Genomic DNA, 72,089 nt, shown 5'->3' on the forward strand with positions numbered 1-72,089 from the left:
TTTATCAGCTGACTAAAAGATAAAATAAAGAGGATTTCAGCTATCAGATTATGATAAAAAATATTGGAAAATTTATCCCAAATTTGAGAAAAAGGGGGGGTTGAAGACTCACAAATACAAAATACAAATATTTTGTAGAGAGGAGAGTTTTCTTCTACCTTCTGGACAACTTACTAGATCAAACATTTCATTGACAAAATCAGTCTTCCATTACCTCTCCTTACAGACAAGATGTAACAACTATACAGAAATATATCTCCGAACAGAAACACTAGTAACAAACTGCTTGTCAATACTGTGTAAAGAGAAAGGCACAGTGCATAAGTTGATGGCATAACTGCATGAATAGGCAAGGGAAGAACCACTGACATCACCTCTGTGGACTTAGGTAAGGTCTTTGACATGGTCTCACAAATCATCTTTCTCTGCAAATTGGAAAGATTTGATAGGTGGACTGTTTGATGGACAGGAAATTCATCTCAAGATTATATCCAAGAAGTGGCAGTCAATGGCTCAATGTCTGGATGAAGATCAGTGATGAGTGGTGTCAGGGAGTCTGTACTTGGATCAATGCCCTTTAATATTTTCATCAATTACATCAACAATGGGACTGAGTGTATCCTCAGCTAGTTTGCAGATTACACCTAGCTGTGTGGTGTGATCAATACACATTAGGGTCAAGCTATCCATCCTTGAGCAGTGGGTACAGGAGAACATCATGAGCCAGGTGCAAGGTCTTTTACCTGAGTTGTGGCAGCCCCTACTAACAGTACAAGCTGGGGGATATAAGGAAAGGGCACAGCTCTACTGAAAAGTAGTTGGGGGTACTGCTGCATTGTAAGCTGGATATGAGCAAGCAGTGTGCTCTCACAGCCCAGAAAGCCAACCATATCCTGGGGTGCATCAAAATGAATGTGTTCAGGTGGCTTAGTGAGACGATCCCATGTGTGCTGGTGAAACCTCACCTGGAATATTGCATCCAAATGTGGAGTAATCAGTACAGAAAGACATGGACCTGTTATAATGGGTCCAGAGGAGGACCACAAAATGGTCTGAAGGATGCAACATCTCCCCTACAAAGAGGCTGAGAGAGCTGGGGATGTTCAGCCTGGTGAAAAGAAGGCTCTAGGGAGATCAGAGAGCAGCCTATCATTATCTGTAAGGGGGGCTATAAGAAAGAACTGGACAGATTCTTTAGCAGGGTCTGTTATGATAGGACAAGGGAAAATGGTTTCAAACTAAAAGAGGAGGTGATTTAGACTGTGTATAAGAAAAGGCTTCTTACAATTAGGGTAGTGAAGCACTGGAATAAGTTGCCTGGAGAAGTGATCCATACTCCATTCCTGGAGACATTCAAGATCAGGCTGGATGCAGATCTTAGCAACCTGATCTAGCTGTTCAATGCAGGACAGTTGAACTTGACAATCTTTATGTGTCCCTTCCAACTCAAACATTTCTACCATTCTATGATTCACAATGGTGAGACTGATAGATATGTAGCTACCAAGCCAGAAAGATGATCCTGGTAGCTATCAGACCTATCAGTCTCACCTCAGTGCCAGGGAAGGTTATAGAACAGATAATCTCGGGAGCCATCATGGACCAACCAAGAGGTCAACCAGGGCATCAGGCCCAGTCAGCATGCATTTATGAATGGTAGATCCTGTCTAATAAACCTGATTTCATTCATATAACAAGGTGACCCAGTTAGGGGATGAAGGTAAGGCTGTCGATGTGGTCTACCTGGACTTCAGTAAAGCCTTTGACACTGTCCCCTGTAACATACTTGTGAAGAGGCTGGCTGCCTATGGTTTGGATAGATATATGCTCCACTGGATGAAACACTGGCTAGATGGCTGGGCCCAAAGAATTGTAGTCAGTGAAGTTAAATCCAGCCAGCAGCCAGTCACAGCAAGTTGGGAGGGAGTGTTGATCTGCTTGAGGGGAGAAAAGCACTACAGAGGAACTTGAAAAGACTGGATTGATGGGCCAGGGTAAACTGTATGAGTTTCAATAGGGCCAAGTGTTGGGTCCTGCATTTTGGTCACAACAACCCCAGGCAACCTGACAGGCTTGGGGAGGAGTGGCTGGAAAGCTGCCTGATGGAAAGGGACCTTGGTGTACTGATGGACAGTGGGCTGAATATAAGCCAGCAGTGTGCCCAGGTGCCAAGAAGGTCAATGGCATCCTGGCTTGGATCAGGAATAGCGTGGTGAGCAGGATTAGGGAAGTAATCCTGCCCCGTCCTCGGCACTGATGAAGACTCGCCTTGAGTATTGTGTTCAGTTCTTTCAGTGTAGAAAGGATGCTGAGCTGCTGGAGCAGGTCCAAAGAATAGTAACAAGGAGAGCTTGGAGAATATGCCCTATCAGGAGAGACTGAAGGAACTGGTACTGTTTAGTCTGGGGAAGAGGAGGCTGAGGGGAGACCTTCTTGCTCTCTTCCAATATCTGAAGGGTGCTTACAGTGAGAGCGGGGTTGGTTCTTGCTGGTGACAGGTGAAAGGACAAGTGAAATGGCCTCAAGTTGCACCAGGGAAGATTTAGTTTGGATGTCAGGAAGAACTTATTTAAAGAAAGAGTTGTTAAGCACTGGAATATGTTCTCCAGTGAGGTGATTTAAAAACCATTTGGATGTGGTGCTGAAGGAAATTATTTAGCAGAGGGTTGTTAGATTTAGGGTAGTATGGGTCGGTTGTGGTTGGACTTGATGATCTTTAAGGTCTTTTCCAACCTGAGTGATTCTATGATTTATGAATCAGTGATTCTGTTTCAGCTCCTGCTCGTTTAGTTAGGGAAAAGCAACAACAACTGCAGATTTTTTAAAGGAGTTATTCACGTGTATCATGCTAACTGTGTTAGTAAGTCCTGAAAAGCATAAGCACTGTTGCCCACTTCTAGAAAGCATTCTCACCTGTTCTTAATGCTCATGTCCATGACCCCATTAAATTAAAGTACTTCCATGAAAAAAGTACTACTTACTTACTTCCAAGAAGTAAAGTACTTCTATCTCCATGGTCTGGAGATAGAGTTCTTTACACTGAAAAATATCTAATCTTATAAATGGAAACAGAAACCTTTTAAAATACTTTTGACAACTTGCTTGGTAAGCAGGAAGATGCATCACTAACAAAGGATATTTCTTCAGGCATCTTCTTTTTGATAGCAAAGGAAATAATTGCATAAAACATAATTTACATTTCAGTTATTAAACATGTTTTACTATAAGAAAGATCTGAGCAAAACTAATTTATATTTTGAATTTTGGATATCTTAAATACTATTGTCACTGGTAATAAAAAGGACACCATTATCAATAATCTTGTGAAGAAGAGTAACCATCTATCACTGAATAATATTAAACAGACAAGCCTATGTAGAGTTTTTTAAGTGCAATAGGGACAAAATTATTTAGATGCTTTGTTTTGTGAATAGGCAAGAGCTCTGAAAAGCTCTTGTGATTTTGGTAGTTTAGTAGATATCCTAGAGGCACTAAACAGCCTGGCAGCCTGGTCTAGTATTAAATGGGGGGGGTTGGTGGTCCTGCATGTGGCAGGGGGTTGGAGATTCATGGTCCTTGAGGTCCCTTCCAACCCTGGCCATTCTGTAAACAATGTGTGAGACAGCTTCAAGTGATAAAACTCAAAGACACATTTACATGAACTCTTCAGGCTACAAAGAATATTTATTAATATCTTCCTGTGCTACTCTGAGAAAGATTCTAACCAATATAGCAATGTTAGCTGAGAGAAATGTTCCCTTAGAAGGTGAAGAAAGTTCTCATGGATTGTTCAGACTTTTCATCCCTATTTAATAGAGAGTGAATGAGGAAACTGCAGCATAGGAAAAGAAAGGTAGAAAAGGCTAGTTATATAACTACACAACAAAAATGAAACTTATTTTTTGGAACCAGAGGGATAATATGATCATGTGTTTGAACATTAATTGTGAATGTATTACTATTGAAATTTCCATGTTTATTCCCTTGTACTAGATTCTTCATTAAAATATCTTGCAAATTAATTTTATAGTGGAAGGTACTATCAAGAGTGCTTAGAAATGTTAATTTTCTGTGTTTTCAAGATGTATGTGGTAGGTGAGTGGTGTTCACATCAGAATTGTCTGTGTTTTCTAAGCAAACAACACTTAGCCTTTCTCACTGATAACTCACTTCTGAGTCCCTCCTTGCTCCAACATGGATGGAAGTTGTATGAAAGTTCTATCAGCAAACCAATTCTTCAGCTAAGTCCTGCAGTATTCACAAAATATTTCCATAATAGTTATAAATACTTACTACTGATTTTTTTTGCATGCAAAATTAAGTCTTATATTTCAAATTGAACTGAACTTCAGAAGTGGGACATTAGGAGGATGAAAACCATGTTACTTAGCAAATACCTGAAGTGAGGTGAGAAGATGAAAATCCAGTGCATTTCATGTATTCTTTGTCCTTTGTAGGTACAAAACCAATTGAATCTGTGGCCTGATCACAGAAGGGTACATCTGCAAGGTAAAATTATTAATTATAAAATCCTTTGCTAATGAGATATACTACAGCATGTACATATTAATGTCATGTATACGTGTACATTGCCATAAACCTTTTGAAACTGTAGACCTTTTCAAGATGCTATTAGCATTATTTAAGAGAATAAACACAATTTTTTTTTTTTACTAGGTAATGGAAATTGGCATGATAAATAAATGTTAGAAGTCTGTTGAGGATATGAGACTATATTATTAAATTAGAACTTCACTTAGAAAGATAAGGTCTGGTGATTACAGTTTCATTAGTTGTATATTCTGCAGTGCCACATAATAGCTTTGTTGATTGTGCATAATTTACAATGCTTTCAAAATTCAACATAATTACATGTCTCTTTAAAAGAATACTATTGTTCTGTAAAAATGGATGAGGCTTGGTGAAGCATGTTTAAGTTAGTGGGAAAAAACTGCAACTTTCATTTGGGATAATCATATGAGACATATCTCATGTGAAACCTGGTGCTTTGCTCATTAAAAGCAGCTATCCAAAGCAAAAATACTACAGAAAATACTGAAGCAGATAGTATAGGTATGTCTCTTGGGGAAAAAAAAAAAAAAAGAAAAAAAAAAAAAGTCTTTCTAAATGATAGCCAAAAATGTAAGACTTTAAGACTTCGGGGAAACAGGGGATTGTATGAGATAAAAATACAGAAGAACTAAGAATGAAGGGAAGAAAAAAAAATCACTAGACATGGCTCTATGTTTATGAAAACTAGAAGAATTTATTTTTCATATGAAAAATAAAACAAAAGTTAAAATGCATCTGCAACTATCAGTTTCTTATTTTTTGAAGCAGATGTGTTTAATGGATTACAGTTTTATTTTGTTGGAAAGAATCTGATGTGTTTTAACTGAATAAGAATTGCCTTTATCACATTAAAAAGAAAATAACAAAATCTCGAATGTGTTAGGGTGTGGAAGGAGGTTTTCTTCTCCATTAAAGTTATCTAATGAGGGATCTTTTTCACTATAACAGGAGAAAATAAGACAAGGAAGAAGTCATAAACTAGTACATAAAAAGACACAAACTTGACAGTAAGATGATAAGGGAAGAAGTGATGGGAACCAAATCTGGTCAGTCATACTTATGAGGGCAGGGGAGGGTCTAAGAATGCTTATTCCAACAGTTATCTAATTGGGTACCTTCTATGTTCAGAAACTAAAGGAAAAGAGGGAAAAACAGAAACAGAATATGCCGACACAGACTTTACACAACAAACATGGAAAAAATGGCAAGGAACAAATCTCCCAGTCCTGCTAATTGATAGGCTGTGAGGAAAACAGAAAGTTTCTTTCTTTCTCTCTCTCCTTATTTTATTATAATTTTCTTAAAATGTAAAATTAAAGTTGAGGGAAATTAAGATGAATTAGAAGAAAAACATTTAAAAATCAGCTGAAGTTATTGTTACAAATAAAGTGCTTGCACTAGCTGTAGTAAATTATTACTACATTGATTTTATCATTAGATATTGATTTACTGTGTACTATTTACTAAATATAGGTTGTAAGTGTTGCTTTGTAAATAGTGAAATACAAACAAATCTTGATTTTGTTAAATATTAATTTTTGTAGTTTATTTTATTTGATATTATTTATAAATTCCCATTATTAAATAGTGATTATTTTTTTCTTATTTTAAGTGCCTGATTAATCCTAGAATACATTATTCAAGCAGGAATACATAAGGATGTCATTATAGTAGCCTGAAGCTGTAAGCCTATTCTAAGCCTTATTTTTCCCTGATTTATCTTTTTGCTTTACTCCTCTTTACTTCTATTTGTTATAAATATCTGTACATTACTGAAGAAAATAAAAATAGGAAGAGAATATATTCAACATAAAAGTTGTGATTTGACACTTATTTTATGCCTTTATGTAACATTTGGTACAGCCAAATGACAGGATGCCACAGTCTCCTCCAGAGAAGTGGTTCCTTTTAAACTATTGCAAAATAAACAACAACAGAACACAAGGGAGCACACTGACTGGGCACACAGTACACAAGTAGCACCATGTGACCAGGGTGCTGGGATCCACAGGATCTTGCCACGATTTCTGTCAGAGCAGGGCTTGGCACCAGAGTGCAGCCCATTGCCCCAGCCAGGCTAAGTGTAGCCAGGAACACCAGGGACATCCAATCCTGAGGACTGGGCACTTCTGTATGGACAGGGACAGGTTGAGACCAGGCAATGATACTGAACTGAGGTGATAGCAGGACCAGGACCAGTGAGGGTAAACTTCTTCAGAGCACCCCGAGGTGTCCATCCAGGCGGTGCCTTGTTGACAGCAACCAGGGAACAGACAGGCACCACTCAGATCAGAGCTGCAGCATGCTGTGACCAGGACATATCATTAGCCAAAGGGAAAAGTGCTCAGGCCCTAGGTTGCATCGTAGCACATGTCCTGCTATTGCATCCAGATTGCAACCAGGCTTTAAGGGCAAGTTATCAGACTAAATAGTGGTAGAATACGTAATTTCTTTATTGATAACTAAATAGTAGTAAACTTTGTATCAATATGGGATACTAAACTGACCAATTTTGGATACCTGATTCTGAAGAAATGTAGTTGAGCAACTCAGGAACGTGAGTTTTACAGTTATATTTGCATAATCTACAGGCAGCCAACTGCCTCTAATGTAATTAGTTACAGTCAACCCTGATGTATTCTCCCATGGCTAAATTATGTAATCCTTATTATAACAGCTATTTTTTCCCCCACGGAAGGTTCTTTTACTTCAGTGTGCTCATACATCCACTCTTTGGACAATTCATTAAAGTATACGCTCTCTGCTCATTCATCTTAAAAATTTTCTTATACCTATCTAATTTTCTTTTAAGTAGCTTTAATACAGAGTATCTGGAGGATGTTTTTCCATTTGTAATTCAGGAAAATCTTAATGCATTCTTTGTCATGCATATTCTTACTACTCTTCAGAAGCCCCAGAAATTCAAGTCATAGCAATATATGCATGGTAAATGTGTGTACATATGTACATTTTATACTTTCCTAAAAACTTCTTACTAACATTTGATTCCCATTAGTTTTAATGAGTTTAAAGCACGTTTAAATTTAATGGGACTAAATCTGTAACAAATCAGTGGATTTAAGACAGGTTTTTTTTTTTTTTTTTTTTTTTTTTTTTTTGCATCTATTCTTGCCAGACAGAATCCTGAGCAGTTCACGTAACAGTAAGTTCTAAAATTCCTTATGGGGAGATGTGAGCTTTGTAGCTCCTATCAATTACTACTATGATAATTATTTGAATTTGTGGTAGCAGACTGTCTGTTCTAGCTTTTTTTGAACTGAAATGAAGCTTTTTTGGAGTGAACAAGATGAATTATCCAACAAATCCATCTTGTATTACTTTGAATGGAACTTATGATCTGAATGAAGGAATATATCTTCTTATGCCACATGGATGATCAAAATACTCTTTTTTCATAAAAGTGTAAAAATGCTGGGGATTGAAGCTGAAATTTGGTGCTTTCTGAGGCATAAAAGGTCAAACTTTTAGTTATCATTTCCTTCAGTAGCATCAAAATAGCAAGAGGTGTTAAAGTGCAACTGTGTTTCTGGTCAGGCTTCACATCTAACAGAAGTTACAGAAAACATTTTTCCACTTTTAGATGTGGGGTTTGGGGTTCTTTGTTTGTTTGTTTTTGTTTGTTTTGTTTTGTTTTCCATCTATCATGGTTTTATGATTTTTGTTATCGGTATTCTACATCATAACATCATGTAAAGCACTGGGAGTTAAAGAGTTAATGCCTCACTTCTGTGGACTGCTGATTTTCTAGGTACCTGCTTCTCAGAAAAGAAGAAAAACTACATACCCTAAAGGACTTTGCATCCAGAAGGAAAGATAAACTCCTGGCAAGTCATGAGACTGGTCTCTTTCTCACTGCCTGGCAGATTGTGTGCTTCCCAGCTATTTCACCTTCAATTCAGAGTAAGGTCTTTGGTTTTAGACACTCTCTTTTTCTTCATTATTATTATTATTATTATTATTATTATTATTATTTATTAGCCTCAATTCCAATTATATTGTATTATATTTTGTTATCTTGCATTCCAATATCGTATTTAGTAAATTAACTTTCCTCCTCAAATCGTTGCTGCTGTTAAATTTTTAGGCCCATCTCCCATCTTGTTACCCTTTCCTTTTTTTCCCCTTCCCCTTTTCTCAGGGTGTGGGTCCACAGATCCCCTAGTCACAGTACCAGGCCAAACTGGCTCGTAAATCATTGACACTCCATCCTCTCTCCACCCCACCCTTTTCAAGGCCAGTGGGCCTGTGGGCCTGCTGTCCAAATGTTACGGACACAGACAGATCTAGAGATAACTCCACGACACCTTCCATACACATTGACTATAAGTAAGGAAGAGAGGGATACTGAACATTTCTTCTTACAAAATTTGATTTGCTTGGGCCAGAAATTCAGTTTTAGACTAACCACTGCAAGAAACTAATTTATTCAAGTGTTTAAAAGATACTGAATACATATTCTCAACATGTTTATCAGTATTAAAATTTTAACTTATTGCCTGACCATGTTCATTTCAATCAAGTCTTACTGAAAATTTCAATATGGCTTCTTTCTGCTGAATATATAGTATAAGGTAATTTCTGGCCAAAAGTTACTGGGTTAGCTAAGCAATCACAGTATTGTGAAAATGCATATTCAACGTGAATTTGATCTGTGGAGCACAATTCCACAGAATAGTAGGTAGATTTAATCTTAAACAGACAAGCGATTATTGAAGAAGTGAAAAATGAACTGAAGTAAATAAATGCCATTTTAAAGTAAACAATATCTAGTCATGGAGTTTGAGGAAGGGGTGTATGTGTATTTCAAAGCAAAGGAGGTTCTGCATAGATTTCTTCCTGGGAATTCATTAGGCATCTCATTATTTTGGATTGATCACTAACCAATTAATTTTCCACTTTTCATCAGATCTCTTGGCAAAGTGTATGAAAATCTCTTGGTATTTGTCTAAAATCTAATCAGGCTTTAGTCATATATATATGACAAAAAGAATAATTTTAAAAATCGTAACATTTTCTGTTGATAAAACTTAAGAGCTGCATTTGTTGCTGTTTAAGCAATGCAGCTTACAAAATATGGTGTATAAATGGATTTCTATTAATCTTTATCTTTTTTTTTTTTTTTTTTTTTTTTTTACAGCAGGCTAGTGTCATCCAATCATTTAATCCTCTTAAAAAAAAAAAAAAAAAAAAAAAAAAAGCCCTCATCCACTGCAATACATAGAAATTTAGAAATTTGATTTCTCAAGCTCCAAGAAAAATTTTTATTTTTTTTCATTGGCATTTAGAAAGACATAGAGCTGCTTTCACACCTTTCGTCTTATAATATATTTGTTTTTATATTTTTCTCATAGTCAAGTTTTAATAGATTGATTTTTCTTTTATTAGTAAGGAATAAAATATAAAATTCATATTTTATTTATATTTGTCATCTGATTGTTTTTCTTCTTATTAGCCAAAATAGCCAAAATAATAACTTCAGTTAGAAGGGACCAGCAAGGATCATTAAATTCAGCTCCTGGCTCCATATCATCCAAAATATACACCACATTTCTGAGAGTGTTGTCCAAATGCTTTTTAACACTGTCAATCTTGATGTCACAGTCACTTCCCTAGGGAGCCTGTTCCAGTTCCTAGCATTTTTGTGGGGAAGCTATAAACTATAATGAGGTTTCCCTTCGATCTCCTCTTCTTTAGGCTGAACATATCTGCTGATTTCAACCACTCTTGCTCTCTGGACACTTCATGATCTTTGTAGCCTTTGTTTGTGCGCTCTCTCATAGTTCTGTGTCTTTCTTACATTGTGGTGCCCAAAACTTCATTCTGTACTTGAGATGAAGCTGCACCAGCACACCTTTACACTGACCTGTCAGCCAGTTGTTCACCCATTGCATTATGTTTCTAATGTGTTTCTAATGTGTCTAACTATATGCTGGATATTCTTTCCATTAGGATACTGTGACAGACAACATCAAATATTTCACTGAAATTCAAAATGATTACAGCAACTGTTCTCCTGGGGCAACTAATTGGTAACACTGTCATAAAAGGATTTTGAATTCATTAAATAAGATTTTCCCCTCTTGTACCTATGTTGGTATGACCAATAATTGCATAGTCATTTAGGTGCTTTAAAATAACTCCTAGAATAACTTTTTTTTCCATTTCTTTTCCAGGTACTGAAGTAAAATTGAAATACCTAAAGCTCTTAGATGAAAAGCAGAAATTCTTTTCAGCATTTGTTTATACCTGGGAAAGAAAGCAAAGCTATTTGCCACTCAGTATTCAATATGACTCTTACTGCCTTAAATTAAATAAATATATAAAAAGGTATTATTAAATTAATATGTAGTTAAATTTGCTTGGCTGATTTTAGTGAAGTAATCCTTGGTACCCAAAACTGTGAAGGTCTTTTGTTCCCAGTAGAACAGCTACTTTTCATGCATATGCAAAGCACAGCATAACAAAAGACCTCACAATCCCATAACAACTTATCCCATATGAATAAACATTATTAATCTGTAATCTTTACTAGATGTTGTTCTTTAATAAGCTTTTGTTTTAGACTGCTTTGGAAGATAATGAGCTCTTATTTGTTAGGATAGAATTCAGTCACCTTAATTATTATTTTTAATTTAATTTTTATTTCCTCCTCCCCTCCTCCCTTTCTTTCTATTTTCATTTACAGATTTGTTTGCTTGGAAGTTTATGCCTTCATCAGTTACATATTTTCTGCTTACAAAGATTCAAAGATACATCTGAATATGGAAAATTCAGACTTGCCATTCTTTCATTTCAGAGAGAATAGTTTAGGGGAATGACAGTACAATAAAAGGTAATGGACAGCTGAGAGATGGAAGAAGTATCACACTGAAAGTAACTTTAGTCTTTTCCCTCAGGCTTATTTTCTTCTCATAATGCATAACTGTAGGAGTTTTGTGAATATTTTTATCAGGTAACAAATACCAATTGAATTACATGATGGGACTTAAGCTGGATTTGTGGTGATTTTCTGGTGATTACTTTCTACACATACATCAGTTTTTTTAAATCTAAAGTATCTTAAAGATTTTTTTTTTTTTTTTAATATAAAAAAAGGAAACAAAGAACCTGAAAATGCTTGCAAAACACCTGGGAGAAATAAAGATTTATTCCACTGAATTTTTGCAATGTTTTATAGTTTTTGATTCCATAAGATTAGAATAGACATCCACTTCAAATTTAGAAGATATCTTTTTACAAGAAAGATAAAAACCATGCCTACAAACCCAGGCCCTGTATTCCCAGAAGCTTATCTCAGAACAGAAACACCAGTAACAAACTGCTTGTCAGTATTGTACAAAGAGCAAGTAGAAAGATATAGCTGCACCAATGGATAAGTTGATGGCATAACTGTGTCAATGTGTAAGGGGAAAACCATTGATATAATCTATTTGGACTATGGTAAGGCCTTCAGTGGTGTCCTACAAATTATCCTTCTCTCCAAATTGGAAAGATATGAACTTAATACATAGACTGTTCAATAGACGAGGAATTGGTTTGAAGATTGTACCCAGAGAATGATGGTCAATTGCTCAGTGTCCAGATGGAGATTGGTGGTGAATGGTGTCCCTCAGGAGTCATTACTGTGAGTGTTGCTCTTTCATCAATTACACTGACAGTGGGATTGAGTACATCCTCAGCAAGTTTGCATATGACACTAAGCTGTGTGATGCAATAAACACAGATCAGGACAACATGCCATCCAGAGAGACCTAGACAGGTTCAACCAGTGGGTGCAGGAGCACATCATAGGGTTCAACAAAGCCAAGTGCAGGGTCTTGTACCTGGGTCATGGCAACCACTGCTATCAATACAAGCTGGAAGATGTAAGGGTTGAGCTCAGCCCTGCCAAAAAGGACTTGGGAATAATGGATAATACGCTGGATATGAGCCAGCGATGTGCCCTCTCAGTCCAGACAGACAATCACATCCTGGGTTGCATCAAAAGGACGAGTGAGTTGAACCTGTCCTTCTACTGTGCAATAGTGAAACCTTACCTGGAGTACCGTGTCCAGATGTGAAGCCCTCAGTACAGGAGAGACATGGACCTGTTGGAGCACGTCCAGGTGGCCACAAAAATCATCCAAGGTATAGAACATCTGTCTTATAAGGATAGGTTGAGAGAGCTGAGACTATTCAACCTGGAGGAAAGAAAGCTCTGGAGTGACCTGACAGTGGCCTTCCAGTATCTATAAGGGGGCCATAAGAAAAAAGGAGACAGACTCTTTTTCAGGACCTGTTGTGATAGAACAGGTGAATGAAAGGAGAGGTGATTTAGACTGAAAACAATAAGAAAATAAATAAATAAATAAATACAATAAGGGTAGTAAAGCACTGGAACATATTGCCCACAGATGCAGTGGATTCCCTGTCCCTGGAGACATTCAAAGTCAAGCTGAACCGAGTTCTGAGCAACCTGGTGTGGATGTTCCTGTTCATTGCAGGGAAGTTGGACTAGATGATCTTTAGAACTTCCTTTCAACTCAAATGATTCTATAATTCTATATTTTAATTTAATACTGATACATTTCAAAGGATTTTATTGGCAGTCTTTGAATTGATGTAAATAGGTGTACATTTCTTATTTAACAGTCTTCTTGGTTTGGGTCACACCCGAGTGTCAAAGACAAAAGGAAAGCAACTTCATCCCTATGAAGTTAAAGTCCCAGTCCACCAATTCTACAGGACCAGTTTGAGCACTTGAATTTCTTAGCTGTGTTTGTAAGTATGCTTAAAAGTTCAGAGTGATTAGCCTACCTGCTTTGATAGTTAGAAGCCTTAAAAATGCGTTAATCTTAATTATTCTATTCTCAAGAGTTATATTCCAACTATTACTTCTTCATCAGTCTTTTTCACAGCTTTCATTTAAAGTAGACTATTTAAAAGAATCATACGCTTGGCTCCTGCACAAAAATTAATTTTATTATATATTCCATTTCCAAGTATTACCTATACTCCCTGTAATTTCATTCATAATTTCCTTCTTGATCTATAGAAATTAAGGTCAACTATTCCTCCACATTCAGTGCAATTGATGGAAAAACACCCTACCCCATTCTTTTGTAGTTTACTTTTTTTTTTTTTTTTTTTTTTTTTTTTTTTTTTTGGTACATGTCACTCATTTTAAAGAGACACCAGAGAACAATTTTGTTACTTTATTACAAGAACATTTTTGTAACAGTTGATAGAGTGCTAGAAGTTATTATGTTGCTGATGCTGATTTTTTTTTCCCAATAACGTTTTTTCAAATGCATTTCCTTCAGTAATTTCACTAAGCAGTTTTTTAAAATTCACTCCAAGCAAACATGTCACGCTTAGCTTGCTAGAAGAAGAATGAAAGTTCAGTTAATTTATTGCTGCAATTCTGTAAAAGTCTGGCTTCATCTTTGTTTTTATGCAAGGGGAGGAAATAAATCACTTTTTACTGTAATGCAACAAAATCAGTTGCCTTTTAAAGTAGTTCTTTGGCCTAGAAATCTGTCTTTAGTAAATTCTCCAGAAGGACTTCAAAGCAGCACTGGACTGTTATGCTAGGTTCCTGCAAATTTTGAGCAGATTGCTAATATCTGCAAAAGAGTACAGACTATGCAAAATGAAATAAAAGATACAGGGGGGAAAATAAACAAACAAACAAACAAACAAATAAATAAATAGGATTGTTGAAAAGAAAATTCAAGATTTCATGAGAGAAAACCATGATATGTAAAGACATAGAATCCTAAGATGACAGGGAGGATGTGCAGGAAGTAGTTTCACAGCAGTAGCTGAGTATCATTCATGATCATTCTCATTTCAAGGAGAAGGAGGTACTGAACATTTTCCACATGACCAACAGCATCAGAAAATTCATTTAATGTTTTATATTGGGATTGGTGAATGCTTAACACAGTAGAGAGGTATTCTCAGATATCTGTTTGCATCAGCCAGCACACCATTATTTTGCACTTTGAAGTTGTGTTTATCCAGCCTGTTTATCTCTTGTTATAACCACCAAACTGTCAATATTTTCATAATACAAATACATTTAATAGTATCTTTCAATACTTTTTCATGGCTGCATGACAGCTAGTTCAGTGCTCACAGCTAGTCATTAGCACAAAACCTAGCAACATTTACAAAATGCATATATATCAGATACTGGCAGCAAGTGAAAAGCTATCATTGTAACTAAAATGGTAAGACATCGATTGAGCTAACTAATTTGATTGAGCTAAAAAAAAAAAAAAAAAAAAAAAAAAAAAGGGGGGGCTACAGGTGACTCCATGCTGTTTTGTAAAAGAAATTTGAAAACAGTATATCAAGAGGTAGCAAATGCAGCTATATTTAGATGTAAAATCATAAAATGTTAGAATTTCCCAAATTGGAAATGACTCACAAGGATCATTGAGTCCCTGTCCTGACTCCGCACAGGGCTAACTAAAAATCAAATCACGTGACTCAGAGTGTTGTCTAAGTGCTTAATGAACTTCTGAAGTCATAGTGTCATGATCATTTTCCTGTGGATTCTATTCCAGTGCCCAGAACACTTTAGGTGAAAAATCTTTTCCTAACATACAATATGAATTTTCCCTAATACAGCTTCCTGTTGTTCCCTCAGGGCTTAACTCTGGTCACCAGAGAAGACATTAACATCCTCTTGTTTCCCTTGAGCGGAACATGTAAAACCACAATAAGGTCACACCTGTTGTGGTTTAACTATGCAAGCAGCTAAACATCACACAGATCTTCACTCACTCCATCTCCTACCAGATGAGATGAGAGAGACAATAAGGAAACAAACAAACAAACAAACAAACAAACAAAACAACAACAACAAAAAACTCATAGACTGAGATAAAAACTATTTACTAAGATGGAAAAGGAAGAGAAAAATAAGAGAAATAACAGTATAATTATCATTACCATTATACTGTTTTATATATACACGCATAAAACAAGTGATATACAAAGCAATTTCTCACCACTCTCTGAACAAAGCCCAGCCAGTCTCTGAGCAGTGGTCACCTGCTTGACAAATTCTCCACTCTCTTCAAGTCTTTTTTTGCATGATGCCATATGGTATTGAATATTCCTTTGCCCAGTTTAGATTCAGCTGTACTGATTCTGTCTTTTCACAACTTTTTGTACCCTCTTAGCCCCCCTCACTGATGGGACAGTGTGAGAAGCTGAGAAACTGAAACACCTTTGGCTCTGTATAGCATTGCTCAGCAACAGCTAGAAACATCTTTGGTTATCAACATTGTTTTTCTCCTAAAGCGAAAACACAGCATCACACAGGTCACTATGAAGAAAAAGAGAAAATCAACTCCCAGCTGAAACCAAGACACTCCTTAGCCTTCACTTCTCTAAGATGAACAAATCATTGACCTCTGCTACTTCTTATACATCTTGTCCTCTAGAACCTTCGCCATCTTCATAGCTCTCCTTTGGACATTCTCCAATGGTTTCATATCCTTATATTTTGGTGCCCCAAACTGCACGGTGTTCAAAGTGAGGCTGCACCAGTGTAAAACAGGATGATACCTTCCGTTGATCTGGCTGGTAATGTTGTGCTCAATGCATTCCAGGATACATTTGTTCCTTTTGGCTGCCAGGGCATATTGTGTCAAGTTCAACTTGCCATCAACAAGAACCCCTGCGTCACTTTCTGCTGGGCTGCTCTAACCTTTTATTCCCCAATCTATGCACATTTTTAGGACTAATCTTGTCCTAGTTGTAGGATCTGGCACTTGATCTTACTGCATTTAATGTTATTGGTAATTGCCCAGAATTCTGATCGCAAACAGGAAAAAAGATCAGCCTTATACAGGTCATAACACTGAATATCATATGCCATCTAACTGAGGGAAAATCTCCTTTTAAATGATTGCGTAAATTGGTATGACAAAGTTCCAGTTTTTCAACACTTATTTGCCAGTGGGGGGGGGGGGAAGGTTGATAGCCTCCTTTTCAAAAGGAAAAAAAAAGAAAACATCCCTAATTTGACTGTATTTCCCTATTCTTTCAGCTATTTCCCTCAAAATAATTGTTAAAATCCTTGTAAAACTAGAAAACTTTACCATTAATTCTAAAGCTGTCAGAACTGCTTTTCACTACAAGCTAATTTGGATTCACCTATGAAGATAACTGAATTTCAGGCTTTTCTAAAAAATTAGAATGTATATAAAAAGTAATCATATCAGATTAAGAAGTCTCTCTGTACACAATTCCTTTTTTTTTTTTTTTTTTTTTTTGTATGCATTATATTCCTGTAGTTAGAGGCACTGGCTAAGAAAAAAAAGATGCATTAATATATGCTAACAACAGGATCAGAAGTGTGAAATTCAGACATGACAATTAACTCCATAATTTCATGATAAATAATTCAAGTAGTTGTTACACAAGTGAGAACATATAGACTTTATATTTTCCATAATTGGTTTCTTGAAAACAAACAACAACAAAAAAGTCATAGAATCAAACATTCAAAGAACAGCTGAGGCTTAAAGTGATTCCTGGAGGTCATCTAGACTAAAAACCTTGCTCAAGCAGGGACGCCCAGAGCTGCTTGCCCAGAACTATACAGAGATGGCTTTTGAAGATCTCTAAGGAAGGAGACTCTACAACCTCCCTAGGAAATCTGTTCCAGTGCTAAGCCATCCTTACAGTAAAAAAAGTGTTTCTTGATGTGGAGGTGGAACATACTGTGTTTCATTTTGTTCCATCGTATCTTGCCCTGATGATGGGTCCTGTCAAAAAGAGCCTGGTTTCTACAGGCTGATCCCATATGCTATAACATGAGTCATCAGGGAAGAAAGGTTGAACAAGGAGCTTCTGCTGAAATGCCTGAAAAAGAGTTTACCATCTTTGGAAGAAGGGACAGGCAACCTGGGAAGAGTACAAGGATGTTGCTAGAATATTTTAAGAGAAAATTAGAAAAGCATAAGCCAAATTAGAACTAATCTAGTCAAAATAAAAAATGTTTTTTACAAATATCTTAAGAGCAAAGGGAGGGCCAAGGAGAATCTCCATCTTATATAGGATGAGATGAGGAACTTTATCACTGAGGACGAGGAAGAAGTTGAACTTCTCAGTGCCTTCTTTATATGTGTCTTTCATAGTCAAAGCAGTTATCTTCAGGGTACTCAATCCCCTGATTCTGAAGCACAAGTCTTATAGGGAGCAGCTGAGGGAACTGGGATTTAGTCTGAGAAGTGAAGGTCTCTCAGGGGAGATCTTACTGCTCTCTACAGCTATCAGAAAGGTGGTTAGCAAGGTGAGGGTTGGCATCTTCTCCCAGATACATAGTGTCAGGACAATATAGAGTGGTTTAAAGTTGCTTTAGGGGAGTTTAGTTTGGATATTAGGAAAAATTTCTCCTCAATAAGAGCAATGAGGCTTTGAAATAGGCTGCCCAGGGAAGTGGTAGGGTCACTGTTCCTGGAGGTTTTCAATAAAAGGGTAGATATGCACTTAGAGACATGGTTTAGTGGGGATGGTGGTGCTGGGTTAACGGTTATATTAGACGATCTTAGAAAACTTTTACAAGTTTTACAAGATCATAGAACATGATTCTATGATCCTTTGTCATATCCTTTGAGATACTTAAAGATATTGATAAGGTTCCCCACAGACACTCTCCTCACTTGTCTAAACTATCCCAGCTCTTTCTGCCTTTACTTATAGGAGAGATGCTTCTGCTTCAGTCCTTTCATTATCTTTGTGATTCTTCAACAGACCCCCTCCAGCATGTCCATGTCTCTCTTCTACTTGAGGGCCCAGAACTGAATACAGTACTCCAGATGTGGCTTCACAGTACTGAGTAGAGGGAAAGGATCATTTCTGTAGACCTGATAGCAATACTTTGCCTAATGCAGTGCAAGATATCTTTAGTCTTTTTAGCAGCAAGGGCACATTGTTGACTCATGTTCAACTTGGTGTCCAAAAGGAAACCCACAGGTCCTTTTCTGCAGAGCTATTTTCCAACAGAGTGTCCCCTAGCATGTACTGATGCCTGGGGTTGTTCTTCTGCACTTCTTGTTGAACTTCATGAAATTCTTATCCATTCCTATTCTCTAGCCTGTTGAAGTCCATCTGCATGGCAGCAAAACGCCTTGGCATATCCACTACTCCTGTTGGTTTTGTGTTATCTTCAAATCTGCTGAAGGCATACTCTGGCCTACTACCTAGATCATAAGAGAAGAATTTAAACAGCACTTGATCAAGTATGAATGGATCCCTGGAGTACACTGCTAATTACTGGCCTCCAGTTAGACTTTACAGCACTGATTATCACCCTCAGGGTACAATCATTCAGACAGTTTTCAATCCACCTCCCTGACTGCCCATCCAGACTGTACAACATCTTGTGTTTGAAGATTTTCTGGAAGACAGTGTCAAAGGCACATAAAAAGTCAAAAAGTCATACCATATATAAAGTCCAACCCACTGCTCTTCCCTCATCTACCAGTCCCCTCTTTTCAGTTGATCAAGTATGATTTTGCTTTGATGAATTCATATTAATTACTTCTGGTGACTTTCTTGACATTCTTGTTCCTGGAAAAAATTCAGTCAAGTTATAAAAGGCAAGAAATGGTGATTTATAAAATGGCCTGATAGGAAGTCCAATTGCAGTCTGTAGAATATTTCTGTTAACAGGGTTGGTGTTGGTTTTTGTTTGTTTGTTTGTTTTGTTTTGTTTTGTCTCCTGTTTTATTTGCTCTTCTAACTTTCATATGTCATGGACAGTTTTGTATCTTGATTTTGCTCTCACTTTCAGTACTGTAAAATTTAGATTTCAGTTCCATTTTATACTATGAGTAAATGTTCTATATGAACAAGGATTTTTCTTGTAACATGATTATTAATAATTAAGCATAATGATATAATCTCTTTCCTCTTGTTCCTGAGTTCAAATGCACATTTTTTGCATGGTTTTTGAAAATCGGCTCCTGAGTTGCATTAAAAAAAAAAAAGAAAAAAGGAAAAAAAAATCTCATTTCTAGTTTTTAAAAATAATTAAAGGCATTTTTTCCTCTTCCATCTTATATTTCCTTATAAATTGGTCTTTATATTTTTTTTTTAGTAGAGTATTCCTGAATTCTCAATTTCAGCCTATTGCTTTGTACCCACCTATGGAAATCTCAGTTCCTCAGAAAATTTTGTGTTTATAAGACTGTTTATTCAAAGATTCATTTGAAACACACTGTTTTCATGCTGTAATGACATTATAAAGGATAAATGTTCTGTAGATGACTTTCAGTCCAAGGTTTAAAAATAATGGAAAGGATGTAGTTACTTCATTTTGTAGACATATAAATTGTCTTAACATTGCAACTTTGAACTGCTCTCTAATTTTTGTATATTAATGTCATCAAGAAAATTTAACTACTGATGTTAAAAGACAATGGGGTTGTTACTGTAAGAATACACAGAATTCCCTGGTGCAGCATGTAATGCCATTAATGAACAAAATATCATCTCTGAATTGTGTTTTTCCAGACATTCTGGACAGAGTGAAGCAGAGGTCTATCAAGATAATAAAAAGATTGAAGAATCTTTCCTATGAGGAGAATACGTGAAAGTTGGGACTGTTCAGCTTGGAGAAAGCTCAAGAGGAACTGTTATCAACATTTATAAATAATACCTCTAGTGAGGGTACAAAGAAGATGTAGTAATGTGCTTTTCAGTGGTCTGGAGCCAGGACAAGAGGCAAAGAGCACAAACAAAATTTAAGGAAGTTCGCTCTAAACATCAGTAAACACTTCTTTACTGTGTGGGTGATGAAATTCTGAAACAGGTTCTCCAGATAGGTTGTGGAGCCTCCTCCTTGTAGATTTCAAAAAGTTGCTTGGATATGGTCCTGGGCAACATTCCACGGATATCTCAACTTGAGCAGGGGGCTGGACCAGATGATCTCGAGGTCTCTTCCAATCTCAACTATTGTGTCATTCTGTGAATATCTAAAGCACTAAAGCAAATTATGAATCCTACTAAACTCTATGAAATTACACAGATACTTATTGATAAACATGTTTGTAAGCCTCTGGACTACCTAGGACTATAAGCAGTGATTTTTTACAGAACATGGCAATGTTTCCCTGACTACTTTTTAAAGAGCTAAAGAAACACTCAGAATTGGTCATATACTAGAAGACTTTAACAGATTTCTTACACTCCTCTTCTTCCTTCTTTATTTTAAATAAATATATATTTTAAAGTCAGAAAGAAAATGACAACAATTACTGATAGAATAATAGTACAAGCAACGGAGCCTGTCTTTAGAAAACAAAATCTATGGAGGTGAAAAAAGTAGCACCTGTAGGGTGCTACATCTGGAGTTTTACTGCTTCCCAATGTTTAGATTGTATCTCAGGAAGACTAAGATATAACCACTATATATTTTTTTTTCCTGAAGTTTTTTTAGTGAAATGGACTGATTAAATGCATATGCTATTGAAAAATAAAATAAAACAGCCAATGAGTCAATTCCCCATCACAAATTTTCACCATCTTGTCAATTGCCTTAACACAGAACGTAAACGCGAATGCAATACATTCATAATTTGGCAAAAACAGGCAAAAAAAAAAAAAAAGATTTAAAATGTCATCATTGTTGATTAATTTGTTATCATCTCCATTCATACTCACTTTAGAAGAACAATAGGTAGAAGGGAACAGCAAGAAGTTTAAGTTCAAATCAAGCTATTTTGCTTGTACGATCTCAAACAACAACAGCAGCAACAACAACAATAAACAGGAAGAATTTAATATTATGACCAAAACTTAAATTTACACAATTTCAATTGAATACTCACAAACATAACATTATTAAAATATTGGAATCTATTTCAAATGGAGGCTTCAGTGAAATAAACAGAGAAGTCAATCTAAATTCTCCAAAACAAAAATGTTTTTTTTTTTTTGATGTAAGATAAGAAAGTTTTCTGTATTCCTTTGTGTTTAACTGAAACTGTTTTTTGCTGTTTTCTTGTATGTTATCATATGAATTGTATATTCTTAGTTATAACTTGAAATGAAGCTAATGTAATCAACTGGGCTGAAGTAATTCAAATTTGTTTTATCAGAATGTTAATTCTCTAATCTTAGAACAGAATAGTAAAGATGAGAGTGGGTAGCAAAGACTTCCAGAGCAATTTTAACTATTCTGATTGATATAAGAGCAAATGGCAAATCCTTTGAAAAATAGTTTTATTAAGCAAAGGATTATAGGGACCTACAGTTTCTGATTGAGGGGTAAAATATATCTAAATATTTGTGTGCAACATCATAAATTTATTATCTGCAATTCCCTTGACTGATCATTATTTGGAATATTCAAGCTGGAAGAAACCCAGCAAAAACTTAGAATTTTTTTGCCTAGTCATTTTTACTGTATCTAAAATATTATAAACATGAAATGTTTTAAAATACAGGAAATATAGATAGAATATGCATAGAATTTTAGAACAGCTAATTGGAAGGGACTTTGAAGGACATTTGAAATAGCATCCTTCTCAACGTAGGATCAAGTCAATTCAGCAATATTTTCTCTTTGAATTTTCATTAAAATAGAAATTCTGAAATGTATTTTAATGTTAGAACTAGGTGATTTTCTTGCAAAATATGACAGTACTGATATCATTGCTTCAAACACAGTGAAGTTCTATACATTTCAGTCATAATTTTGTCTATAACAAAGATGCAAATAAATATATCTGTATGGGGCTGCTGAATCATGGCTTGAACCTCTGATTAATCACCTGAGGCAAGCAATGAGTCAGCCACAGTAGCACAGGTGAAGGCAAATCACCTGTGCTACAGGAAGGGGTGGAGCCTGGCTCCACCTCTCCTAGACTCATTTAAGAGCTGACTACCAGTGGGGAAGGATCTCTCTGGAGATCTGCTCCACTAGAGTTCATCTCGTGAGCCCAGGATAGAGTGAGTGACTTTCTCTCATTACTGCAATATAAATTATATTAGACAAGCTCCTGGATATGCATACACCATCTGTATATCCATTGATTATACAATATCTCACTGAAAATAAGAATACAAGAAAAGAAGAAATTATGATTCCATCTTTCTGGAATGTCTGCACAAAAACAGACAAACAAAACATTTTTTCCTGTAGTGAAATGCAATAAAAACAAGTGAAAATAAATGATATATCCAGTGAGCTGAAGTACATAGCAAATGTAAATTACAGAAAGGGAAAGGGAGAAGGAAAAAATGAAAGAAAGCAGAATGGAAAGATGAGAAGAAGCAAAGACAGAAAGGAGAAAAAAAGAAAGACAGACGGAAGGGAAGGAAAAATATAAAAAGGAGAAAAAAAAAAAAGAAAAAAAGGAAGCCATCACAGTGGTCCCTTAATTTGAGAAAACTTGCCTAAAAATAGTATTGTCATTAAAATTGTTCAAGTTTTAGCATTTGGGAATTTAATAGCTCAGAAAATTCTTAGGATACAGGGGCAGCTACAGGGCAGACTGATTGTCTGAATTCAACTGCCCTAGGGATTGTCATTGTACATACGTTACACATTTTATTAACGGTGAACCTCACACAGATAAGAGAGCAAAATAGGCTACTGGTTCTTCCTCTATTCATGGAAGTGCTCTGAGTGACTTGATCTGTTTAGATCCAATCTGACCTTCAATGTCTTCAAGAATGGGGCATCCACCACATTTCTGAGCAACACGTTCCAATGTCTCATCACCCTTATTGTAAGAAATGTTTCCTTTATATTCAGTCTAAATCTCCCTTCTTTTAGTTTGAAATAATTTACCCCATCTTATCAAAACAGCCCCTGCTAAAGATAGAATCTCACTTCTTTCTTATAGCCCCCTTTTAGATACTGAAAGAATGCTGCCAGGTTTCTCTAGAGCCTTCTCTTCTCCTATCTGAACAGTTCCAGCTCTTTCAGCTTGTCCTTGTAGGAGAGGTATTTCATTTCTTGCATCATTTCTGTTGCTCTCCTCTAGAAATATCTATTTGTCTCCTGTACTGAGGACTCCACATCTGAACACAGTACTCCAGGTGAGGTCTCACCAGCTCAGCATGGAGGAGCAGGATCACCTACCCTGTCCTGCTGGCCACACCAGTTTTGGAGCAGCCCAGAATAGAGTTGGCTTTCTGGGCTGTGAGTGCTCATTGCTGGCTCATGTCCAGTTTCCCATCCACCTCCAAGTCCTGTACTGCAGAGCTGCACTCTATTCTTTCATCCTCTTATTTTGATTGTGGGGATTGCCATGTGTAAGATTATCCTTTAACATCATTGTCTCAAAGCTTGCAGGGGACACACAGTCCAAACAAGTCCTGGGCAAAGGTTGAGAAATCCTTTGTCTGATGGACGACAGATGGACAAGGCCAAGGGCAACAAGAGAGAGATAAGCCACAGATTAATGGCCAGGAAGCAGTCTTTTGTGTGGGTTTATCTTGAGGAAGATGGCTATCTCAGAAGATACTGCACATGACTCTTACCCAAGTGTCCAGGAATGCCACAATGGCAGAAGAAGGATAAAAAGGGGACCTACAACCATGAGGTTTAGGTTTTCTGGCAACAGATTCCTCATGAAGAAGAAGAGGTTTCTGCCATGAGAAGCATTATGACCTCCCTCTCTCCCTCCTGGACTTGCTCTGCACTTTACCTGCATGCTGAAGAAGAGCAAAGGTGTCTGCTTTCAGATTCCTCACTACGGAATGCCTGCATGCTGATGGACTCTCCTGGGCCTGCTACCTTCCTCCTGGACTGGCTCTGTGACTTCTTCCTGCTACCTGCTTGCTGCCCAAGGCTGGCCATGCTGCTGCTGCTCTCCCTCTGCGCTGTTGCCTCGGACCTTCGAAACGTCATGCAATGGGACCACTGATGGATCCTGGTGGTGACTATCCCCACTTCACACAATTTTTGCTTATTTCCTATCTTTTTTGTTGCCCTCATTCCCTTCTCCATCCCCCTGATCAGGATTTGTAATAAACTGGTTGGACCAACATTTGAACCATTGTTTCTTAATCTCATGCCAGGTATACAGATACTAAAAGAACCTCCTCTCACTCCTATAAATTGGAGTGAGACACGATGACACTGGTAAAAGACCTTTGACTTTCCTTTGTTGAACTTCATGATGTTCTCCTGGGCCCATTGGTTGAGCCTGTCTGGGTTTCTCTGGACAACATCCCATCCCTCGGTCTTGTCAACCTCACTGCACAGGTTGGTGCCATTTGCAAACTTGCTGAGAGTGCACTCAGTGCCACTGTTAATTTTACTGATGAAGGTCACAGAATCATAGAATCATAGAATGGTTTGAGTTGGAAGGGACATTTAAGATAATCTAGTTCCAACTCCCTTGCTATAGGCAGGGACACCTCCCACTAGAACAAGTTGCTCCAAGCCCCATCCAGCCTGATCTTGAACTTCAGAGAGGGGGCATCAATAACCCCTCTGGGCAACCTGTTTCAGTGTCTCACCACTTTCACAGTAAAGAATTTCATCCTGACATCTAGTTTAAATCTACCCTCTTCCAGTTTAAAATCATTTTCTCTCATCCTGTTGCTACCTAGCCTTATGAGAAGTCCCTCCCTAGCTTTCCTGTAGGCCCCCTTCACGTACTGGAAGGCTGCTAAAAGGTCCCCAGGAGCCTAGTCTTTTTTAGGCTGAAGAGCCCCAACTCTCTCAGCCTGTCTTCATAGGGGAGAAGCTCCAGCTCTTTGATCATCTTCATGGCCTTCCTCTTGACCCACTCCGATTTGATGTCCTTCTTGTGTTGGGTGTTCCAGAACTGGGCACAGTATTCCAGGTTGGATCTCAAGAGAACACGGTGGAGGGGCAGAATCACCTCCCTCTATGTGCAGGCATGCTTCTAAGATGTTAAAGAGCGCTAGTTCTAATACTAACACCTGAGGGACACCACTTGTCATTGATCTCCATCTGGATACTGAGCAATTGACCACCATTCTCTGAGTACGATCTTGCAATTTTGCAACCACTTCCTTGTTCATTGAACAATCCATATATCAAGTCCCTGCCTTCCAGTTCGGAGAGAAAGATGCTATGGTGGACCATGTCAAAGGTCTTACTGAAGTCCAGACAGAAGGTATCACAGATTTTTCCTTTGCCCACTAATTCAGTTATAGCATCGTAAAATATACATGTATGTATACAGAATCACAGAATCACAGAACCGCAGAATGACCAAAGTTGGAAGGGACCTCAAGGATCATGAAGCTCCAACCCCCCTGCCACACACAAGGCCACCAACCTCCCCATTTAATACTAGACCAAGCTGCCAATAGCCCCATACAGTCTGGCCTTGAACACCTCCAGGAACGGGACATCCACAACCTCTCTGGGCAGCCTGTTCCAGCACCTCACCACTCTCTGTAAAGAATTTCCCCCTGACATCCAAAATAAATCTTCCCTCCCTCAACTTCAAACCATTTCCCCTTGCCCTGCCGTTATCAACCCTTTCAAAGAGTTGATTCCCCTCTTGTTTGTAGGCTCCCTTTAGGTACTGAAAGGCTGCAATGAGGTCACCCCACAGCCTTCTTTTCTCCAGGCTGAACAAGCCCAGCTCCCTCAGCCTGTCTTTGCAGGGGAGGTGCTCCAGTCCCCTGATAATTTTTGTGGCTCTCCTCTGGACCCTCTCCAACAACTCCCTGTCTTTCTTGTACTGGGTGCTCCACACCTGGACTCAGTACTCTAGATGGGGCCTTACAAGAGCAGAGTAGAGAGGGACAATCACCTCCCTGTACCTCATAGCCACCCCTCTTTTGATGGAGCCCAGGTTACCATTTGCCTTCCGAGCTGCAAGGACACTCTGCTGACTCATGTTAAGCTTTTCATCTATCAGGACCCCCAGGTCCTTTTCCGCAGGGCTGCTCTCAAGGACTGCTCCTTCCAGTCTGTATGGATGCCTGCGATTTCTCTGGCCCAAGTGCAAAACTTTGTACTTTTCTGTGTGGAACCTCATCAGGTTCACCCGGGCCCACCTCTCAAGCCTGTTGAGGTCCCTCTGAATGGCATCCCTTCCTTCCATCGTGTCAACCGCACCACTCAGCTTGGTGTCGTCTGCAAACTTGCTGAGGGTGCACTCGATTCCATCATCGATGTCGTTGATGAAGATGTTAAAGAGCACTGGTCCTAAGACAGACTCCTGGGGGATACTGCTCGTTACCGGCCTCCACCTGGATGTGGAACCATTGATGACCACCCTCTGTCTGTGGCTTTTCAACCAGTTTTTTATCCATCGAGTGATCCACCCATCAAATCCAAATCCTCATTCCTCCAATTTGGAGATAAGGATGTGGTGGGGACCATGTCAAAGGCCTTGCTCAAGGTAAATGACATTGGTCACCTTTCCCTTGTCCACTGATGCCGTCACTCCATCATAGAAAGCCACCAGATTGGTCAAGCATGAATTTCCCCTGGTGAAACTGTGTTGGCTGTCTCAGATCACGCATTCATTCCTCATGTTGTCAAGCATGTTATCCATGATGATCTGTTCCACGATCTTCCCAGGCACAGAGATGAGACTCACCAGCCTGTAGTTCCCAGGGTCCTCCTTGCTCCCTTTCTTGTAAATGGGAGTGATGTGACCCTTCCTCCAGTCTTCCGGGACCTCACCAGACAGCCACGACTTTTAAAATATGACAGAGAGTGGCTCAGCAACCACCTCAGCCAGCTCCTTCTGAACCCTGGGATGCACGCATATACATGCATATGTATGTATGTATAAACGTACACATATCTGTGGTCTCTGTGTTCATATGTGTGTGTTTGTGCATCTGCTGAGAATACACCTTCAGTCTTGCTGTTGGTAGGATCTTGAGACCCAGGACTGAGGTAGCCTCATCCCCCTCACACTGCTGGATAGACTCAGCTGGAATTTCACCACCTCACAGCAATGACTTTGGCAGTCTTATGTAGTCTGGAGCACGTGCTCAAGTCTTACTGAGACTCTCATCATGTTTCAGCTGCTGTGATAACTGTCTTGTTCCTGTTTATATTATGTGCAGTCACTCTCTAAATATCCACTAAGTATATAGACAGACGCAACCACCTCCCATCCCAGGTGCCTGTGCTGAGAGAGCAGCTTTTTCCACCATGTTCAATTTGATAGTCATATTCCAATCATATTATGAAGACTGCATGTACCTTCTGTCTATGAAGTGAGTGCTTGCCATCCTTGATGCTGTGATATATAATTGTTGAAGCTGCAATAGAAGGTGTGAATAGTGGAATTTATTATTATTATTACTATTATTATTATTATTACTTCTAGAATGAACAACTCCCATTAACTTCTCAAGGAATTTAAATATGCCCAAATATCTCTTAGCACTTATAACTTGTCAAGGAGAAAAGAAAAAAGAAAAAAAAAGAAAAAGCTAATGATGCCAGAGATTATTTTTCTTTGCAGAGCTCACCAAGGCTTAGTCTGAAATGAAAATATACATAACCTGTTTCTAGAATATTTACATATTACACATATATATTTATATATATTTCACAGTACTGTGAATTAAAGCTTTTATTGGATTAAAGATTGCCTCCTCATTTTATTTTCTCCTACAAAAGTACTCATGCTTTTGCATATGCATTTTCATATATTCATATGCATAATTAAACAGTTAGAGATAGTTCATGTGGAAACTGAGAATTATTTTAAATTAATAGAAAGAAAAATAAATTATTTCATGCTAAAAAGAATGAAAATCAATCTGTAATGAGTGCAAATTTTGATATAGACTTGGCTTTATCGCCCTGAAGATACTTCTGTTATATTTACTCAATCATATTTTCATGCTGAACATACACAGTGACAGTAAAGGGCATTAAAAACACACTTGTACTCCATAGAATAATGTCTTATGATTTCCTTTCCTTTCCTTTCCTTTCCTTTCCTTTCCTTTCCTTTCCTTTCCTTTCCTTTCCTTTCCTTTCCTTTCCTTTCCTTTCCTTTCCTTTCCTTTTTCCTTTCCTTTCCTTTCCTTTCCTTTCCTTTCCTTTCCTTTCCTTTCCTTTCCTTTCCTTTCCTTTCCTTTCCTTTCCTTTCCTTTAAACTGGGAAATATATTATGCTGAAGAACCAAGGTTCTGTTTTGTTTTGTTTTATGTTAGTTGAAATACTGATGGATCAAAGTCATTTCTACTTGTCCTTCAAACATCTTAAAAGATTCTTACTTTTAAGTAGCTAAACTCCTTTGATATTTCTTTTGTCAATTTACTTTGACTTTACTTAACCTTTGTCAGAGTTTTGGCTGTGGTAAAGTTATTTGTAGAATCTTATATAGTGTTATGACTTTTGATGACAATAATGGTGCTAACACACAGGTGTTTTCAGTTGTTGCAGATTAGTGCTTAGAGAGTCAAGGATATTTCTGCTTCTTCACAGGTTCACAGGTTTCTGGAAGGAGACACAGCTGACTCAGGCCAAAATGTTCTCCCATAACATATTATGACATGTTCAGTAATATAAACTTTGGTAAAGAAGGGAAAGAGGGGACAGAGTATGTGGGGAGAAGAATGTTATCCCAAGAAACCATCACACATGATGATCCCTGCTTTCCTAGTAGTGGTTGAATATCTGGGAAGTAACGAATTATTTGCTTCTTGCACATATGAATTTTGTTTTACCTAGCAAGTGGTCATTATCTTAATCCATCTGTTATCTCACTTCTTTCTGATTCTCTCCCCCATCACACTTGGGGGTCTGAATGAGCAGCTGTGTGGTAATTATCTGCTTGCTGGGATAAATCGCAACAATCTTCAATAGGGAAAGGAGCTAAATGGCTTCTCAAAAAGTCGAAGTTCAGCCATCGGCCTGAACTATCAAGTCCTGTCACTAAATAGAATCATTGAATGAAGTTCATCAAGTTGTAAAGACGTGAGCTTTCGGAACTCAAAGGCAATGCTGTTGCAGAAAAATGTTACTGGTGCAGTTTAGTGTGTAACATGATTAAAATATAACAAAAGTAATAATATTAACATTGGTAACAATTCCAATCTTAATAGCCATGCTGTACACTAAAAATAGCAGAAAGAGACAAAAATAATTAGATTTCTGAAACATCCTTAATGTCTGATTAGGAATTTTCCTGGGAGAGAACAAGTAACTGATTTAAATTTTATTTGAAATTCAATTAAAATAAAATATCAATTAAAAAGCTTTTTATTATTTATTTATTTATTTTTAAATAAACTCAACATAAGCTACACTCAAATGCAAAAGCTCAGTGCCAAAATGCCCAAAGATGTTGTATGTTTATTCTACAAGAACATAATAATTCTCATGATAGGAGTAGGAAGTGAAAACAAAGAGAAATTCAGGAGAGCTGAATAAAATTAAAATAAAAAATAAAAAATAAAACCATTGGGAAACGAACACAAACTAACTAAAAATCCTTAAGCAATTAACTAATTCCATGTTCTGCTGCAGAGGGATTTGCACCGTGAAGGATAAAGTATCACTAAGGCAAAAGCTGTCACTAGAGAAAAAAAAGCGGAATAAAATGGAGATGGGATGCTCAAAAGAGCTGATAAACAATATAAGAATGATCAGAAGGGAAAGGGAAGGAAAGGGACATGAAAAGGAAAAAGCTTAAAAATAAAATGTCCACCAAAACACTGAAAAGCCTTTATACATACATCCTTGGCTGGATCACCGAAGAAGTCGCTCAAAATCAGGTAAGACTTCTAACTAAAGCATAGTTTGCTTGTCTACTCAAGGAAAATAATTACTTCTATGACTTCTGTGACTCCCACATACCCTCATTATTCCATATTTTCTTTACTTTCTTTTATGTTTCAAACAGAGCTTCTAAACTTTTAAATCTTACACGCCACCTGCCAGCTCAATCTTACTTTTGTATTTTTGTGCCGTTCTCAAAATTCATACTCTCTATTTCTTCCTCATATTAATTTCTGACACTAATTGATACATTTTACAATTATTATGTGCACAGAAAATGTATTTTTAAAGTGTATTTTCACGTGAGAATGAAGATCATTTCGTAGTTATGACTTCTGCATTTTTTCATGTAAAAAAATAAGTAAAAAATGTGCACTATTAGAAAAATGTCCCCATTTTCTAATATCTGTGCTTTGTTGATATGTTTATGCTTCAGCAGACTAATTTTATTTTCTTCTATTTGCTTTCAAAGTAAAAATGAAAAAACATTCCAAATTTTTCAGCTTCTTTGGACACTTACTTCGAAAAAAATGTTGTTTGGTAGTAAAAAGGTAAAAGGGAGTTTTTAACAAGTACTATCACTTTATTCCAATCATGAAGCTCAAGAAGAAAAAGATCTGTTTAGTCCTCATTCATATCCTCTGTTTCTCTTTCCAAAGAACAGTCCAGGTCAGACCAGGAAAAACAAGAAAAGAAATTATCAGTACATGTGCACTGGTTAAGAAGTAGTATAGAGATTTTCCATATTGCATTTCCACAATGCAATGACCATCGACCCATATAGTTCAGGAAGGACACAATAAATCAATGTTTGTTAATATATGCATAAGTAGGAAAAGGCAATTTCACGGGTCAGCCAACATAGTCATGAGATCTCTGTGGTGCATTGACTCCTGAGAAGGACAAAATCAGAATGAAAAAATACTTCGACTTTAGAATACATTCTGATTTATTCACTTATTTATTTTTGTTACAATTTTTATTAATCTATTAATTTTCTGTCAATAGCAATTGTTAGCAACATACTTGTAAAAATCCAGATCGGTTTTCAAAATATTTAAGGTAGTTTTTTTGTTTATTTTTTTTTTATTGGTTTTCCAATAAAAAAATATTGGTGAAAAAATAAAAGAAAACCAACATCATTAAAAGATGTAACGTGAACTTAAGATGTTGATGGCAGGGCAGGATTAACAAAAAGTATAGAAACAAACCCTGAGAGGTAAAACATTTGAAAAGAAAATAGATGTGGCAGATGAGATCTACTATAATCACCAGAAGTGCACGAATGAGAAATGCTTAGCTGTCATAAGGGTCATAGCAGAAAAAGGTTCAACTTCTCCTCTGGGGAAAAAAAAAAAGAAAAAAAAAAGAAAAAAAAAAGAAAAATGGTCTTTAGCACAAAAAAGCTTCTGTGTTGGAAACTAATTTTTGTCATTGGCACTTATTCATTCCAATCCAATTCTACTCCCGATCTGTTTATCCTAGTGATGAAAACTTTTCCTATACCAGAGCAAAGACCATATCTATTTTATAGAATACTGTGACACATTACTGTAATTAACATTCTTTTTCTTCTGATAAAGACCAGATAAACAAAATAGTTTTTAATGTCTATTTATCTAATTGTTGTATAAACTATTTTATTAAACAGTAAAAATGTTCATGGCTTGAACATTCAGTAATCAAATGTCATCAACATTGTCATTTGTAAAAAAAAAAAATAATCATTTTTTGATCAAGAAAATTATATATCTACATTTTCACTCATTCATAAAATACTATATATTATATCAAACATAATACAATGCATTTTTTAATTATTATTATTTTATAATACATTCCAGTTCTGCCTGTGAATCTTCACTGGTTTCAGGTGTAGTTTAGTATCAAAGTCAGTGGAGGTGTGGATAGATGTAGGGCACCATTTTACCAAAGCTCAGTATATGAAATTTGAGATCAAATCTGTTAGAATACATAACAAAGATTGGAATGCTGTGTGTGTGTGTATACATATTAGTTTCATTAGACACTTTAAAAAGAAGTCCTAACGGACAAAAGCAACCTAAAAATCTGAACCCTCCTGTGAACCAGGAGTTACACAAAAAAACATCTTTAAACAATCTTTTTCTTGCTATCACAGCTTTATGTAGGTCTGTATTTTCATTGAAAATTTTGCAGGATTATATTCCTAGTAAGGCTTAGCTGATTATTAAATCTATAATATAAATTTATTCAGCTAAAACTATTAAACATTTTATTCACTTATGTTAGCCTCCACATTACCAGGAAAGGAGAATATGATAGTGGGGGGAAAAATAATAATAATAATAATTTTGTTAGTCATTGGAGCTATTAAGTTAAATTATTTCTAATAATTGTCCATTTAAAATTAAATAGACAGATAAACAGACATAGATTGATAAATAGATAGATAAATGGATAGATGGATAAACTGTCCTTCATGTAAAACAAAGTAGCTGGTATATTCTTATTGAGTGTTGGGATGTGTTTCACCTCAGAGGATTCAAAGTATCTAATATATTTACAATGATAATACTTAATGCTTGACTTCTTCAGTCCTTATGTAGTTAAACTGGAAATCTAAATTAGGAAGTGTTCTGAAGTAAAAATGCAAAAATATGACCACATTGTACTCTTGACTTAAAATACAAAGTACTAGCACAATTGAACTCATTTCACAGTAGATTTGTACTTGCTTTTAAAGCACATTTATATACATTTTTTTTTAACTAGATTTTAATAATCATTTATATAACAGTTCATGGAAAAGTACATTACTATTATGTTATTCTGATATTCAATGAGTAAAAACTTCTTTAGGAGGAAAATGAGTAAAAATTTCAACGAGTAAGTATTTCTTTTACATGAACTTGAATGTTAGATAACTACTAATGGCTGTAATAACGTTGTATCCAAATGGTTGGAATTATATCCTATAATTACAGCATATGGGTGAAAAATAAAGAAATAAAGATATATACTACTACTTCTTTTTTTGGCATTTCCTTTTTCTTCATGCTTAAAAATATAACAAACAAAGAAAAAAAAAAAAAAAGCCTGTCTCTTTGCTCTCTGTAGATTTCAAACTCTAGATTATTCATGAAATTCAAATTTTATAACTTGTATTTATCGGACTGGACAATACTATTTGAAGTCTAATTTATAATAAATTAGCCAACAGCAATAAATGAATAAACAAACAAACAAATTGAAAAGACTATCAGAAATATATGTTCCATATTTAATCACCACAGATTTATTATAGGAACAAAGCAGTGTATTCACTTTAGGAATGTTAATACAGCTTTCCCGTTATACATTTCTAATTGTATATCTTTAATATTTTTTCCCAATTGCTCTAGAATAAAATGGCTCTTTTTCAGTATATACTATAAATTAAAATTAGAATGAAGTATATAGATAATACTTTTTATATTTTTATTTTTTATTATATTTTATTTTTAAAAATCTCACTGCATGTCAATCAACTTCAGGAATAAATACTGCTGAAATTAGCTTATTAGATAAATGCAATTTCTGAAATATTAAGTAACGTTTTGATTTAAAAGGAACAGTTCTACATGACCATGTCTTATTATAATATATCATGTGTGTAAATTTGCACAAATATTTCTCCCAGTGTATTCTAAATCCATGCAACAGGTGCAGTAAGCAATAAAAAAATATTCATTTTGAAAATATCATTATTTTATTATTAAGATATTTATGATTATTTTTGACTTGACAAGAAAATAATTGAAATTATATATATGTACTTATAGATATATATGTGTATGTGTGCGTATGCGTAAGATGGAAAACATACTGAACGTAGCATCTAATGAGGTCTTATGTGTGTGTGTATATATATATATATGTACATATATATGAAGGACTCAATTCGCATTATTTAGTTCTATCAATACAAACAAGGTGGTTAAATTAAGAGTTCAGAAGACTCAAAACTGGGGAATGATACCATCTTGTCCTGTGAAAAACAGGATGCTGGTGAGCATCCCTGCTCCCTCTTATCTGCTGGCAAGGCCCAGAAGATGGGAACAAAAGAGTTTCTGCTGAGACCCCAGAGACAGGAACTGCCACTCGAAGGAGAGCTGACTCAACCACTTTGGATTTGAGCTGTCACTCCAAAGAGAGCTGACTTAACAACTTTGGACTTATAAATAAGTTGGTATTATAATTTAAATGTTACTGACATCAATGGAACAACAATGCCCAATGACCAACCACTACTGAAGATCAGTGACTGAACTACGAACCTCGCTGCATCCATGGTGGTGGCTATCTTCCTCTTGCTTCCTACAAAGACTCCTTCTATTTCCTATCTTTACTATTGCCCTTCTCCCCTTCCCCATCTCCCCGATTAAGATTTGTAATAAACTGGTCAGACCAACATTTGAACCGTTGTTTCTTAATCTCACACTGGGTATACAGATATCAAAGAACCTCCTCTCCCTCCTATAAATTGGAGCGAGACAAAGGGGAAAAAAAAATGAGAGAGAGGTGCCATTCTACAAGGGTCAATTTATATTTTCTTCTGTATCCTTCATATTCACTTATTCTGAGGACATTAGTGCTTTGATTTTGCTTTTTGGACTGGTTTTTGTTTTATTCTAATAAGAAAAAGCATTAAGGATTAGAAAGCTTTTTACTGTTTCTGATGTCCCTATCTAAAGCAGAACAGTCAGATCCAAATTAAAGATCGCAGATGATTTGCAGACCCATTACAAAACTGTGGTTAACAGCTGAGGGATGGTGGATATCATCATCATTGAAGCATGTGTGATGTGCTCCAGACAGAGAAAACACAGTTTCAAGCATCATTCAGAAGATCTGAATAGTTATGGAAACATAAAATATTTAACCACATAAAATAGGAATTGTATTTCGGTAGGTCCAAAGATATTTTTTAAGGAAGATTTTGTTACATTGAAGTTTCTAATTTTTTGCAAGTTATCAACTGATGCTATAAGCTAAATCAGAGACTAAAGAAAATAACTTCAGGTGTTTTGCTAATTACAAAGAACTCATGGCCAGCTGGAAGTCAAAGCAATGTGTGCTTAACTACGCTGAATAGTCTATGTTTTACATTAAGTAGTCTGTGTATTTGTTCTGATTGCTAAAGGGGAAATAATTACTGTTTACGAAAGATTGTCCATTATTACCTGATTAAAAAGAAAATAAATTGTATACCAGGGAATATCTTGCTGCTATTCTTTATAATTAGAGAAATACTTCTGTACTGATACTGTGTTCCAAAAATACCTGTTCTATGTTTAAGGTGCTATTCTACATAAGTAACGGTTCAAAATCTGAATTTCAAAAAGTATTGTGAATCACACTGAATTTAGAGAAAAAAGAATAAATGAATATGGTACAGAACTGTAAGAAATTCATGTCCAGATGAGGTTTTCTTTCTTCCCCCATAATCTGGGACTGGAAAGAACAAGAAAGCCAATAAAATAAAATAAAATAAAAAAATAAAATAATCAGCACAGTATTCAACCAAAGTGAGTGAAGAAGGAGCAGGAGGAGCACCAGCCACATAGGAAAAGTTCCCTGCTGCCCAGGACAGGCCAAACTGAGGCCCCTTGCACCCCATGAGGTCCCACACAGAGCAGATCTCCATGTATAGCCCGTGCAGAAGCCCACAGTGAAGCAGGTGGACATGGCCTGATGGAGCAGTCTCAGTGGAAACAAGCCTACGGTGGAGCAGAAGATCTGAGGGAGCTATCATCTGTGGGAACCTTGAGTAGTCTGCTCCTGAAGGATTTCACACTGTAGTACAGACCCATGCTGGAACAGTTCTTGAAGAGCTGTAGTCTGTGGGAAGCCCACTCAGGATCAGTTTGCGAAGGATCATGGAAGGACTCCACATCAGAGCAGAGGAATAGAGTGAGGAATAAAGAATGGCAGAGAGCAAAGCCTCATAGGCTGATCACAGATTCCATTTCCCATTTCTGCAACACTTGAGCAGAGGAAGTAGAAGAGGATGGATGGGAGGGAAGGTGTTTTTAATTTGATTTTCTCATTGCTCTATATTGTTTTCAATTGAAAGCTAATTACATAAATCTCTCTTAAGCTTAGTCTGTTTTGCGTGTGGCAGTAATTGGTGAGCCATTTCCTTTTCCTTACCTCATCTGCTTGTTTTCAGTTTCATTATATTTTCCCTCACTGTCCTTCTGGGGATGGGGAGTGAGAAAGTGGCAAAATTGTTCTTAGCTGTTTTACCAGTGTAAAAGCCCCACAGCATGTTGGATCATACTCTAGGCATTCCAGCCACCTTGCTTGGAAACTTCAATGTTCACAGACAAGGGAGTTAAAGTATAGTTTGAAAGTATTTCTAACTAAAATAAATAAATAAGCAAACAAGTAAATAAATTAACAATTTTAAGATTAAAGTATTAGTAAAGTATTACTTAAGAGTAAAGTATTAGTATTAGTAAATAAAGTATTATTAAATTATTAGTATTAGTAAAGTATTAGTAAAGTATCTCCTGTCAATTAAACTGCTGTGGAAACAATAAAATATCTGCAAGCACATAGAATTTAGTAATTTTTCATAAACTTTTCTCTTTAGGAAAAGGAACTAAATGCAAATTTTTTAAAGTGGGGGTCTGTAAACAGGTTAGAAGGAAGGAAGGAAGGAAGGAAGGAAGGAAGGAAGGAAGGAAGGAAGGAAGGAAGGAAACCAAAACCCTAAAAAAAATAAAAAACTTCGCCATGAAGTCATAAGTACAGGTCATAGTCATAGTGTGTATTGTAATTCCATACATCTTCACAAAGGAAGATATAAAAGTTAGTCATGATTTTTCAAGCCTATGAAACTGTAGATCTGTCTATCTATATTATATATCTTTTTTACATAACAGATTTGTAACCTAGATAGCTAAGGAAGGAAGGCAATAATGTATTTCAATTTATTACTGTAAAATACTTATTCTGCTTTCCTGAAAGAATAAAAAATATATTATCCTTGCTGTTCCTTTGGGCTATTTCACTGTTCAGAAGTAGTCATTCAGGGTATATTTCTGTCTTGAGTTCTGTGATCATTGTAGAGCTTACCAGGTTGCATTTCTATAATCAGACATGCAAGTTGCAAGGCTTTTTAATGTATCTGTAAATCAGTCTGCATACTATCCACAAAGATACATAGGAATAAATGTGACATAGCTATATAAATGGTCTCTTCTCCATTGGAAGAGTTAAGTATTCCTAGAGTATGAGATAATTTTTAGCATAATTAGCATAATTTTTCACCCTAATATATCTGTACATTCACACTGTGTTCTTACTGTGTTATGAACACAGTAAAATTTTTTTTTCAAATTGATATTCAGCTTTAGGCACATTAATGATCCAATTCATGCTAATAGACCTACCCATATTTTTCCAAATGTTTGTACACATGTAAAAGTTTATGGAATAAAAATAAATTCTTCAAATTAAATGTTCTGTATTTATTCATGTCAGTTAGTGAGACTACTTAAAGCTGAAGTGACCTTAAGTTTCTTTGTGGTTTTAAACAAGAATTTGTGATAGCTGAGAGAAAAAGAAAAGCATTACGACAATGAGAAAAAATTCCAGTTAACTTAAGATAAAGGGAGAAGAGAGATTCAGATGTGAGGGCTAGATAAATACCTGAACTCTTCAGGGTCATGAATTCTATGCCAGCACTGGTACATTCTTTGGCTGAAAGCATAGTATATTACTTTAATATTGTCTCTCAGTCTATTAAAGATCCAACTGGGAAAAAAAAAGGTCAAATGAGAGATGACAAAATAGCTTAGATGCCTCATTTGTTGTTGCAGTTGTTTCTGCAGTTCAACTATTATTTTTTATCACCTTGGTTTCATGGTTCATTTTTTTTTATACCTATGTTAGAAAATAATAATATCATTATACAAAGCTCATCCGGTAAACTGAAAAAAGCTAATCCGGTATGCTGAATGTGCTACATTATTACGTGTTTTTTAAAGTAATTGGACTAAGAGCAAGACAAAATCTCAGTTCTCTGAACTTCAGAAATGCTGGAAATGCACTGTGGTTTAACCTAGCAGGCAGCTCAGTGGCATACAGCTGTTCACTCACTCTCAAACTCCCAGTGAGATGAGAGAGAGAACTGGAAGAAAAGTAAAAGTTGTGGGTTGAGATAAAGACAATTTAACAAGAAAATGAAAGGAAAATAATAGTAATAACAATGATAAAAGCATATACAAAACAAAAGATGCACAAAGCAATTGCAATAGGGAGTAGCACCACACAAACCCACCCTACCCCTGCTAACTCCCTCCAGTTTCATAGCTCATCATAACACTATATTGTTATGAATATCCCTTTGACCAGTCTTGGTCAGCTGACATGGTTTCGTTCAGCTGGCAGAATGGCCTTACGAGAAGCTGAAAAATCCTTGAGTTAGTATAAGTACTGCTCAGCAACAAATGAAACATCTGTGACTTATCAACATTATTCTTATCCTAAACCAGCAAGACAGCACTATTCCAGTACTAGGAAGAAAGTTAACTCTATTCCAACCAAAACAAGGGACAATTACCTAAAACCAAAGCTCAAGAATCTCACATCATTAAGAACCCAGATTCCATTTAAATTCCCTCCTTTTACAATACCTGTAGTGTTCACACAGTATCCAGTCCCGGTTGCTTATTCTCAGAGTTTCCCTAAGGCGACATAATAAGAGTACTGGAGCCTTCCTAATGTCTAGTTCTACTGAAGACAAGTCCACAAATACCTCTTCTATATTTTCTTAAAACTGTTTTTAGGCACTGGTCCGCTTCCTTTCTTTTCTGAGATTGACTCCACCTTAAATTCAGTTACAAAATTCTGCAGCTTAATAATTTTAAGAAAGACAAGAAATTCTTGTTGGTGTAAAGTTTAGGATCCTTACTGCACAGAGACAAGGACAGTTGTTTTGACTGACAAGTGCAAAATCTTGTTATTTTGCTGATTATTCTTTTCCCAGGAGAGAAATATATATGATAATTAGATTGACTTTTTGCAGCATGGATTCCTCATTACTGTTTTATTATTACACTAATTGTTCTGATTGTTTTTCCTATACTGTGTTTTTATCTTATGCAAGTTTTCTTCATTATCTATATGCTGAAGCAAAATTATAAACAATTTGAACTAGAGACAGCTGACATTACGACGGTCATGTTGATTACTCTTTTGCTATTTCCCACAGAGCTCTTATACTCTAATAAAGCTAGATTTGCCCCCCAGCCATCTTGATGCTGTCCCTGCAGCTCTATATGGGTGTGAAGCAACTGTGAACATACTCAATTCTCCATCTGACCTCTGGTCAGTGTGTGGCCAGGTCTCACTTCAGATCAGACAGATGCAAAGCTCTTTTTATTTGAGAATTCTAACATAGACATCAGTTGAGGGGAAAAACTAGGTTGGCTTGCTGATTTCTTTTTGTTTGTTTGATTATTTGCTTTATTCTTTCTTTTCTCAGGGTTTGATTTTAGTGTTTCAAATATTCCACTATCACTTTTTTTTTTTTCTCTTCTGAAGCCATTTTCAGTGACTCCAGAATGTTATAATACGATCTCAAATTTCATTTACAAGAATGAAATATCTAGTAAAACATTAATGTGATTCAAGTTTCAACTGGGAAACTGTATTCTTTTCTTTGAAAGACTAATCTTTTGGCCATGGAAGAAGTCTGAGAAATATTTGAAAACGGGTATTTTCTGAAGATAGTTATGCCAAGATCATAAAATACTTTAGTTGAATGTGATAATCATGCCTCCTGACAAAAAAAAAAAAAAAAAAAAAAAAAAAAGAAAAAAGACTAAATGTAAGCTGAATAATCCTCTGGAGATTCTTCTTCTTCTTAACTGTGTGTTGTATATTCCAATGAATAATAGGTCTGTACGGTTCCCTTTGCTTCTTCCCCTTCTCCCCTTCCAGCTCTGAAAAGCCCCAGTAGGCACAAGATTTCTCCAGATGGCCTTAGCTGGTGACCTTGGTTGGAGCCTCCCTACTCCCACTTTCTCATGACTATTTTTATGATGAGTGTTCTAGGTGAGAGAAAAAGTCTGATTTCTAAACAAGGAAGCAGAAGCAATCAGAAGACTAGTGGACAAAAATATTCTAAAAATATTCTTCTGTGGAACAAGGTGGTGTAAAATGATCAAGGAAGCAAAAGAAATTGCATAAATAGAGATACCATGGGAAATTCTTCATTCTGTTATAAACAGTGCTGCAGTGGTAAATATAAGCAACCACTTCCTCCTGGAAATATAAGGTAGCAAGAGGTCAAGTGGTTTCTGGAATGACAGAGTCAGCTTCATTTTTTTAAAATCAATTTTACCTGAGTTCAGAATTCAGGACTCATTAATCTTTTCTGGTACTTCCCTCTTCACTTTTTCCCTCACTTCCTAAAAGGGAAAAAACAAAGAAGGAAAAAATAAATAAATAAAAAGAAGGAAAACAACAACAACAACAACAAAACATAAAAGGAAGTACAGAAGTACAGTAGACTTGCAGAACAAAAAATAGACAAACAAACAAGAAAACCCTGATTGTCTTTTTAGGTATTCACAAAGCTATAAACTGAAAACTCAAAATCTGCACTGCAGGGCATATAAATACATCATAAGAAACCATGGTATTTGCTAGTGATATATCACAGGATCCTTCTTCTAACAGACACTTTGATGTGTTGCCTTACAGGAAGAAGAGAATTGGGTAAAAGTCTTCAGTCTCTAAGCAGCCATGTAATTTCTATCTCATAGAAAAATAATTTTATGCCTCACAGGTCTATTCCAACATAAACTATAATGCCATGCAGACCTTTTACTTTTTCTACTTTTAAAACTTAAATTTTTGGTTTTGCTTTGTTTAGTCAATTGTCCTTCTAGCGTTTTTACATATCAGTTTCAATATCAAACTTTACAGCTACATTAATAACCAGAGGGTAAAATCATCTATGCAGATCCTTGTGTGCAGAGTGTCATGGTTTTATAATTTTGTTATCGGTATTCCACATCATAACATCATGTAAAGCACGGGTAATTAAAGAGTTAATACTCTAGTTCCATGGACTGACAACTTTCTGAATACCTGGTTCTCAGAAGAGAAAAAGATCTACATAACCGAGGGGACTTCACAGTCAGAGAGGAAGATCACAGAATCACAGAATCACAGAATTGTAGGGGTTGGAAGGGACCTCCAGAGATCATTGAGTCCAACCTCCCTGCCAAAGCAGGTTCCCTACACCAGGTCACACACTTAGGTGTCCAGGCAGGTCTTGAATATCTCCAGAGAAGGAGACTCCACAACCTCCCTGGGCAGCCTGTTTCAGTGCTCCATCACCCTTACCATAAAGAAGTTCTTGTGCACATTTGTGCAGAACTTCTATGCTCCAGTTTCTGGCCATTTCCTCTTGTCCTGTCTCCACGTACCACTGAAAAGAGACTGGCCTCACCACTATGGCCGCCACACCTCAGATATTTATAAACCTGGATCAGGTCCCCTCTCAGTCTTCTTTTCTCAAGGCTAAACAGACCCAGGTCACTTAGCCTTTCTTCATAGGGGAGATGCTCCAGGCCCTTCACCATCTTTGTGGCCCTCCGCTGGACTCTTTCCAAGAGATCCCTGTCTTTTTTGTACTGGGGAGCCCAGAACTGGACACAGTACTCCAGATGAGGCCTTTCCAGGGCAGAGTAGAGGGGGAGGATCACCTCCCTTGACCTGCTGGCCATGCTCTTTTTAATGCACCCCAGAATGCCATTGGCAGGGTACACTGCTGGCTCATGGCCAACCTGTTGTCCACTGGGATACCCAGCTCCCTCTCCGCAGAGCTCTGTTCCAGCAGTTTATACTCCAACCTGTACTGGTGCATGCAATTATCCCTCCCTAGATGCAAGACTCTACACTTGCTTTTGTTAAACCTCATCTGGTTTAAATTATTTAGATGCAAAGTGCTTTATTTCTCTTTGGTCTTTTGGGGGTAGAGCTGGTGAGCAGAGGAGGGAGGGCACAAAGTGCTTGCCTGCTCGATCTTCCACCAACAGGTGTGGGGTTGGGTTTATTGTGGGGCGGGGAGCTGCTCAAAAATTATTCTGTTATTATTATAATTTAAAGCCCTCATATCCTTAAATAAATTTTGAGGTTTAACATTTGCTTACATATATAGAAGATATATATACCATATTTATACATATATAATTACTTACTTTATGGGAGAGATGCTCCTGCTTCTGTCCCTTCATTATCTTTGCAATTCTCCAATGAACCCCCTCCAGCATGTCCATGTCTCTCTTCTACTTGGGGGCCCAGAACTGGGGCACAGTACTGCAGGTATGGCTTCACATATTGAGTAGAGGGTAAGGATCAATTCCATAGACCTGCTAGCAATACTTTGCCTAATGCAGTGCAAAGTATCTTTAGCCTTATTAACAGCAAGGACATATTGCTGACTCGTGTTCAACTTGGTGTCCAATAGGAAACTTACATGGCCTTTTCTGAAGAGCTATTTTCCAGCAGTGTCCCCTAGCACGTACTGATGCCTGAAGTTGTTCTTCTCCAGGTGCAGGATTTTGCACTTCTCCTTGTTGAACTTCTTATCCATTCCTATTCTCTAGCATGCTGAGGTCCATCTGCATAGCAGCAAAACACCTTGGCATATCCACTACTCCTGTTGGTTTTGTGTTGTCTTCAAAGTTTCTGAGGCAGCAGTCACTCAATTCAGCTGTATGCAAAAAATAAATTAAAAAAATAATAATAATCTGGTACCTCAAAGACCAGAGGAAAGGCATCACTTTGAATTTTCTATTATTATATATATATATATATATTATATTTATAATAATTATAATTATGGTATATAATAATAATAATAATTTGCTTCTCTGTTTCTGCTTTTATTTTGTTTAGTTTTCCCTAGAGGTACTATTATTAAGACAGAAGGCTGTTGCCAGAATTCCACAGGAAACACATGACAGTGTAAACTCAGACTGAAGAAAGCGACCTGTTACTGTATTCTAAAGTTCTAAAGCACATTTAGTCATTAATGAGTTATAAATTTAATGTTAAAGAAAAAAAAAATCAGAAAGATCAATGAGATTTAATTAAAGAAAAGAAGCTGCTTCCTCTGGGTATACAGAAGGTTTCATCTTCTATGTATGAATCAATAGCAAATAATGATTAAAAGCTTAATGCATTGTCGTTAATATCTAAAAAATCTGGGCTTACAATCCCAGATGTACTAAAGCTAAAACAGCATAATGTTATCCATGTTTCACATTTATCAGTTTTTTGGGCAGCAATGACAAAGTTCATGAAAAAGACATTGATTACATGACAGCAGGTGCTTTACCTGATGATTTAAGATATGTGTCACTTTGCAGCATGTGAAATTATCTATAAAGAAATGAAATTTATCTTTAAAAATAAAATATACTCAAAAACTAAATATAAAGCAAAAAATATATATTAACTATATGAGAACTGCAGATAAAAAGCTATTATTAGATAACTGTAAGAATCACAAACAGGAGAGCACTCCCAGAATCCACAATTTTAAGAACTGTAGAAATGATACAAAACATACAACATTGTTTTAGAGAAGTTAAGGGAAAATAAAGGAAACAAAATAACAATAAGGAAAAAGGGGTTTATTGTCAAAAAGAAAAACAAACAATACAAGATACATCTCATTATATTTGATAGAGTGTTGTCTGGACTAAGGTGAAGTCTGGGCCTTACTCAAAATAGCAAATCAAGCAGGATCTTCAAGGCCAGCCCTGTAGCTCTCTCATAAAGTCAGTGCCTAAATGTTGGGTTAAAGTTATTGTGAGAGCTATGAAAAAGAAATATAGACTCCTTCCTATTCTTTTCTATCTTTAAACAGGTTGAAACTTCACTGAAACATTGAGTTGACTCCATGACTCAACAATATCTACTCCTAAACTCTGTGATGACCAATGACATGGATCAGCTTTGAAGTGAGAATTTGCCTGTTACTTCATTCCCCTTCTGAGTCCATACCTGGGGGAGATTATTTCATTTTTGACCTTTTTGGTATTTTGTGGTTTACTAGTTTTTGATATTTGTTGTTGTTGTTGTTGCTTTGGTGCATTGGTTTTTTATTTATTTATTTATTTGTTCATTTGACCACTCTTCAGTGCTCCTCTCCTTTACCTCTTCTGGAATCTGACGCATTTAGTATTGGTACTTCCATGAATATGTATATACATTATCTATCATAAATCCACTATTGAGAAGTGTAACCTATGATAAGTCTATATGCTGTTATAATTTGAAATCACAAATATTCTCAATATCATTGCCAGGTAACTTATCTCCCCTTTTGTATCATGACGGATAGTTTTGATGGATTTACAGGCAATTCAATTATCCAGTTTTCATTAAAGAGAACATTTTTATAACAGACAAAGAAATTAGGAAGGACATTCATAGTCAACACTTCATGTTCTTTAGTGATGAGATACCTCAATTAATGTTAAATATGCATTTAGTAAGCTACACCTATGGGACAATAAATGCTGTCTGGAGTATCTTATTCCCAACTGAAACTTCTTCCTTGTTTGTTTGTTTTGTCACAATTTTGGTACTTAAGATGAAGAATCTCAGATAAAAGCTGTTATAAGTTATTTCAAAGAATTACCAGCATTTATCATAACCCATGGCAAATAAATAGATGTTATTGACTATATGTGAAGAACAGGAGAACATTTCTGTTATTTTGAATTACAAGATTTAGCATTCTGATTGCATTTCAGGATTAACATACCTATGCACCAGGTATATTAATTAATTAATCTTTATTTTGGAGAGAACTGCAGGTTTGTGAGCTGCAGCATATTCATAAGACCAACTTGTCCAAGCAGGATTTTTCCCTAAATGATTAATCGGTTCAGTTGAAGTGATTTTAAGAAGCCTCGTAACTAGGTCCAGAGGGAGTCAGATGATGGACAACAAGAAGTAACTGAAGTATTTCAGTGATCTCCTTGATAATTCAGATTATTTTATTCCTTTGATGGAAAACCTCATCATCACTGAAACATAATTTTCATGGGAATAAGTTTGGAAAGCATCTCAAAGCCAGCAAATTACAAAGTTTTGAAAGATTTATGGATACATATTTATAACCTATACTCCATGACCTTCCTATAAATTTTAGAGCAAATTGGCCATTAATTTTTTCCCACACCTCCCATGTCAGTCCTTTATATCAGTTAAGAAAATAAAAGTTACCTTTGTTACTTCTCATTATCCTGAGGAATTCTGAATTTTTATTTATTTATTTATTTATTTATTTATTTATTTATTTATTTATTTATTTTTATGCAGAGTTAAAGCTTCTTTAAGGGGAAGAGGGAATTTATACTTCATAACAGACCTGCCTTTTAAGGAAGAAAATAACTACTCTGACACTTCTCAGAATGACAGCCACTCAGAAGCTAGCTTTTTTATAACTATATGGTTACAGTCTGAATAAATACAGCAATGCTTTTACTCTTTTGGAACATGTCTGTGATATGCATAAGCACACCAGATTTTGTGATTATGAAATAAGCTAAGACATAGCTGTCACAGATAGTTCAATTGTCAATAAATTGTGCCTGGGGAGTGGTCCCTGTAAACCAATCAGATCAAAGATACCTTCAGAAGTTGAGGAGAAAAAAAAAACAACAAACTTATAGAGGTCCAGAAGGCATTTTACTATCTTCTGTCTTTCGTCCACTTTTTCAGATGTGTAACTTTTTCATTCTGAAAGGAAAAGTAGTATCTTTATTCTGTAAAGTAACATAAACTGGCTCTGGTAAGAAAATCACTGTGTCATCTGAACATCTTCAGGTACAAATATTGCATTATGAATAACACTTTTATCCATATGTTGCAGGAAAGTACCTTTTTTTTTTTTTTTTTTTACTCTCAAGAGATGCTCTATCACTTTGTTTGTATCATTATAGAAATATTTCGGTCAGCAGCCTAGCACTGTTGACAAGGACAGAAAAGGAGTGTTGTTTAGACTGCCACATAAAACATCATGTTTTAGCTGACAGCAGCTCCTCAAGATCACATCAAACACAACTGACACAAAACTGTGTTCCTAAGTGAATAATTCAGAAGACTTTTCCCCTTAAATCCAATACTAATTCTGTATTTTGATACATTTTGTGTTGTTGATTTGTCTTGTGTTTAGAATCATAGAATCTCACAGGTTGAAAAAGACCTTAAAAATCATTGAGTTCAACCACCAAGTTTAGTGTTTTGTTTTTGTAATTAACTTTCTTTAAATAAATATTTTCCTTTAGCATATATTTTTCATGTCAGAATTTTTTTTTTTTTACCTTGTATTACCTAACATTTTCTCATTATTATTAATATGATGAGAGAACTAGTGTAACATTACGACTTCTGTCATTAGAAAATTTTGACTGCTTTAAATACATCACAAAAATTATTGTTAATGACTGATAATGTGCAACAATTATTGGCATGGTGATCTTGTGAAAGCAATAAAGAAGAGGATTGATGTAGTAATATATTTTAAACAAGCCTTCTACATATTCCCCAGTCAACATGGTCAATGTTATAGGTTGGTTTTGAATTAGTAACTGAGAGATGAAAGGCTCTTAATGTAACTGCAGTCTTCCAAACTTCATCTTTACATCTTCAAAAGAATAATGTTAATTAAAAACATTTAAATTCCTTCATAAAATGTTTTCTAAAGTCTACACAGCTAAGAGAGCACAAATATTCGTGTTCACTCTTCTGTTTGTACTGAGCAAAATAAATGGCTACTGAAATAACTGTTTAGAAGAGAAATGCCATCAGAGAGGAAATAAATGAGTGTATCTCATTTAAAGAACATCCAGACTTCTAGAGTGCCGTGCATAAGGCTCTGCAAAGACTTGGAACAACTAGTACATGTAAAATATGCTTCGGAGTAGAAAAATGAAACAGAACAGAGCTAAAAATAACTCTTTGAAGTATATATGCTATATCCTATATTAAAAATATATGAAGAAATCACTCTAGGAGAGTTATTAAGAAAATTTTCTGCTCAGAATATAGTATTCTAGATGTTTCCCTAGAGTTTTCCTGGCTATAAAAAAAACCTTCAAGGAAGATTAAGGCACTATTTTCCTAAATGATTTTGGCCTTGCTAGGCTTTGATATTAAGGGAAAAAAAATCGATTCAGAACTTTAATCCAATAAAGGAATTAGACCCTCAGACATCATGGATTAGAAAATCTCTATCCTGTCTACCTTGGGAAGTTGTATCCGCATTATGGTAGTAAATGCATTATAACTCCAGAAGAGTGATAGACAACTAGCTATACTTATTTACTGAAAGCAAGAAGCTGTTAAAGTTTTCTTGAAAGAAGATGTTTCAAGGACAATTCTGTTTTGAAATCTCTGCAAGTTATTCAAAGCTGAAACACCTGACTTATAAAGAGCCAGAGCTGTTATTCTCTACAAAATACCATATACCATTTAATGAGAAAACAGTGTGAAGTTTTTAAATTTAAAATGGAAATTATGATAATTTTATTTCCTATGGTTGTGCTTATAACCTCTTATCTTTTCCCTTCAGAAAGATAGTAGTTTAAATAGTCATTATTTAAATGTATAAGCAAACACATCAATAGAAATTCTGAATCCAATAATCCCTTTTTGTTCTGTGCACAGTGTAATTACTAAGTAAAATATATGCGCTTTCTTTTTCTTGCTTTGCCTCTCACTCCTTGAAATTTTGTGGGCTTCCTTTCCCTTTCCCTTTCCCTTTCCCTTTCCCTTTCCCTTTCCCTTTCCTTTCCCTTTCCCTTTCCCTTTCCCTTCTTTCCCTTTCCCTTTCCCTTTCCCTTTCCCTTTCCCTTTCCCTTTCCCTTTCCCTTCTTTCCCTTTCCCTTTCCCTTTCCCTTTCCCTTTCCCTTTCCCTTTCCCTTTCCCTTTCCCTTCTTTCCCTTTCTCTTTCCCTTTCCCTTTCCCTTTCTCTTTCCCTTTCCCTTTCCCTTTCCCTTTCCCTTTCCCTTTCCCTTTCCCTTTCCCTTTCCCTTTCCCTTTCCCTTCCCCTTCCCCTTCTGCTACCTCTTCCCCTTCTCCTTTCCGTTCGTTAAAATTCAGCTTTATTCATAACAGCTCTGATAGTGGTGAGTTAAACTTGGCTGGCTGCCTGCCTGCCCGATCACTGTTATACTTCCCATCCTCAACAGAATAGAAAGAAAATAAGATGAAAAAACTTGTGGTCAGATATTTCACTGGAAAGCTTATGCATCAGGGAGATTGTTCACCAGTTACCATCAATGGCAAATTAGGCTTGACCTGAGGAAGTTATTTCTGATTAGAAATAGAACAGAGTGACAAAACTAAAAACTTATTTTCCCTACCCCACTCCTGTTTCTTTCCAGGCTCAGCTTCACCCCTTCATTCATGACTCTTATGCTCCCTGTTGTGGTTTTGTGGTTTAACACAGTGGATGGCTCAGCACCACAACAGCCATTCCCTCACTCTACTCTCCCTCTTACTTCCCCTAATAATAATTTAATAATAATAAAATAAAATAAAAATAATAAAAAAGAACTTTTGGGGTTGAGGTAACACTATATATAACACACACACATATATATATATATATACATGAATGTAAATAACAAGTGATGCACAAGCTCACCACCTACCAATCAATGCCCAGCCAACACCCTGAACAGTGAAAGAGAGCAAGATGAATTCCAACCCCCTTCAAAACTCTCCTTCCACATGATGGAATATCCAGAACCAGAAGCTGCCATTCCAAGGACAGCTGACTCAACCACTTTGGATTTGAGCTGTCACTCCAAAGACAGCTGACTCGACCACTTTGAAAGCACTGAAAAGAGGCCATCATCGTCATGGTCACTGTTACCGTTACGGTTGCCGTCATCTTCGTCAACAGAACAACACTGCCCGATGACTCACCACTACTGAAGATCAATGACTGAACTATGAACCACGCTAGATCCATGGTGGTGACTATCTCCCTCTTGCTGCCTACAAAGACCCCTTGCTTCTTCTTTCCTATCTTTTCTATTGCCCTCCTTCCCTTATCCATTACCCTAATTCATAATAGTGTCCGTCCTCTCTTTCCCCATCTCCCTAATTAAGATTTTGTAATAATCTGGTTGGATCAGTAATAAACTGGTTGGACCAACATTTGAACCATTATTTCTTAATCTCATGTTGGGTATACAGATATTAAAAAAAACTCATCTCCCTCCTATAAATTGGAGCGAGACACTCCCTTGAATTGCACACGGGGATGGGAGACTATGATAACTTAATTACACAGCAACTCCTTTGCTCTTTCCTCACCACACTTTTCCTCTGCTCCAGTGTGAGGACCCTCCCACAGAATAGTTTTTCAAGAATTCTGTCCTTCCCATGCGGTATAGTCCTTTGGGAACATATTGGTGCATTGAAGTACCCCATGGGAGACAGTTTCTACATGGTCTCTCTACAGGCTGTAGCTTCGTTCAGGCCAAATCCAACTGATGTGTTGTGGAGTCCTCCACAGACTGAAGAAAATATCTGCTCTGATATGGTGCTAGATTGTCTGCAGAGGGGCAATCAGATTCTCCATGCTCCTTTCCACAGGCTAAGGGTTATGTCTGCTCTTGTGCCTTAAGCACACACTTCCCCTTCTTCACTGATCTTGATGGTTGCAGAGGTTTTTCTCTCCTGTTTTTCTCCCCTCAACTCTCACACAGCTTCTGTGATTCATTTTTATTTATATATATACATATTGTTTTTTACCTTTTCTTAAAGGTATTATCAGAGAGACAGCACCAGCATCATTAGTTAGCTCAGCTTTGGTCAGTGGCTTTAGGAGCCAGTTGGAACCAGCTATGTCCAGCATAGATCAACTTCTGATCTGTTCTCAGAGAAGATACCTCTGCACCCCTTCTGACCCTGCTTGCAAAACCTCTCCATGTAAGACCAATACAGCAGTCAATCACTCCCTACAATTTTTCCTAAGTCTCAAAAGCACATTTTCCCCATCTGTCTTTCTTTGAAACTTCCTTCACCTAAGTCAAAACAAGAAAGCACTCTATTGGAAAATGGTAACTTTGCAGAAAAGTTTGGAAGAAAAAAAAAACTTGAGGCCAACTATTCTGATAATTCTTCATATTTTTAAAACAAAAAACTTACAATAAAAAACTATTTTATTTTCCACTGCTTATGATGCTGCTATCTGGGAAGATACTTGAAATGTCCCAAAATCTACAGATTTTTTTCTAGAATGAAAAAAAGGGAAACATCTGGCATATACTGCTCTGACAAGCTTTCTATAGGGAATTCCAGGTGGGAATGCACAATGTATTTCTTCCACTGCATTTTATCTTGGGCATTTCTACAGAAACACAGATATCACATTGAGTCCTGCATAACGCTGTCTTTCTGATTGCTATTTCCATGTCTACAGGCATGCCAAGAATTCTCAGTATCTTCAAAAATAAGGAATGAACTTAGACACTTTGCCACAAGAAAAATTGTATGCTATACATCTTTTGACTCCATCATTCTTTCACAGTTGTTGCAACATTTAAAAGCCTGAGGTAAAGAAAGAATGTATGTGACAGTGCCAAAGTTATTTTCAATAGAGTTCAGATTATCATTACAAAATATATATCCAAAGCTCTTGCTTTTAATCTAGAATGGAGCTCACTGTGGTAAGACAAGATCCAATACTGTCAATGCCAATGTATGAGTAAATTATTTTGGACATGTTGCTTAAATTAAAGTTTTTCACATTTAAAAGTGCTGCAGTGCCTGTTAGCATTATTAAATGTAGGTTCCTCTGTCTTAAGTAAATGAAACAATGCTGGAAGTAAGCATATATCAATATACAATAGTCAAACCTACATACAAAAAGGAAAGTGGGAATAAAGCCTTCAGATAATAAATCACTAAGAATTTGACATCATGAAAAAAATATAACTGTTCACAAAATGTCACAGGATTGTACCCAGAGGCAACGTTTGTTCTGTGTTACGGAAAGAATCTATTTCCATTTGTTCTGTGACAGGGGACTTAAGAGAAGCAATCAGCCAAGCATGACTTGTATAATATTGAAGTGTCTGAAGGACAGAATTTTTTTAGGTGAATGACCCAGTTTTGATCTTGTACTTTCTTACATCACAATGTTATTTGAAAAAAAATCTTCTACATAAGAGACTTATCCTCATACTTGTATACATAGAAGAGCATGTACAAAGGCAGTTTTTCCTTTTTCTCACAGCAAGTGCTACAGTAATATGGGGTTCTTGTAGAGGTCTTTGGTGCTCATAAGGTCCCACTGGGAGTTGCTATATGGACAAAAGTTTGTGTGCTAAGTTGGACAGGTCCCATACATAGTCAAGAAATTGTTCACAAAAAATCTACTGCTTACTAAGTTTCTAATTATCACATAAACGTTGTTATAGAGTCTATATTATCAACTCTAGCAGGGTACAGTGTACCTTCCCACAACTTGTAGAATGTTGATACTCTGCTTTTGGGCTCCAGATGTCATTCTTATCTAAGAAAAACAACTTTCCCTAGACAGAATATTAGTTTGCTGAAGACTGAATTAATTGCTGAAGCAATGCAAATTGCATATGCAAAACAATCATATTAGGCAAATATTACAGCAGCTGTAAATTTTCCTTTGTTTGATTTAAGGTATCAAACCTATGAATCATAAAATTTGTTTATTTTTTTGGTTTTGCTTTTTTATTATTATTTTGTTTGGTTTGTTGCTATTTTCTTGTTGTTTTGGCTTTTTTTTTTTTTTTTTTTTTTCTTTCCCATGCTAGCAGGTATCAAAGTGCCTACATCAGAAAATCAAGAAAATCAGTGCCTAGGAATCTACTAGAAAGGTGGAAAATTGAAAAAGAAAGGAAAAAAAAAAGTGTTTTATACTTGTATAACTAGAGAGTTAGTGTGAAAACAAAGGGGCAAAATATTAGTGAGAGAAGGGTTATAACAATAATATCACATTGCTGATATCTGCAATAGCAGGTCAAGATCCTGGCATACCAGTGCATGCAATTGCAATTGCTCAGGACAAACAGCTCTGAAACAGCAAAAGACAGTGAGTAAATCCTGAGAACTCACGAAAGTAGAACAGACTAGAGACATTAATTACTGCCAACTTCTAAAAGATACAGTGAGACACATCCAAAAGCAGTGCGTTCCTAGGAGAAAGCCAGAACGTTTCAGGAGGGATTCTACATCTGAGTTGACTTCCTTGTCACTACAATCAGTCTATGCAGACCATCTGCATGGAAACTATTGAGTCATGGCCTGAAACACAAATTGATTACCTGAGGCAAGGACTGGGTTGGCCATGGGAGCACAGGTGAAGGCCATGACCCCATTTAATAGCTGACTACCACTTGGAAAGGATCTCTTTCTGGAGATCCCTCCTTTTTGGAGTTGTTTACCATGAGCCTAGATCTTCAGATATGGATGAGCATTTCTTCTGTCTGTCTCTTTTCCATTGTGATAATCTTCCCATCTATAACACCTGTAAAGTACCATCCTAACCACACTACTCTTCCAACTGTGCATTTGTTGACTGTACACTGCCTAATAGAGACATCTTAGAGCCTGGAGTCTGGCTAGCCACACCTTGCGTCTTGTGTCCTGAGAGTGCAAGAGACTGAAAATTATATATGTTTTAAAATACTTTCATCTTTCCTTCCCATGAGGTTCAGCAATGTACTGAGCAACGTTGCTGCTAATGTTGCAACGCTGTTTTCTTCAGGGCAGACTGGAAATAGTTTCATGTTTTCTAGGGTCTGTAAAGGATATGTATACTGTCATAAGCAATTCAACATCCTTTCATGTAATACAATCTGGTATATGAGATACTCTGTCAAAGCTCAGGATCATCTCTAGTGACAAAGTACAAAAGAAAGCTAGAATTTTTAGGACTAGATGAATTTCATCCTAAAAGAGAGTTCAAAAATAAATAGATGAATTGATACCACTAGAGCATGGAATTGAATACCTTGTGGTATCTGTCAGAACCAGAGAACACACAAATAAATTTAGATGTTTTAATATAGGAAAGCAATCTGAATGACTAAATATAGGTATTATTGCCATTTCAGATAAATGCTTGAGATATCTGCATACACCTAGCATTGTTGACCCTGGATCTATGGGAGATCAGCTGTACCTGGAAATTATGGGGGATACCCCATGACCTCTAGAATTTCACTAGATATCTAATGTTAAACTCTTAGATTACTCCACATAGAGAGCTTCCAGAGATTTACAGAATTATTATTATTATTTTTTTTTTTTGCTGACATATGAGAGTTCACAGGGCATTTGAGACATCCAAACAGAACAGGAATATGCAGCACAACATTTATATCAAGCCTGCACCACTGATCAGTAGCTCAGGTGAGGAAAGACTCTTTGTGTTCCGTAACTGCAGATAAGAATATAAATATCAAGTTGGCATTATTTATGAAAACAGCGAACAGCTGGAAATCTTCAGCAGAAACAAGGGCTCAAATCCCTGAAAACAGAGAAGTGTTAGCAAGATCTCAGCATCCTTTCTTGAGGACAGTTAAGTGCAAATTAATCACATTTGCTTACGAAAGATCAGCCTATTCCTCTAGTGTCCTTTACATGAACTTAGCTTATTCTAAAGTGAAAAAAACAAAACTCCTGAGGGAAGCCCCTTCACTTGAAGATCTTTACTCACTGAGTGTGTGGAAAAGCATGAAACAGTTCTGTAAACCACTAATTAATCAGCCAGAGGGGAGATAATGGGTGTGATATAGGTTTTATGAACATTGTGGAAAACAGAATACAGATGGAGAAGGAATGTAATGTGGTGTGTTGGCTTTGTGGAATTATTATCTATCACCCATAATTGCACAAGTATAAAATAAGTATTTGTCTCTGTCTGAAGATTGACTTACTGTACACTGGGGTCTTGGGCAACGCTTATAATAACTGAGGTGATGCTGTATGGCCAATTTTTGGACAACTGAATCCTGCTCTGTGCATCTTGACATGAGCTGTTCATTCATAGGGAATGAAAGTGTAGTTCTCAAGTAAACATTAGTCATATGCATACATTAGCATATTGTCTTGCCTATGTGGAGGAGACGAGGATGGAAGGTTCTGCTATTGTTTAGTGGGCTGGCACCTGATGCTGTTCATTGAGGTGATTCCCTCTTAGCTTGAGGGTGTCACCCTGTACTGTCCACAGATCTGTACATCTCTTGGCTATTAGGGTGAACTGGGAACCTGAGGCTGAGCAGGAAGGAATTGACTTGACTGGGCTGCTGAAGGGGTCTGGATCCTCTGCTGATCTTCCCCATGTCTCACTTGTCCCTCAGCTTCTGATACTCCTGTGTTTGAGAGCATATTTCCCCCGACTCCTAACAGAACCTTCCACCATCACATAAGCAGAGTTACAGGGGACAGCTCAGAGCCTCTTGAACTTTTCTTGTATGGCAAGGGGCTGCATGTCAGGATCTTCCCCTTGAGCAGGTACAATTCTCAAGGCTGCTTCTTAATATGTTTGTTACCTGTGATACATTTTAGCAAGTGACTAATATCTGGCTTCTTGAAACTTCTTGCAAGACTGAGATATTTATCTGTTAATAGCTTGCTAACTTGATGTGGTTTTTAGTGATAGAAGGAACTGATTGCACATGAAATCCTTTAGACCTAAACTGTTGGACAAGGGGTTAATTCTAAACCTCTCCTTAAGAGTTTTGTCTAACTTTGTTCTCTATTCAGTACATAATCAAGTGACTTTGATTGTTAAGTCACATAAGCTTTGTTAAAGTAGTACTTTGTATCAATAAAATACATTGGTGTTTCTCTCCCATGAATGGAGTGAGTAATCTTCATTGTGACACTCTGTGACTGTGAAGACAGATGAACCTCCCAGTTCTGGGAGCAGTACAAGTAAGCTAATGATCACTTGTTTTGTGTATCTTCTGCATCAACCCTTCTCTTATCAGTGCTGGCCAAGACGAGGATCTTGCTTGCTCTGCCTCACATTGAAACGCAGAGCCACTGCTTCCTCCTGATATTCTTCTCAAACTCTCCAGGCCACTGAAAGAAGTCAGAACCACTTTCCCATTTTGCAATGAGGGAATTAGGAATCGGGAGACATCTCAGAGCTCTTCCCTAACCCTCAAATATCCTGCATTTCTAGTGCCTCGCTTCACTGAGGATTCTGAAACATAAGTACCTGAAAATCAAGGATGTTCTGGGCCTGACTAGGGCTTTGAGCAATGGATGCTCCTGCAGAGAAGCAGCATGGAAAAAAAATGTTGTCTGTATAGACCTATTTCAGAAGTAGAGTCAAGTGGATACTCTTGCAAAATTGGCCAAATTGTACATAAATGAGACACACATAAATAATCAGCAGATGCAGGAATTGCCACACAGGAACAGTCTTTTGTATACAGGATACTTAGGAGATGTTTTGTATGTAGCTGCAGGAGTCATGTGATTTCTATTCACTGGAGGGTTAACTTAGGAACGTGGACCATCTGCAAATGGAAATTCAGCAGAATGACAGATTGGGGAATCTTTCTTTAACCAGCTGGAGATGACATTGATCACTGACTTCTGTTACTACCCAGAATGCTGCTGAACATCCTGTTTTAGATTGCGAATTACCCATGCAACGTTTCTAATCAACTATTAAACTATTAAACAAAACAAAAATCTCTCCATCCCTGAGTATCTGTGTTAACGGAACCTGGTCCATAGATTCATTTGTTCTGTCTGATTACCTGGCTTTTTTTTTTCCTTCAGAATACCCTGTTTGCTATCTGTATTCAGCAATTGTCTTACCTTTGGTATTCGAATACTTTACCTTTTGGCAAATGCTAATTTGATAGGAACTACAGAAATGTCCTAATGTCCTCTACAAGTGACATATATTTATTGTGCAGTGGGCCAGCTGGCTGCTGTCATAAACTCATTGTATTTTATTTTATAGGCTCTCTGGAGTGTCACATGATTCCTAATTAACATGGTCCATAAAACATCTGAAGTCTTTTCTGGGTGCAAGGATCACGTAAGTATGCATTTTAAAAGAATGAAATGACATATACAAATGTAGGTAGTTGCAGGGTTACTGAATAATTAAATTGCAGCATGTTTAATGTTGGGACTCAAAAATTGTTCTTTGCAAAACCTTGGCAAAGAACTCATGCTATCCAAATAGGTCACTGTTCTTGTCAAAACATACAAAATTTTTGTTTTCATTGTCAAGAATGCATCCTCTGGCTATTTCTGTGATTCTCCATTCTCATTCTTCCCTGTGAGAGGGCTTGGCCAGTGAGTGAGCTTATTTGAATCTGTTTTTTTTTTTTTTTTCGTCTTTGTCAATAAAATAATTCACCAGGGTAATATGGGAGATAGTTGGAGAAATAGCAACCATATAGACAGTATCCAAGATTTTACAAAATCCTTCTTCAAAACTTGGACTATGATTTAGTTTGCTACAAAGACCCTGAAGATATTACAAAGATCCTAAAATCTAATGCTGATTTGAACCATCATAATCTTGTAGACATGGAAAAAGAATGAATGAATAAAACGAGAAGGTAATTATTTTGATGTTAAGAAACAGTCATCCACTCCCAGAGAAAGAAAAAACTGGAACTTAGTTGTCAATTCAAGAATTAATTACAATTATTGAAAATATCAGAAAAAACACATTTTAAGTACTCAGAATTAAGCGCAACAGTAGAGAAGATGTCTTCACATTTCTATAATAATCGAGACCTAAGTTTGGAAATATATATATATGATTTTTGTCCCTGATGTAATTAAAGATGAGAGTAATAACATATAAGAATTTAATCTTAGCTAATCAATAATATAATGATAAAAGTACATCCATAAGGTTGTTAATCCTATCTTAAAATAGGTGCTTAGTTTTACATTTGAAGGAATTTTTGTTTCTATTAACCATAGAATGAAACTGGATGACTAAAATAGGACAAGTAGTTTTTAGATAGGAACAGGTGGGAATCATTCTTATTTTAGAAAGGATTTTGTTTACTGTGAGAGAACCTTTTGTTCTACTATCAAAAGTTTCCCATGGGCATAATTCTTTAAACTCAGGAAGATAAGAAAATTTAACACGCAGTAGTTCACAGCAACATGAGGTGTAATTAAAGGGATCAGCATGTGTGATTGTGGCCAATTAGCAGCCAACAGAAAATTCTTGTTTGATAACTGGTTGTAAATCCTCAGCATTTAAATGTGAACTATAATAGTATTAGCTGACGCTTTATTATGACACTTGCACAGAGTGATTTTGTGCTCTCTAAGATTTCCTAATCTGGCCTCCACTTCTGGTCCAGGAAGAGTACAGGTTTCCAAAAGTCCTGACAGCCCAGTCAGCAGCATCTCAAAGGCTGCTGTATATTTTAGCAGCCAGATATTCCTGGCAAATCAAAGAGGAAAAGTAAGACTGGAAGCCTAATTATACATAGAATTAAGCACTTAAATGCATTAAGAATGCAAGTGTGAGTGTCATGGTTTTATGACATTCTTCCATGTTTTTTAACATATTGTCAATGGTTTTTTCATTGGTTTCAATGTTCTGGATTCCCATTTAACCAAAAGTCTTATGTGCTCTGATTGATGTCTTCTGAGCAGTATTTCTCATTCTGTATTTCTGCAATTATTTCCTCTAGTAAAACATTATCTATAGTTGCAACAACACAGTAAGATACATTCAGTTTCTGTGAGCATAAATTTGGCCACAGTCTTTATATTACTTTTTCATTTTTTATATCAAGAACACAGACAGTTAATTACAAAGTGTAATGTATGTCCAGTATGTAAAAGGAACTTGACATGCCAACCAGAAATTGTGAGATTCTGAACACTTATATTATGATTAAAACGTTTTCTTTTCCTGATGTTTGTATTTTTTTTGCAGACTCATTTTATACTATATCAAATTACAGCATAGTTTTTCTTCATTCTTATGCTCTTCTGGGCATGTAAAATATTTATTATTTTTATTATTATTACTATTATTATTATTATTATGGTTATTGATGTTCTTTTTGATATTTCTCTGATTCTTTTAGTCAGTTAGCATTTAAGATTTCATGATTTAAGTACTGATGAGGACTAAGCTCATAAATATTCTAACTAAAAATTGTTGATGGCACTAAAGATCATTCTGAAACTTCAATCCCTCCTATAAATTTAGCAATAACATTCTTTTTGCAAAGCAGCTACTTCAGTTTTAATATCATTCAGCAAGTTGTTAATTAGAAGTGGATAGAGTTACAGTCTTGAAGTCCAAATGCATGCTTAAGTCACACTGATCTACAACTACTTGAAATACATTTTTTTTTCTTAAATTTAATCTGCTTTTTTATAACAACAACAAAATAATAATAATAATAATTGGCCATTATTCTAAATGATATTATCTTTAAGGATAATTTGTGACTTGCAGTTGTCTTCTTTTTGGATACCAACTGTTTATTTCATGGCTGTCCAATTTAACTATGCTTTTCATAAACTCAGTCTACACATTTAAGTTTGTCAGGTTGCTGCTATGTCTAGTGAATTTCAACATTTAAGAACCTCATTATCTTTTGTTGCATATTTGTTTTCAAAATATCTCTATGGGAGTACTTCAAACATGATTAATTAACTGATTATGATCTCTACACTTTGGTAATGAGAGATACGATTTTAAATATGAGGAAGGGATGTTATTCATATATAGTGACATTTGTGATGCTGTCAGCTGACTGAATGTTGAACTAGGATTCAGTTGCCTAACACCACACACACACTCATGCTTGCAGTCTATGCACACATACCATCATCCACCATAAACTACCACCTCTCTTACATAGACATAGACACAGACATCTACATCTGCATCATCTATATAAGAATTACTACACTCCTGGACAGCTTCAAAGTTCTTAGGATATAAAGTCCATTTTTGAAAACTCTGAAAGGAGAATTGCCAGTCTGAACAGAAGCCCATTGGCAACTTGGTGGGCAAACAAGGACACATTCGGATTAGACAAGGTGGTAAGAAAACACTTGAGAAGATAAGGTGATTGCAGCAGAAATTCACAATTCATAATATAACGTATGCCACTGTATATCAAAATACACCAATGTACAGTGTCTGGGTCTTTGATCTAAAAATGAGAACAGGTTCTCAAAATGTCAGGTTTTTTAAAACCATTTTCAGCAGGAAACCACACATCAGAAATTACACACTGGGAAAAACCAACAAACAAAAAGAGACCCTAAAAAAGCTGCAGAAACAACATTAGGTTCACTATTTTCTTACTAATAAAATAAAAGCCTCTATTACAGAGTGTTTTAACAAGATGTTGAGAATTAAGCTGTGGAGATATTTTACAATCCCTGTTAACTACTTTGAGGTGTTATCAGAGTTTGTAAAGAGTTGCAGCTGCATCTCCCGTAAAACAGTCAGAGCCTGGCTTGTAGACATGAATCCTGTAAAGCCTGTGAGGGTCTGAAAAGCCATATGTTAGATATGTTGAAAATTAAAGAATTCTCTGCTAAAAACAGGGCTTTTGTTTGTTTTGTTGGTTGGTTGGTTGTGTGTGTGTGAGTGCCTAAAGCAAGAGGAATTTGAGACGTTATATATAGGTGTACATGGACGAAATTTTCATAGTAGCCAAAAGTGTGAGAAAGGGACAGATGCTTGTGTACTGCTTAACAGGCTAGGGTTACAAAATAATTACGAGGATATTTACCATGCCAAACATCAAAAAGTGAATCCGAGGAGGATAAAATCTATTAATTAGGACTATCTTTCATCATTGCACAAGAAAAGGAAGAAAGTGACAACTACTGGTGAAGCTGCATGGTTGGCCCCAGAAATTTAACAGCTGAACATTTAACGGGAAGGAAGCCTCTCAAGTCTCTCAAGTCTCAAGCTTGTTATTAATGTCCCTAGTAAAGCTTCAGTTATTAATCCTCCAGCTGTATGCCAAATTTATAAAGGCAAAACAAGAGGGTTTTGTTGTTGTTGTTGTTGTTGTTGTTTTTCATTTTTATCAGAGGTCACAGAAATTATGGACTGACTCGTGATGATACACTGAGCACCATTTCAGGCAGGTGTTCCTTTGCTGTTAGCTATCATAAACTGTGTCTCCCCTACTCCCTGTTAAATGTCATGAATCTTGATCAGAGGTACCAGAATTTCCCTCAGAAGACTTTTGTTTTCTGTAATTTAATGGTACTTTAACTTCTGACAATCAACTATATCTATTCTGTAAACAACTTGTGCATCTTCTGAGACATTTGGTCTTAGAAAATCTGGTCAAATTTTAACAATTCAACAGGATTTATTATTATTATTATTATTATTATTATTATTATTATTATTATTATTATTATTATTTTAATTACAGTGAAGAATACCATTCTTTGAAGACATGATCTTTCACCAATATTTTCCTATACATAGTTCAAAATAACTTTAATACACTCTGGTCACACATATCTTCTTAAATGCTTCCAGATTTTGTAATGTCACTAGGAATTCAAATTATCTAATAGATTATTGAACAGCTCATCATTCCAATGCAGCTATAAAACTTGAGTATTACTACCTCCTAAAATGATTCTTACAATACATTTCAATGCAAAGAACATTCTGTAGTGAAATCTATACAAAGGCAGACTTCGTAATATCAGTGTTATATCTGAACATTAATTAATTAGCAAATATTACTTCTCAAGGTAAACACTAATTAAAAATTGAGTTTTATAGTGACTCACTAAAGAACTAAGAAAAGATTGTAAATTGTATACATAGTACATATATAATCTCATCATCCATTAAGAGTGATAGCATTATTCATAATATAAAAATAGTACAGATTAGCAAAGACGTGTTTCCAGTTTTGAAATTTTTACTGTGCAATTAAAGTGAAGATTCATCTATCACAAGCTAAAGTAATGGGCTCACTTAAGACAAAAGGATCATATCTAGAATGTGATAATGCAAGCTGTTACTTGCATGTGTACAGATTTGTAAAGGATCTGTGTACAGAACCTTGTTTTCTTTCAACTTGAAGCTTATGCGTGCTAATTTCAAAAGGAATTTTTAGCAAAATGTTAATTGATTTAGATCAGGCAAGAGCTGAGTGTTAAACAAAATCTAAGCTTTTAAGGACAGGTTTAATAACAGTGTCAGTTTCTTAACTCTCTCTTCTATTCCCATACAAATTGTAAAATTGTATCAATTCTGTCTAGTCCCCTAATTGATACTCAAAATGATAACAAATAGCTATGGAGTTTAAGCTATGTAATGCCCTCTCCCCCTTTCCTTCTTTCCCTCTTTCTTTTTTTTTTTTTTTTTTTTTTTCCTGCCTTGGAAATCTTCAGTGTAATCTTGAATATATTAGCTCAAAATTGCAACCTTAAAGAAAAAAAAAAGTAAACAACTGTTTCATTCTTAGATTAAGAACAGACTAGAATTTATTTTTAATCATAATGATGATTTCAAAATCCATGGTAAAATCACATTTATATCTTTATCCAGTTATGAATAATGAATAATTTAAAGCAATACTGGAAAAAAAAAGTTGTTCACTTCTGTCAAACTAGATAGGAAAACTTCAACATCTTCATACCTAACAAAATTCTGGTTGTAAATGCAGGTAATGTGTTGCACGAGTTGAAATAAAAAGAGCTTGTCCATCATCAGATTTCAATATATAGCATCAGTAAAGCATTCTCTATGATCAACAAAAGAAAATATTTCCACTGAATTTGATATTATATAAAAAAATATCTAAATATAGGTCTTTATATTCTGAGAGAAAAAAAAAAAAGGTAGTACAAAGAACTGCCACAACAAAGTTTCTTTCCTTCAGTATTGCTTCAGTTTATCTGCTGTAAACTTTTTCAAGCCTCAGTGCTTATCTTGTAATAGGCAACATTTTGTGAAATAAGGTATAGTTATCATCAATTTCCTTCTTTTCCAGGACACGGACTTCCATGAATGAGTGCACATTTAAAGGTCAAAGATAAAAGCTGAATAACTCTTTCTATCCTAATTGCACATCTCAGCTGAAACAACACTGAGTATTTTAACCAGTACCTTGGAGAAATAAAAGCTTGCCATAAATCTGAAGTAGACTGCTTAAGAAAGTAATTTACTTTTGTGTGTGTGTGTGTGTGTGTGGATTTAATAAGTAGAAATACCAAGAACTACTATACTCAAGTCATTTTACAGGCATAAATTCATAAGTTTTGTCTTGGAGAAAAAAATAGAAATAAAGAGTTTTATTGTTTTCCTGGAGCTTGTCTTCTCTTTTTGCTATCAGAGATGTTGCCCACAAAGTAATCTGTCTTGATTCTTTCCTGACCATATCTTTTATTTTCCACTTGTAGTTCCTGGAACAGATTTGCTGTATGGATCAGTTATAAAATCTCTGTGCTCAGTAAGTATTGCAATTCTTACATATTTCTTGTTTCCCACAAGTCTTTTTACATACTTCTGCAAAGATACACAGATTTCTTCTCCTGTCTTCCTTCCATTTTCAACACTATATCCCACACATAGCTGTCACTGGTTTAGGTAAGCTCTTATCCATTGACTAACAGATAACTAGAAAGAGCCAGTGTCAGTTTGATATCCCTGAAATTGCATCACATGCTATGGCTTGGCCACTGTGTTTAGATTTGTAATTTTCTCACAAAAACCCAAAGTAGTTTCAAGAATGTTTACCCGTCCCCTGAGGTTTGCCAAGGTATTAATAAGGATTATTAGAACTCTGGAATGCAGGAATGCTTACTGACCCTGCACCACTGGGTACACTTACAAGTAAAGATAATGGTCTCACTAGTACTTAACCCTGTCTAGCTTTGTGTTAATTTTGGTATTATAATCATAGTTTCAGGCTGTAAACACAGTTCTGAGTCTAAGCAATATGAATAGCTGGCATTCACAATGCTTACGGCTACCTTCCTCTGGGACTGACAGACAAGCAAATATTCACTAGATATAGTGTCAGCTGGATCAATCTGGAACCTGAGAATGAGCTAAATCTTAATTCTGGTTATAAAAAATGAGTGATCCACTACCTAGGTGGACTCCAGGCTCAGTCTTTGTGTTCGTAGTACCATTTAGGTACATACTCCTTCTATGATGGAGTGATGGCTTTGGTGGATGGGGGAAGAGTGGTGGATGTCATCTACCTGGACTTTTGCAAGGCCTTTGACATGGTCCCTCACCACATCCTTCTCTCTAAATTGGAGAGATGTGGATTTGAAGGATGGACTGTTTGATGGATTAGAAATGGCTGGCTGGACGCAGCCAACGGGTTGTGATCAATGGTTCTTTGTCAGGAGGCTGGTAACAAGCGGTGTCCTTCAGGGTTCAGTCTTGGGACCGGTGCTCTTCAACATCTTCATCAATGACATAGATGATGGCATCGAGTGCACCCTCAGCAAGAGTTTGCACATGACACCAAGCTGAGAGTTGCAGTAGATACCATAGAGCTAAGGGAATCCATCCAGAGGGAGCTGGACGAGCTAGAGAAGTGGGCCCATGAAAACCTAATGAGGTTCAATGAGGCCAAGTGCAGGATGCTGCACTTGGGTTAGGGCAATCCCAGGTAAGGGGAAGGAGGTTTGGAGCACCTCTCCTATGATGAAAGTTTGAGGGAACTGGGCTTGTTTAGCTTGGAGAAGAGAAGACTCCAGGGAGACCTCATTGTGGCCTTCCAGTACCTGAAGGGAGCATATAAACAGGAGGGGGAATGGCTGTTTACAAGGGTAGATAGTGATAGAACAAGAAGGAATGGTCTTAAACTGAGACAGGGGAGGTTTAGATTAGATATTAGGAGGAAGTTTTTCACACAGACAATGGTGACAGACTGGAACAGTTGCCCAATGAGGTTGTGACTGCCCTATACCTGGAGGCATTCAAGGCCAGTCTGGATATGGCTCTGGGAAGCCTGGTCTAGTGGTTGGCAACCCTACACATAGCAGGAGAGTTGAAACTCAATGACCATTGTGTTCCTTTTCAATCCAGCCCATTCCATGATTCTATGATTTAGAGTCACTAAACTAGGAATCTGTGATATTTCTTCTAAAATAAAAATGATCTCTTTATTTCCTACAGAATATCAGTAGAAAATTAATAGATTGGAAAGAATGGTATGCCATACTTATATGAAAGACTCAGAGGATTAAATAGATAAGAATGTAGATAAATATATCTTGAAATTATTAACAGCTTTTTAGTTTATGAAATCAGGAAAGATTGAAGATGGGTAGCTCTCAGGTGGTTAGATTTTCCTCTACAGCAATGTACACAAGTTACTCTGAAAGTAATGACTTATATTTATTTCCCTGGAAATTACATTACAAAGAGCACAATATCTCTAGCTGATAAAGCAAATTCTCAACTATAAAACACTATCTTTCAACACAGTCACAACCATTAGCTATTCATTTTTCTAGCACTGAAAAGCAATGATGACACTGTGGGCCACTTAAAAAACTGGAGGAATTACTTTCAGATCAGCCCTCATATAAAGCAGAAGGAAATCTCATTCCACTTACAAAGAGCCATGATTAAGAAAAGAAAAATTCAGAATACTGCAATTACAATTTAAGCAGAAGATTAACCTCAGTGTCTTTCATCCTACAAAAAGGGACTGAAAATTGTTTTTAATTAAGCCTCATTAGTCAAAGATAAGTCAAATATTTGTCTGTTTTTTGTCATTATAATCTTATAGATTAATTTCCTAAATGGATTGAATTGTTTACCCTTATGTCCATTGCTTTACCCCTATTTTAACTAATTTTGGTGAAACTGCACACAGTTATAGTCATATAAAACATTAAGAATTAGATGGTAGGAGTTTCCTCACTTTGAATTTCTAAATGTAATTGCTTAAAATGCTTAAATGTTTTTTAAGATACAAAGGATTTGGAAAGAAAACACAGATGATAATATTTAAATTCACTTCGTTTTTTTTTCACAGCTTAGACAGATCATTCTTTTTGTTCTCACTTTTCAGCCAAAATTGGGTGCACTGGTTAAATAGTTCCCAATGTATACTTCTTTGCTATACGACAACTGTGTTAAACTGAAGAAATAAAAGTCTATTTTTCAAATCAGATCTGAAAAATGACTGCTGCCTTAAGTTTGACTTTATACATAGACATAAGTTCATAGATGTATATGCATTTACTTTGCCGTACACAAGGTTAGTATATCCAAAAAGATCTTTTTGGAAGTCTTTTGGAGAAAACTATTATTGCCTGGGAGACATCTACTTCAGAAATCTATTTCATCATCAAAGATAGGATGAATCTGTTAGGTGAGACAAGACATCTGATATAGGGAGATTTTTTTTATGGGCTACAATACCTAATGCCAAGAATGAGAAAATTGATTCAAAGAAAATAGCTTTGCAATTTAGTAAAATTCGTTAGTAGGAAGTACAAATCAGGAGCTCTAAGAATTTTAACATCACTTTTTTTTTTTTTTTTTTTTTTTAGCTTGATGAAATCCGTCTGAATCTTAGAGGCATCAAATACGCTTAGAATATATATCAGTTATAAGTCACCACAGTCCTCTTTTTGCTCAGATAATCAGGAGGCAATCACTCATCCCACTCTTTTCTTAATAACAGCCAGGATTTCAGTAATCAGTCCATACAGATGTCAGTTCCTTCAAAAGAAACTAGAGACAAGAGGAGATAGACATCATACTTCTTGGGACATTGATATGACTTTTGATAAAAGTCTCAAGCCATACAAAGCTATGTTCAATTAGTTAATTGAACATAGTGCATTCAGATTGCTGTGATCTAACCATAGAAAAAAGGTACATCTCCAGCATTTATTTATTTTAAGATATTTTACTTATAATAAGTATACCTACTCAAAATTTTTCTTGATATAATTGACTATTTAGACTTTGGACAATCACTGTAAATTTATTTCTCTCCTTTGTGGAAAAAAAAGAAAAATCATTATGGGGTTGACTTTTTTCAATATTTCTACTTCAGTCTGAGTTTGAAAAACTTTCTTTTATTTAATTAAAAACTTCTTAAGCATTTTGGAAAACTCTGTCTAAAAATGTCTGTTTTACTGATTTATTGATCATAAGATGAATATTATACTGTGGGCCCCACATTTAGTAAAGTTCTTCCAAGACCAGAAACCACCAATATTTAAAGTCATCAGATGTATTGAAGAGCGATTAATTCAGTTGCCTATGATGTGTAATGCATGCCACATTGATTCTTGATGTGACAGCGAATCTGTGAGTCTGGCTACAGGAAAAGGCAGCATTTGACCAGGAATCTCTCCACATCCATTTTTCACTAATATTTGTTGAAGTACTTGTGTTCTTTCTCTCTTGCAGTAACTTCTTTTCTTGAGCAAATATTCAGTACCAAGTGGAATGAAGCCAGGGCATAAGATTCTAGCAGTGTTCTTGGTTTAGGGCAAGTAGGAAGTTTTATGAGATAAATATTACAACAAATGCATTGGAGAATTTTAATTTTTAATTTTAATTTTTATTTTTTGTCAGTGATGCATAGCAATCTTCTTTCTGTAATACTTAGTGGCATACTTTGCTTGGAAAAAGAAACATGAGTGAAGCAACAGCCGTTTGCCACTTTCCTAGTATGTGCTATCATCAAAGCAACACATTCTGATATTTATGGTGGGAAAATGTTGAAAATAGTTGTGGTTTTGTGGTGGTTTTGATTGTTTTTATTTTATTTTATTTTCATTGTAATATCTATGTATATGATTTTTCTTCTTCAGCACAAACATGAAACATTCTGATCATAATGTCATAAGAGAAAGGATTGTCTTCAGTCTTGAGGGATCAATAGCAAATTTTATTTTTTCCCATTCTCTTTTTGATGTATAACCAACTATTTGCAGAAAAAGATCCTGCCAAGCATTATCTGTCTTAAGTCGAATAACATGAAGGAAACATTCCCAAGCTAAGGTACAATGTACAGATATTGTACTGTGCACATCAGCACAGGAACAAAGGTAAAAACACTGGACTACCTTCTAATGCAGCTACTACTTTGAGAATTCACCAAGACAGCACTGCACGAATCAGACATGTCACGTTACAATGGGGTAACTTCATGGTCTCTAATATGCTGTTTCATTCTTCCATCAAGAAATGGTCTTAGACGTCTAAATCTACCTTGCTTTCAAATGTAATCAAGGTATATTTTACCAAAATTGGTTACTAAATCATTTAAGCCCATTTTCAGTTCTAATCTTTACAGCAAAAATGCTGAAAACTCATACGACTTCTTTGACACTAATGACTTGGAATGACATGGAATCCATAGCTTCAAAAATGAAACAGCTATGCTTATATGATATATAAGGCTGAGTCCTACAACAAAAGCAAGAAAACTTCTATTTCAACAACAACAAAAAAAAATTGCTAATTACATATATATCTCAAGCACAGATTTATCAGGGGATGTGAGGACTCTAAATCTCTTCCCATTGTTAATAACAGTTGTTTCTTCACTCCTTTCTTTCCCATCCTTGGAAATATTCAAGAGCTATCTCGACAAAGTGCTTGGCAAATGACTCTAGGTGGCCTTATTTGGGTAGAGAAGTCGAATAAGACAACCTCTGCAGGTTGCTTCCATCAAATATTCTGTAATTCTCAAATTATGTAAATTCATGAATGAAAAATTTTGCTCATAGAGCAATATTGCCCCTGCATTCCTATATATGACAATATAATTAAACTCTTGTATAAATAGATTAGGATTCTCTGTATCGGAAATTGTGAAAGACATAATTTGGGCCATGGATTCTGGCATCTAATGTCAGAATAAATTATTGCAGCATTCATATGTAGTTGGCTAGTTTTCAGGAAATCCTGCTATGTGAAAAGGAAGGCTTGATCTGAGTCACAGAAAATACTAGAGTAATAAACATCCTCAAACTTAACATCAGAAAATAGACAGCTCTTCTACCAATTTGAAATAGTCAGTCTCCTACATCTGAGGACATTTGACTTTAGGCTACCTATATATTTTCCTCAACCAGTTTCTAATGAGAAGTAATTTTTAGATTCATTGTAGATGCAACATTTTTTAGTTTCATTTTGCACTTGCAGCACCTAACAGTATTGACAGTATAGAAAAGATTTATTATCAGTAGTTCATTGATGACATGCTGTAATACAGTTGAAACAAGAAGTAAAGCTTTTTATGTCTCAGTAATTACATTTCTTCATGCAATTTACATATGCTGAATACTTCCTTTGTCACTCACTAAATATTGCTGGTTTTCTTTATTGTCATCTAACAGAAATGCAGATAACTTTGTCAGATATAGAGTTTCTAAGGGGAATTTAATCTGTCATCCATGATATTCAACCACTTTTTACCTAATTCCAGGCAGAACATTAAAAACAAGCCACAGAGCTTGTCTATCTACCCATAGCAAAAGAAAAGTAACATAAAATAATAATTATCTGTCCTTTAAAAATGTTCATAACATTTCTGATGTTACCATTTTTCTTAAGCCATTATATATTGATTAGGCAGATGACAGATCATGATGAAATAGTTATCTCGCCCATTTCTCCTCACAGTAGTACTATTTTAAGAGCCCCAGTGTAACACCAACAATCCAAAACTGCAAGCCCCAATATAGTAGTTTTTTGCAGATTTTTTTTTTCATATTTGTTTGTTTGTTTGTTTTCCAGGTTTTAGCATAAGAGATAGAAATTTCCATCTAGAACTCTCTTATTGCTTGATTTCCTAATTACCAACACAACACAGTGGGAATAGGCAGTGAAGTCTATTAATAGCCTTACAGCAATAAGGGATTAAGTTTAGGAAAGTGCTTCTACAACCCTCTTGCAAAAGCCTTATGGATACATTTGCTCTTTCACTTTTATGGTGGCGGGAATGGTAACATCTGCTAGTGAGACATTTTTTCCACATGCTCTCTCCAGTAGATATATACACATATAGCCTTAGGAAAATGGAGAATGAACTGTTTAACTTTCCCTAGAATTCAACTATCTAGTCTGCCAGGCACAAGAAATTTGCTCTGGTAGATGAAAAATTTTGTTAAAATAAATACAGTAAATAGCATTGATTATAGTTGAATATCTTTGCAGAACTAAATGGACTGTCGCATTTACAAGGTACTTTCACGTTTTCTTCCACAGTCCCAGTTTAACAAGTAGTTCTTAACTGCCATTTACAGTAATGTATAAGCCAAAAACACTCTTAAGAATACACCATCATTTAAGCAGGGAAATATATATATATGTATTTCATTTAAAAGTTGTTAAATATTCAGTTGGTTATCTTTAAAAAGTTCCAAAATTATATAAATCATTGAATCATAAAATAATAGAGTGGTTTGAGTTGAAGGAACCTTTAAGATCATCCAGTTTCATCTCCTCCTGCAGATACTCTTCCCAGTAGACCAGTAGACTGTTCAAAGAGTCATCCAGCCTGGACTTGAATGCTTCCAGGGAGGGGGCATCCACAACCTCACTGGGCAAACTGTTCCAGTGTCTCAGCACTAACTAGTAAAGAATTTCTCCCTTGTGACCTTGTTGAAATTCATGAGGTTGGCATTGGCCCACCTCTCAGGCTTGTCCAGATTCCTCTGGATAGTGTATCTTCCCTCAAGCATGTCAACTGCGCCATGCAGCTTGATGTCATCTGCAAACCTGTGGAAGATGCACTTGATGTTGTCTACAAAAATGTTAAAAAAAACTGATACCAACCAACACTGATTCCTGAAGAATGACACTCATCACCTATTTTCACTTGGACATTGAGCTGCTCACTGCAGCTCTCTGAGTGCAACCATCCAGCCAATTCCCTCTCCAGCCAGTGGTTCATCCAGCAAATCCATTTTTCTCCAATTTAACAAACCAGGATATCATCTGGGACAGTGTCAAATGCTTTGTGCAAGTCCAGGCAAATGGTATTAATACTGGTGTTCGTAATTTTACATGTTCATTTATTTTCGTTAATCTTCTCTTTTAAGTAGCAGATTTTTGAAATATGAAGATAAGACATTAAATTTAATTCCCTGGTAGCATCTTCAACATGAGGTCCAAGTCACAAGCTATTTTGATATCTTTTACCCTGAAGGCTCAAATTTTAATTTATTTTTTTGAGGGATTGGAGAGGAACAAAAAGGAATCATAATACAGTTTATAAGAAATGCTAACAAATACTGTTCGAAACACAGTCTAAATTGATGAATCTAAATTGATCTTCCAATTAAAAAAAAAATAGAACATTTTACTCCAACCTCAAAATGTACATGTTAAACACCATATCCAGTTATTTTTTTCCCTGTTGTAAAACTATATTACAGAGAGAAAGCAGAAGAAGTCATTACATCCCTTTGGCCTGGAAAAGAGACAAATGAGTGGAAACAAAATGTGGAAAAAAAATGCTGGGTGAGTAATGTTGCTTTGTTTAGATTTTAGAAAAAATCTAGAGGCAGTCAGCTGAAAGGAAGAAGGGATCATGTTTCATTGCATAATGGTTTTCAGTTATCTGCTTTCCATAGGAAATAGGAACATATTTCCGTAAGATGTTTTAGATACAAAAATTTTGCATGGCTTCAAAATGTTATTGGATGCAATCACATAGGAAAACATTGTCCTTGGCTTGTGTTGTTTTTGAGCCACAGAGAGCTGTTCCAATGATAGTAAAGAAATGCAGAAATTACTGGAGGCCTGTATTGATCTTGTACTCCTCCTCACATATCTTTGCTAACCCTTGCCAGAAATGAGACTGATTTGATAAAAAACATTTTTATATCATATGCAAATTGTAAGCAGAGCATATAGAGGAGGTTTTCGTTGTTTGTTTCCTAAAAGTGTGTGTCAAATTAAGGTCATTATATAGAAGATTTTTCTTTAATCAAGTGGATAAGAATTGTGTAAAATATCTAATTATGCACTTCAATATTTAGGATCTTACTTTTAAACATCTTGTTTTTTAAAAGCATAATATAAAATGTACTGTCTCTTTCCTTTTTTTTTTTTTTTTTTTTTGCATCCTTAGTTTACATTGATTGCCATTGAGAAAACAGCAAGCTACAGTTCTGTTGAAATGTTAAATATAACATTCTATAAGATTTTTCACTTAACGTGTGTTGACTTATTTCCTATAAATAGAAATAAATCATTTGTAATCTAATTTTCCACAAAAAACTGTTGTTTGTTTGGATTTTTTTTGTTTGTTTTTGTTTTTTATTATCTTCATATTTTCATTTCTGTTAGTAGTAGTTTCAGTACTCAGAAACCAGATAATCTTCCTCTGAATGTATTTATATTACTATGGTCAAAATATTTATGACATCACAACCAGAGGGAATAAATAAAAATAAAAAAACTAACAATAAAAAATATATATTTTATATTTGCTTATGTGCACAAAAGTGAAAGAAATAAGGATTCAAATATTTATGTAATCAGAAATATAATGTGTTCTATTCCACAAACGTTTCTGACATAGCTAAGAGTATGAAAAATACAGAAAAGGAAATTTAGCTTTAACCAGCTATGTGTAAACTTTACAAGAAATGAGACGAAGAAAAATAAGGAAAAAAAAAAAAAAAAAGTACCACTATACAAAATTATTCAATTTTCACTTCCTATTTCTTTTTGCCTGAATGCATCCAAATTCTAAAAGGAAAC

Source organism: Meleagris gallopavo, chromosome 1, assembly GCF_905368555.1.
Source record: "Meleagris gallopavo chromosome 1, MGAL_WU_HG_1.1, whole genome shotgun sequence".
Classification (NCBI taxonomy): domain Eukaryota; kingdom Metazoa; phylum Chordata; class Aves; order Galliformes; family Phasianidae; genus Meleagris; species Meleagris gallopavo.